The 72089-nt window shown below is 39.9% G+C and overlaps 1 protein-coding gene across 1 annotated transcript; it reads right to left on the minus strand.

Moving 5' to 3' along the window:
• Positions 1-4982: 4982 nt before the first annotated feature.
• LOC122790915 (mannose-specific lectin-like) lies at positions 4983-21955 on the minus strand. The gene is made up of 2 exons (XM_044058600.1): positions 21812-21955; positions 4983-5278 (listed from the first exon to the last, which is right to left on the minus strand). The coding sequence occupies exons 1-2, from the start codon at positions 21938-21940 to the stop codon at positions 4997-4999; spliced, it is 411 nt and encodes a 136-aa protein (XP_043914535.1). The 5' UTR covers positions 21941-21955; the 3' UTR covers positions 4983-4996.
• Between the last annotated feature and the right edge of the window lie 50134 nt (positions 21956-72089).

Consider the following 72089-nt stretch of genomic DNA (forward strand, 5'->3'; position numbering starts at 1 on the left):
CCACCGCTGAGGTCAAAACTGCCAACATAAAATTTATAACAAAACACAAATTAAAGGTCATGTTGCTAAACGCTAGGCATCTAAACATGAAACTGCACTCATTGCAAGCATTCTTAACCCTGAAAGATGCTGACATTTGTGCAATCACAGAAACCTCGTTCAAAGCTATAGAGAGCACCCCAGCCTTACCTGATTTCTCATCCTATCATACATTCAGACCCCAAACTGTGTGCAGCAAAGCCAAAGGAGGTGGAGGTTCAGTATATATTAAAGACTCACACACCTCCAGGCTGGTACAACCGTATGACACACCGGAAACACTCCAGGTGCAGTTAACCATTGACAAGACCCCTTTTCAAATCATAGCTAGCTACAGGCCCCCAGATTTGACTCAAGATGCCGACTCTGCCTATCTGGACCTCTTCAAATCTATCAGGATTTAACTTTTACCCTAATCCTGGGCAATTTTAACTACCCAAACATAGACTGGAAGAACTACTCATGCCAGACCACAAATGCCCAGATATTCCTCTATTTTGTCAATGCAAATGCCTGAAACAGCCAGTCAATGCTCCCACAAATGGTGATAATATCTTGGACTTGGTATTAACCAACAGGGTAACCACTGCAGCATCCCTATAGTATCATTCTCCCTGGTGAGATCCAACCAGAAAGTGCTCACTTTCTAAGTCACCATCTCTCCTGACCCCCCTCTAGCTAGGATCAATCAAAAAAACTTTTCCAAAGCTGATTGCAACCTCCTGAGAGATGGTATAAACAACTACACAGCCCCCTCCCCCTCTATAGGAACTGGCATCATTGTCCAAATCTAAACCAAAGTACTGTACAAGCATTTATATAGATGCTTGGAATCAGGAATACCTGACAGGACAAAATATTCCTCCACAATGAAGACTAACCTGTCTGGTGTACATCTGCAATAAATAAACTCTATAACAAAAGGAAAAAAAAATTCTGTCCAGGATCAAGGAGTATGTGGTCAGTTGGAAGCAATCTCTCCATAGCCTGAACAAGTAAATAAGAGCACTAGTGAAATCCTCCTAAGCAAACTTCAAGTCCAAATTGGCAGCATCTACTAGAGACAGTCATAAGGCTTGTTCACAGATGTTCACAATCTCAAAGGAAGCACAAAGATCTGCTCTGAACTGGTGATCAAGGGCAACACATACACAAATGCCATAGATATAGGCAACCTGCTGGCTGACAAATTCAGTGAAAACTTCACCCCTCTGTCCCAATCAGTAAATTGGGACATCACTAGTTCCTCCCCTTCCCCTTATATCTAGGGAACAGGTCATCACTGCCCTCTCAAAGGCAAAAATACTGCCTTGATGGGACCCGGTAACATCCCAGCTGCATCTTACATGAACTCAGGCAGGAGCTTGCAGCACCATTAGGTACCCTAGGCAAGCAAAGCCTGAGTACTGGCTTCATCCCAGCTGAGTGGAGAACAGCCACTGTCATCCCTTTGCATAAATGTGGAGCGTCCACCAATCCAGGTAATTATAGACCCATAAGCCTAAGTAGCCTGATCTGCAAGGCCATGGAACGGATTATCATGGACCTCTTTAACAAGGACATTGTCAACCTCCAAGCACTTGATCCCACACAGATTGGATTCGTCAAGGGGAATTTGTGTCTGTTAAATTTGGTCAACTTCTTTGAGACAGTCACCAAAGCCATGGACGAGGGGAAGATGGTGCACACTGCCTACCTTGACCTGACCAAAGCCTTTGACACTATTCCCTGTTTGGGCATAATACATAAGCTCTCCCAACTAGGCATCAATCTGTATGTTACTAGATGGGTAGCAAACTGGCTCACTGATAGAAGCCACCTAGTCAAAATAGGAGAAGCTACCTCAAGCAGTAGACCCATAAAGGGTGGTGTACCCCATGGATTGGTCTTGGGGCCTCTGTTATTTGGAACATCCTTCGAGAGTTCACTCAAACAAATTACTGGTGCCAGAAACATGGCCTCAAGTGGAATATGAAAAAAAAATGGATAATCCCCAATTGGGGAGAGTGACATCCCCACAAATTCACACTGATAACATCCTATGCATGCAATCAGTTGTGAGGGATTTGGGCACCCAGATTGATAGCAACCTGACTTTTGACCACTGTGTTGCTTCCATTGTGTGGAAAGCTTTCTACATGGCCCACTTCATAAGTAAGGGCATCTCATCTAGGGACAAGGAGGTCATTACATACCTGTATTCTTCCCTTATCAGGCCCATTATTGAGCACAATGCTCCTTTTGGCATGTACCTCACAAAGAACATGCAGCAGCTGGAGAGACCACAGCATTTCCTTGCCAGGAGAAGCCAGGGCCTCAAACATCTACTATACACAGGCTAAAAGCCCTGCCCCTCCACTCAGTTTCATACAGATTCCTCAGAGGTGACCTCTGTCTGGCATACAAAGCAATCTCGGACCCTTACCTTGATGGGACTGCTGCATATCCACAAGACAAGCTTCACTTGAGTAATCCACATGCGTGACCCCAACCTGGTGTGTGACATCAATAGAACTTGTTGGGATAGATTTATGTCCCAGAGACACCCCCTTCTGTGGCATAAACTTCCTATCCATGTCAAGCAGAGTGCCTCATTATCCCTTTTTAAGTGCAACCTGGATAACTGGATGGGAAACAGAAAATACACCCCTGGGATTCCACCTGTGTCCCTATTGGACAGGGGCATTGGCTGCTGACTTGTCTAAACATGGGCTAAACTCTTGGCTAGGCTTATAAGGGCCTCAGGGCCAATAGCCTAGTAATTTCTCATGATCCTATGATACAAAATTGATTAAAGACATAAATATGTACAGTAAATACATACAGGCAGCAAATTGTTTATATTCTGTTGAAATAAGCATGTTGGGTATACATTTGAAGTATGGAATGGCATAGTTTGTGAGTGGGTGACACGCGGTTTTGAGTTGAACAAACCTGATATTTTCCTGTTTTTTTACTTATTACATTTCTAGACTGTGATAATCTGAGAGCTAATTTTCAGAGGAGGCCTGAGGACAAAAACTCCAAATTCTTCTTAAGCAAGTATGCATAATAAATAAAAGTTTGTGTGAAGTGTGGAAAAATTAGCTTATTTTGCTAACAGCAGTGTGTTTGAAGAGGTAGAGTACAATAAAAGACAGTAACCAGTAACCGTGGATGGATGGTATAGAAACTACTAGGTGGGGAGTAGGAACAGGTCCCTCTTATATGAAAGAAAAATCAAGATCTCAAATGGCTGAAAAGTTGAAAATGTTGTTCTTCGAAATAGGTATTGTGGGGGGGGGGGCTGCACCCCCCCCCCTGCTAATTATATATATCAACTCAGAGATCGCACTACAGTGAGGAAAGGGCAAGTTTTCCGATCTTCACTGTACTGTGATCTCACAATAGCAATTTCAAAGAACGGCATTTTTTTACTTTTAAGCCATTCGAGATCTTTATCTTCTCTTCATCTAATAGGGACCCGGTACAACAGGGGTGTAATGAAAGTGAATTAGTCAGAATTTGAGCAAGAATATTGCTGTTATTTTGAGGGATTGTTTTAGTTCTGTTTTGTAGGTTGCAGTGTGTTGAATTTGCCTGAGAGTTAGGGAACAGAATTCCACATTTTACAGAGAATATAACCCCCCAAACAATTTTTAGAGGTGCTGGTGAGTATCCAATCAGTGGTGGAAGTTATCTCACTGAATACAGAAAATCTCTTCAGGATTTTTTTGATTTGGTTACTACTGAAAGTAATTTCTCAGTTGATCAAAGATGATTTGGCAGTTAATGTTGTAAGATATATTACGCTAGGGCAGCTTTTGAGTTTGTAGATGAGGTTATGCACTAGGATTAGTTGTGAGGTATTTCAAGCCAGCATAGCTGGATGTTACTTTTAGGTATGGAGGTTATAATACCTTCCTTCCACAATTTTGCGCAAAATCCTTACTATGATACAACTGAAAAGAAGTTCAGAATGGGACCAGATCATAACAGTACACAGGAGAAAGCCATTCAAACCTTTGGGATCCACCATGGAACTGGACTGGGTACCAGTGTTGACATTTAATACTACCTCCATATATATCTCTGGACAAAAGTCCTGATGACAAGTCTTTTTTTCCCTTGAGTAACCTTAGTTGCACACCTAAAAAACTTGTTGCCAAATACATTTACCAAATGACTATAATCAGCTGTTAAATTATTAACTAAAAGACTGATGTTATATTGGCAATCCTTCTCATTGTCTCTCATATGCATAAACAGTACCTGTTGGTATGCATGGCAATTTTGTCTCAAATAACTATTTGAAAATAAAAAGGTGGCTTAATGTAAATGAGGGATCTGCTTCGGTTCCAGTTCATAATAATGAGGTTTTAGACTTTAAAGAAAATTATTTTATGATTTGCCCTGCCTATTATGAAAAAATAAGATCATATGCCTGTTTCTTTGGATGATATTTTCCTCATCTAGTCTGGCACTAGAGTAAGGTCAGGAAATTATAAATTTAACATAAATTATTTTTTTACATTTTATCTACTCTCTAGATTTGAGACAGATCAATTATTTGGATGTGATGATTTCCAAGAATGGTGAACAAGAATGTTTTTGTTGGACCGTTCACTGTAACTTTCTCAAATAATTATTTGCATTTTCAAATCTGGCATCTTTATAAATAGAAGTGCAGCATAAAGAAGGGCCAGTTTATTAGACTGTCCAGAATGATCTCTGGTGCCCCAGTTTTTTTATTGGAAAGTGATAAAACTTGTAATGACATTACTTGAACAAAAGTACCAAGCTGCAATGATGTGCACTATTTTTAATGATTTAAAGATGGGCAGAAACAACAGCCAGACTACATCTGTAGTGCCATAAGGAAAATTCTTCTGCATCTGTTAAGCATCTGTTTTGTACCACTACTAGCATAGAGCATCCATTTGTTAATTTAACAGTTATATTTACCTCTATGACAACATCACTTCTGACTAGTTCCTGTGGCCCAGATAGCATCAATAGGTGTTGTGGCATGTGATGTTCGGTAAATCACCAAATTCCCATCATCTTGCATAACCATGATACAGTCACTGTGGTAAGGCCTTACTGAATTCGATGCCCATATTGCTCTGCCACCATATGTATATATTACCAGATTGTTGTCTCTCTGCAAAATCAGTTTAGCTGCATCTACTTTTCCTGCTGTTCCAGTTGCCCAGAGAGGCTTCCCAGTTCCTGTATAGACGACAAAATTGCCATCCGTCTTAAAAAGAAAAAGAAAAACAAATTATAAATGAAAGATAGACAGATGGGCTGCTAAATTACATGATATTTTTACTGAGTTTGGTAAAAATAATACAGAAATAGTAAGTCATTATACTTGAGAGCAGTGCTCATTAGGTATTTATGTAGGCCTTCATATTTATAGTGAAAATAAAAGACTTTTAATATAATTTGACATTAACTCCCAGAACAAATACCAATATAGCTTGGCAACTTTAAATACAAACATGTCTTGTATGTAGCATAGTTTGCAAAGAGTTAAAACTTGTACGGACAGCTTATATCCCAGACAAGCAGAGGCCATATTTCAAGATCTATCTGGATCGCACACTTCATCATGTACAGTGAGCCCAACTATCCTCTGAAGTATGTTTATTTCTGCTTGTAGTGTCACATCTTTCTTTCATCACTACCCAAATCTCAAGGCTGTAAATGAGGAGCAGGACACAGAACGAACACTTAACTGTGGGTATCGCATAAGACCCATCTCTCAATTCACCATCATAACCTGGTACAACAATTTCAATACAGCTGCCTCAGAATTCATTTAGTAATCAACCTCCATGAGGCTGTAGAGTCTGGCAAGTATGGGACGCTTGTAGAGGTGTTCATCAGACCTGTTGATGGAGCAGAAGTGCTTAATTGGAAGAGTGCAAGTATAATAGTATTGTATAAGGGAAGAAGCAAGAAAAATATTGAGCAGTGCTATTCTAACGGCATTGTCAGAGAAAGTCATAGGATCCTAAGGGAAAAGTTGTTTACTTTCCTAGAGAGTAGCAGTCTCCAGGACAACAACCGATAAGTGTTCATTGCCAGGCAGAAGCAGTCAATGAAACAGATCAAATTTTTTGACTGTTTTAGGAAGACTTGAAAGGGGAGTTCCTGCAGACATAACCTACATTGACTTCAGCAAGTCTTTATGTTGGTCCCACAAATGTATCTGCTTGGAAAGTGGGAAGGACTGACAGTAAGGCGAGGCGGAGGAACTGGGTTGTTGCGTTGATGAATGGCAGGCCAGAGGGGATCATTATGAGAAGGCTGTCAGAAGAAAGGACTATGGATGATGTACGCAACTTGGATAGAGTACTGAACAATTTTGTTATCTTAGACCTATCTGGACATGTGATGCTAGTGACTGTAGCCAACAACAAGGCATATAAAAGGGGAAAGAGGTTTTAAGGAGGTGAAGAATACAATGTACAGGAGACAAGCAGCAGGGCAATAAAGGAAATGAAGGTAGCAAATGCTTAAAAGTCAAATGGGAGGTAACCAATGGTGCCAGGAAGAAGAAATCTTTGTAACCATATAGCTGAGAAGAAGTTAATGAAAGACCTGGCCATGATAAGCAGGGAATATGCTGATAAATTCTAAATCTGAACACTCTGAGTATTGGGAAATATGGCATTTTCATGTAGTATGCCATTTTACTACACAGCCTTAATTCACCCTGACTTGTATTCTTACATTTCTTATTTTATTATCTTCTTATAATACTCCGTTTATATATTCATATACACTCACACATATATGTTATATATGCACTTGCGTGCACGCCCACACAATAAAAAGTTCATAGGTTCATAGGATGATACTAGGCTATTGGCCCAGAGGCCCTTATAAGCTTAGCCAAGAATTTCACCCATGTTCCCACAAAGTCAGCATCAGTTTTCCCTGTCCAGGGACACAGGTGGGTCCAAGGGGTATATTTTCTGTTTCGCATCCATTCATCCAGGTTCCTCCTATACTGGCTAGTGAGGTACTTTGCTTGACATGGAGGAAAAAGTCTATTTCACAGATGGGCGAGGCGTCGGGACACAAATCTATACTGCCAACAAATTCTATTAATGTCACAGACCAGGTTGAGACCTTGCATGCGGGTTGTTCTAGTGGAGTTTGATTTACGGATATGCAGCAACTCCATCAAGGCTGAGTCTGAGACAGCCTTGTATGCCAGACACAAGTCACCTCTGAGTAGTCTGCATGAGACTGAGTAGAGACAGGGCTTTTAGCCTATCTATATAGGATAGGTGTTTGAGACCCTGGATTTTCCTGGTCAGGAACCTCTGTGGTCTGTCCAGCTGCTGCATGTGCTTGATAAGGTACCTGCCGAAGGTGGCATTGTACTCGATAATGGGTCTGATAAGGGAGGAGTACAGGGATGTTATGACATCCTTGTTCATGGATGAAATACCCTTACTTATGAGGTGGACCATGTAAAAAGCCTTCAGTACAACAGAGGCAACATGGTGGTCAAAAGTCAGGTTGCTATCAACCTGGGTGCCCAAGTCCCTCACAACTGATTGTGTGCTCAGTACATTGTTATTAATGTGATAATTAGTGGGGACACCATTTTTCCCAAAGGGGATAATGATGCATTTCTTGGCATTCAGTTTGAGGGCATGCTTCTGGCACCAAGGCCCTCTTGGAGGATGTTCACATCACTATGGGGATTTATGACCATGGCTACCCTGCAGTCATCTGCAAACTTGGTCGGCCACAGACCACTGGTTTTGGCTTGCACCTCAAAAGTATATCCCAAAAAGTAGAGGCCCCAAAACCGATCCTTGTAGTACTCCGCTTGTTACGGGTCTACTACTAGAGGTGGCTTCCCCTATTTTGACTGAGTGGGTTCTATCAGTGAAGCCAGTTAGCTACTCATCTGGTAACACATGGGTTGATGACTAACTGGGAGAGTTTATCTATTATGCCTGAGTGGGGAATAGTGTTGAAGGCTTTGGCTAAGTCAAGGTAGGTTGTGTGCGCTGTCTTGCCCTCATCCATGGCGTTGGTGACTGTTTTGAAGAAGGCAATCAAGTTTAAAAGGTATGATCTCCCTTTAACAAAACCAAACTATGTGGGATCAAGAATTTGGAGGTTGCCAGTGTCCTTGTTTATAAGGTCCATGATGCATTCCATGGCCTTGCAGATCAGGCAAGTTAGGATGATGGGCCTATAACTGCCTGGGTTGGTGGACGTTCCACCTTTGTGCAGAGAGATGACAGTGGCTGTCCTCCATTATGCTGGGATGAAGCCAGTGCACAGACTTTGGTTGAAGAGGGTGCCTAGTGGTGCTGAGAACTCTTGCCTGAGTTCATGTAGGACACAGCCAGGGATGTTGTCAGATCCCATGGAAGCTGTATTTTATGCCTTTGAGAGGGCATTAATGACCTGCTTCCTGGTGATGAGGGGAGGGGGGCTGGTGGTGGGGATGTCCTGGTTTACTAATGGGGGGAAAGGGGGGTGAAGTTTTCACTGCACTTGTCTGCCAGCAGGTTTGTTATATCTATGGCGTTTGTGTATGTGGTATTCTTGACCACCAGTTCAGAGCAGATTTGGGAGTTACCTTTGAAATTGTGGATGTATGGGAAGAAGGCCTTGTGATTGTCCTTAGTGGATGTGGCCAATTTGGACTTGAAGTTAGCTGTAGAGGATTTCACTGGTGACCTTATATGCTTGTTCAGACAAAGGAGAGATTGCTTCCAACTTGGCATCTGCTCCTTCTTGGTCCTAGACAGCAATTTTTTCCTTTTATTATAGAGTCCGTTTATTACTGCTGTCCACCAGACAGGTTTGCTCTTCATTGAGGAAGATGATTTGGTCCTGTCCGATATTGCTGAGTTCATGCAGCTATATAGGTGCTCATATAGTTGTTTGGCTTGGACATTAGTGCTTGATTCAACTGAAGAGAAGGTGGCTATGAAGCTGCTTATACCTCCTCTCAGGTCAGCTTTGGAAATTTGTTTTGTTTGACCCTGGCAAGGGGGGGGGGGGTCAGGGGAGATGGTGACTTTGAAAGCGTTCGGATCTTACCAAGGAGGATGATACTGTAGGAGTGCTATAGTGACTACTCATGCTGGTTAGTACCAGTTCCAGGATATTTTCACCTCTTGTGGGGGTGTCAACCAGCTGATCAATGCATTGGCATTGACAAAGCTGAGGAATCTCTGGGCATTCGTGTTTGAGCTATAATATGTCTTCCACTCTATGGTCGTAGTTAAAGTCACCTAGAATCAGGGTAGAGGGTTGAATCTTGATGGATTCAAGTACAGACAGGTGGAGTGGGCCTACTGGGTCAGGGTTGGGGGTCTGTAGCTAGCTGTGATTTGAATAGGTGTTTTGTCAATAGTTAACTGCACATGGACAGTCTCCTATGTGTCATACTGTTTGACCAGCCTGGAGGTGTATATGTCTTTGATAAATGCTGAAACTCCACCTCCTTTGGCTTTGTAGCTCTCTGCTTGGGGTCTGAAAGTATGGTAGGACAAGTAACCTGGTATGGCTGGGGTGCTCCCCACAGTTTTGAACCAGGTTTCAGTGACTGCACAAATGTTAGCATCTTCCAGGGTGAGGAATGCTTGCAGCGAGTGCAGTTTCATGTTAAGACTCCTAGTGTTTAGCAATATGTCCTTTAAATTTTGTTTAGAAGAATTGTTCACATTGGTAATTTTGTCCTCATGACTTTGCCTAAAAAAAGGCACTATGGGGGAGGCAAGAGCGTTTGCCAGAAGCCCGGGGAAGACAGATGAAGACCATCTCTGACAAAGCATCGTGTTCTGTCAGTCATGTCCTTCCAGGTTGTCGGATACTGGATACCCTTGAAATGACACCAGAAACTAAGCCAATTGTTAACTTGAATCATTTTCTGTTTGTACTGAGGCACCATTCTAGGTGATAGTAGGATGCTGCTTAAGGCTAGGGACATAACTGCCTGGGACACATATTCAGAGAGCTCAATCATGTTTCTCTTCATATAGGCCAGAGAGGTATGTCTCAAGTCATTCACACCAACATGGACTATGACAGAGTCATAACTACCTGTTGTTGAGAAACTTGAGTGCGTGAGAGATGTGATGGATTCTAGCATCTGGCAAGCAACTTACAGTGACTTCCCCTTGTCTAGCTTGGTGAGGGGCACATATGTGTGTCTCACAATAGTCTCCTATGACTAGTATGCTGGGTTTGTGGCTGGGCCTAAGAGGCTGTAAGACACAGGTATGTGTACTGTGTGTGTGGTGCTTGGTGGGTTTGAGCATTTGGACATCAAATACAAATGTTCAAATCACAGATTAAAAAAAAAAAGCAAGATACAGCAAAAAGAAATTCTCCTGCATCCCTCAGGTCCCAAACCCTCTGCTACACATATGTACCAGCTCTGAGATTGCAGTACTTTACTTACACAACTGTATTATGTTAATCATATTGATCACTGCTGCAGTAACCTTAGATATATGGGCAGTGTACCATAGCTAACTAGATTTGGGAGAATGATCCTAATAAAGTTTGATCTTGACCTATAGAAGGAATCAAGCTTAAAGTAATTTGTAAAAGCATGTACAGAGGACCAAGTAGCTGTTTTGAGAATACTTCTAGAATTCAACCCTTTCCAAGAAAAGATAGATGAAGCCAAGGCCTTAGTAGAGAGGGCCTTGACCCTGCCTGAAATAGATTTATGGTGAGTATAACAAAATGTAATAGCCTAAACAACCATTTGAAAATAATCTGTTTTGATAGGTTGTCCCTTTTTATCTTCATAAAAAATAAGCAATTGATATGAACATCTGGAGAGTTGCATTTCTGTCAAGATAGTACCTGAGTTGTCTGTAGACACTAAGGTATGGAGTATTCATTCTCCCTCATTTTTAGATTCAGTAAAGAAAACGGGGAGATAGATAGTTTGGCTTAAGGCAACCTTGGACACCACTTCAGGCATAAAATAATTAGTTCTCAAAGAAACCCTGTCCCTTTGGAAAATGAGGTAGGGTTGGCTCACCATAATATCCTTCTTGCAGAGATCAGAGCAGTCTTTAAAAATGCTTTTCATATTAAGAACCTCAAGTCGGCCAGATTAGTTGGTTCAGATGCAGCAAGTATTAGCTTCTCTAACACAGAATTAAGGTTCTAAGGAGGCGCCACCTGCTTACTTGGTGGCCTCTTAAGAAAACCCCATTTCAAGTACATTTTGACATCAGACTGCCTTGAAAGATGAGGATCTATGGGCACACATGCTGAAATGGCCAATAAATCTATCTTGATGGAAGAATAAGAAAGGCCATAGGATCATGACTCACACAAATACTATAAAACCAGAGATCAACTACAGTAGTCCTGAATGCATGCAGGTTATGCGGGTACCAACTGGAAAACCTTTTCCGTTTGCTAATGTAATTTTTTAGTAGCAGGCTTCCTTGCCTCCATTAGTACATGCTGCACATCTTTAGTAAACGAGTGCCTAAAAAGAACTAAGACTTCTCACACAGACTGTCAATTGAAAATGATTGATGTTGGAGTGCATCAAACACCCTTGTTCTTGCCTGAAGAGATCCAGTCTCTGAGGAACTTGTGATAAATGCCCCTGTCCATTTCTGAAAGCAGAATGATAGCTACATAAGCCAGAAGGGAGTCACAATAATGATCTTGGGGATTCCTTCTGAATATTTAGAAGTACCCTGGATGTTAGTGGATAGGGTGAAAAAGCATACAGGAACATTCCTGTTAAAAATAAAAGGCATCTGTCTTCCAGGCCTCCTTGTATAGAGCCCTGGGAGAGAATCTTAACAACTGATTGAAGAGGAGGCTAAATGGTCTATTTGAGTAACTCCCCACAGATGGATCAAATGTTGGAAAGACCCCTGATCTTTTATCCATTCATAAGGGTCTGCCCTAGTCCTGAACAGCTTGCCTGCCACACAGTTCCTACCACACAGTTTTTCTCTGACAGAAAGCAGGATGCCCTTTGAGTGAAGTTGTGCTATGAATTTATATCCCAAGCTAACATGTGAAGTCTGCACAGGGGGTACCACCTGGTTTCCCCTTACTTGTTTTTATACCAGATATCTATGGTATTGTCTGAAAGCATGTGGAGAGACCCTGGGGGGCCAAAGATGGTTCAGAGTGTTGAGTGCCTTGATCAGAGCTAGCATTTCTTGGATATTTGTGTGTGCTTACATATGTCCTTGGTGTCAAACACTCCTGCACTTTTATCCCTCCTGAAACTGCTCCCTGAATAAGGTCTGAATCATCTGTGGTAACTCACTGCTTTGGAGCAGGGAGAACTGGATTTAACAATATTTATCTCCACCAAGAGATTTCTTTTATGATCAACCCTCCACACTGGGATTTGAGAAGATAGTGTGTTGATCCTGGGTTCATAGATTAATAGGTGTTTACTAGGCACAGAACCATAAGGGCCTTTTTAAGCCTAGCCTTTCTCTCCTAGCACCTCTCTTACACACTGTAACATAACATCCTATTCATCCTTCATTCTACCACAGTTTCATAGACTAACCCATATTAAATACCTACAGATAAAAAAGGACACCTCTCTCTTTATAAATTGTTTAAACTATCACATAACCCTCATTACTTCTACACAGTGACATTCACCCAAACCCTGATCCTAATTTCTCCACCCCAAATACTCTGTTAGCCCCTACTACCACTCCTCTAAATGTCCTAAAAAGCACTAACTCTCTACTTATACGTCAACTCAATATAAGAAGTGTTAACAACAAAATAACCCAACTACATGCCCTATTAGACATCTATTCCTTTGACATCTTATGCCTTACTTGAAACATGGCTTAAACCTACAACGAAAGACAATGACATTATCCCTCCAGGCTATAACATTCTCAGACTAGACAGTTTAAATAAAAAGTGAGGTGGAGTAGCAATACTGTTCAAATCTGAACTTAAGATCACATCATTAGATATGTAACCTCCTCCTCTTAATAACTCTGAAATTTTAACCTCAAAGCTCCAAATTAATGCTAAAAAATCAATATACATTATCTGCTCTTACATCCCTCCTGGGAACGATATTAGTGCTCTCAAAAACACCCTAAACTGGCTTTCAGTGTCCCTACCACAAGAAACCATACTCCTTGGTGACTTTAATATTGATTGGAATAGCTGTACATCTCCCATTCCCACTACGCATATAAACCTCTTTGGCTTCCACCAAACCATTACCTTCCCAACCAGGATCCACAAACCTAACAAAAAACAAACTACCTTGGATTGGATTCTAGTAAATAAGGACCCCCATCCTTATCAAACAGGTATACTCCCCGACAATATTAGTGACCATTCTCTTACTTACATCACTAGGCAAAAGACCCACTTTCATAATCTAATAGCTTTTAGAACTACCAGAAACAAAAAATATTTCAACCCAAGTAATTTTCAAGCTGAGCTCGAAGCTTGCAATTGGTCACCCCTAAAATACCTACCTCTTGACAAAGCCATTTCACACTTTAACAAAACATTCTTGCAGATCCTTAAGCACCATGCCCCCACTTGTACTGTCAGAGCAAAAAATAAACCAGCCCCCTGGCTGTCTAAGGACACAAGGCTAAACATCCAATTAAGGAACAAACTCTGGTCCAAATGGAGAAAAACTAGAAACCCAATAGATCACCTAAACTTTAGACAAATTCGTAATTCCACAAAAAAATCCATAATCCTTGACAAAAAAAACTTTTACCTCAAATTCCAACAAAACCAACAAAATAATCTGCAAAAGTTTTGGTCAGGTATCAACAAATTACTCCACCCAGGACAGTCCATAACACCTACCCCCTAAAACCTAACCCAAACCTCTCCCAGCCATATTGCCAACACCTTTAACAATTTTTTCTCTGAAACAGTCCAATCACTAGCAACCACCTTACCACCTACTTCCACCACTAAATTTCCCTCACTAACCAAATTACCCCAGCCTTTTAACCTTCAACCTGTCCCAACATCTTTAATACACTCCTTGCTTCTTAAACTAAAACTATGTACACCATCAGCTGACCTGCTCCCAGCTGAATTCCTGCAAATTGCAGCTGGTGTACTTGCCTACCCTATTTCTATCCTAATAAACAGAACCATCTCTGAATCTTATGTCCCATCCATCTGGAAAATCTCCCATGTCATCCCTCTGCATAAGGGAGGTACCTCAAATGAATTATCTAACTTCCGCCCAATAGCCCTTCGCTCCCTCCTTGCAAAAATTATGGAGCGATGCATCCATCAGCAATTACTTCAGTAGCTCCTACAAAACAACCTTCTAGCTGACTGCCAGCATGGTTTTAGGCCTCACCATAGTACCACAACAGCTCTTCTATCCTTTACAGACTGCATTAATAAAAACAGGAATACTAACCTATCTTCTGCTCTTTTCATAGATCTCTCAAAGGCCTTTGATATGGTTAACCACCAAATACTATTAAGTATACTTGAATCACTTTCCCTTGATCATCAACTATTAAAATGGTTCCAATCCTACCTTGAAAACAGGAAACAAGCGGTCCTGTGGGAAAACAATCTATCTTCTCAGCTTCCTGTCACCCTTGGAGTCCCTCAAGGATCCATTCTTGGACCTCTCCTTTTCACAATTTTCATTAATGATCTAAAAACTTCCCTTCCACAAACTACATGCATACAATATGCTGACGATTCAACTCTGGTATGTGCCACATCCTCCCCTGCTGAATTACAGGCTAACACACAAACTGTCTTTACTTTAGTGGAAAACTGGTTCCATCAACGTTGTCTCCTCCTGAACCCTAAAATAAACAAAACTACTGCTATTTACTCCCACACAGAAATCCCCCTCTATCAATTTCACAGTAAAATCAAACAATGGCACATTAATATCCCCTGAAACCACCACCAAACTCCTTGTTGTATTAATACACAACCATCTCACCTTTGACTCACACATTAACACTAGTATTAAATCAGTAAATAGAAAACTTGGATTCCTCTACAGAATCAGACCATTTCTTACAGAGTCAGCAAAGATCTCTATTGCACAAACCCACCTTATTTCCACCCTACTCTATGCCTCACCTATATATACCAACCTATCCAAAACTAATCTAAATAAACTAGCAACCACCTACAAGAACATAGCTAAATTTGCCACTGGTGCCCCCTTCCGTACTCACCACTGCCTTAACCTTAAACATCACGGATGGCTGGAAGTACAAAACCAACTAGTTTACCAGCAACTCATTTTTATTCACAAGATTTTACATCATCCTTCAAACACTCCCATACTATGTAACCTAGTAAATTCTTATAAAATCCTTCCTACCCTAAGATCAGCTAAAAAACTACAAGTCACCACTACTAAATCCTTTAACAAAGCTGGAGACTGCCTATTCTCAAATGCAGTTGGCAATTCCTGGAACAAACTTCCAAATGAGATCACAACGATTACTTCCACCAACCTTTTCGAGAATCAGTTGAAAAACTTCATGAAAACCAAATGGCTTTGCCCTGCTCTCAGCCTGACTGATACTTATTCTCCTCTGTCTACTCAACTCTTAAACCGGATTTCTTTTTGCTGAAACTCCTCTACCTTCCATATATGGCATGTTTAAACTTCTTGCTCTCTTTTTTGTATCTCCCCACTATGCAATATGAAGTTCTATGGATATTAAATATCTTTTTGCTTTTTTCTTATATACATTTTTATTTTCTATTTTTTATGCTTACTGAAACTGAACAAGAACTATTTCTTTTTTGGCTCTCTACAAAAAAATATATATATATATTTTAGTGGCATTCAATTGTTTACTCATGTAATTATTCTTGTATTTAGCTCTGCAAATAGCAAATAGCTCTGTGCCATTAACTAAAACATAAACAACTAGCTAAGATGATAAGTACTTTGTATACTGTGATAAAGAAATATGTATCCTGTCTAACTCTGTCATTATACTGCCTACCGTCCTTGCTAATATGTTATTAATGTTACATTTGTAGTAATCTCAGAAATAGTAATGGCAGTCTTGTACTTGTATGTAAATAGCCTATGTTTTTGTTAAGTTATTTCAGCTCATTTACTGTACCTAATTATCAATGTAACTCTGTTGGAGCTTTTCTCCCCGGGCCTCCGCTGAAAAAGGACATGTATCCAGTCGGACCATCCCGGTTAACAAATGTAAAATAAAATAAATAAAATAATAATAAAATTTAACATTTTTTTCTTGAGGACTATACAATTATTTTTTTGTAATCTCTATTTCTTGCGGATTTGTATAAATGTTTTTTTTTCTGTCCTTGTTATTGTCTCGGAGCTTTTCTCCTCGGGCCTCTACTGAAAATGGACATATATCCAGTTAGACTAGCCCGGTCAACAAATGTAAAATAAATAAATAAATACATTTAAGTAAATGGAATTTTTTTGCCCCCTAGTCGAATCGAACTATTCTGCCCAGCAAAGAAATCCACAAGCCGACCATTGATCCTCAAAAGCATCAGAGGAACATACTTTTTGGTGGCAGTAAAGCATTTAAAGTCTTCTTACCCAAACTTGTCTTTTATTCAGCCCAGCTTGATTTGCTTAACAGGTTAGGCATGCAGAAGGTGCCTTGAAGCTTTGGAAGCTGGTTGGCCATTATATTATTGGCAGGATGTACCCTATATATCTAAGGCTATTGTCGCCGTGATCAATATGATATATATCAAAAACATCTTTGCAGAGGGGCAGAGCCCCCTCTGCCCTCTTTAGCAATGGGTGTTAACCCTAACACTGCCCCATCCCTAAACTCTAACCCTACACCTTAACATCATAAAATCCTTCCCATAATACTGCCACTTCTTCTTCTCTTCCTTTTGGTTTTTCCTAGTTAGGGGTCACTACAGTGGAACAGCAGTCTGCAGAACGATTGGCAGTGGAGTTTTACGGTATCGAGTTGCCAGCCCAGTGCCCAACTTTCCACAGAAGGCATGCACACGCACACACACCCAGGCCAATTTAGAGTGTCCAGTCCAGCTTTTGGGATGTGGGAGGAAACCGGAGCACCCAGAAGAAACCCACATGACCTCAGGGAGGACATGCAGACTCTACACAGAAGGCACCCCAGCTGAGAATTGAACCAGGGAACCTCTTGCTGTGAGATGGCAATACTAACCACTGCACCACCGCCCTTCCCATAATACTGCCACTATTCAGACAAATTTAATGCTAGTGTTGGGGGAGGGGCTAATTTTAATATTGGGAGAGGACATTTTCCTTGCTCTGATTTTTTTTTTTTCACTATTGTGTATGATCAGACTTATTTTTAGTGTTTTACATTTGACACTAGGGCACTTCAGTCATACACAATATACCCACATATATACGCAATATATATTTATATCTATATATATATATATATATATATATATATATATAAATATAATATAGAGAGAGAGAGATTTGTGTGTGGAATTACTTTGTCGAATGGCACTAATGTTAGCATGCATATTGTGGAAATCAAATGATCGGCATTCTGCACACTGACTTAATACACATGCAATTTGAATGAATCTCAGCAAATGCAAAAACTTATGAAAAAAAGCCCCCCACACCCCCTGCTAATTATGCATACTAACTCCTAGATTGCACAATTTTTGGGAAAGAACAAATCTGCTAACTCCAACAACTGTCCAGTCTGCTACTTTTATCGAAAGGTATTGACCATCTGTTAAGTCAACCAAATTGTATCGTAAAAACAGATGTCGATCAAAGCACCATTCGACAAAAGTAAAAGAATACACTTGTGTGTCTGTGTATATTATATATGGGAGAGGAATCTTTGGTCAGTGAGTCTATTTGTCGAGATGTGAAACAGATGATACAACTGATAGAAAATCAGCTGATTGAAATGTACTGACTTTTTCACTATGGAACTCTAGTACTGTGGGAATAAGGGAATATGCCCTTTTCCCACTGTGCAGTCACTGAGCTGGTATATATAATTAGCAGAGGGTATCGGTGGAGAAGGACAGTATGCCTCTCACTGCAAAAATAATGTTTTTCAAAATTTTTTTCAGTGTCATAGGTTCAAACATTTTTAGCACTTGGCTAAATCCGTGTTGCCGAACCTTCATTTGTGAGAGTCCTGGTTCAGCAAATGCACAATGCATTCACAGATATAAGGTTGATCTTATAATTAGAGATCACAGTGCAGTGGGGATCGGGAAATTTACCCTTTTCCCCACTGTAGTGCGATCACAGAGTTTGAATATATAATTTTCAGTGGATGTGGGGGTGGTAGGGAGGCCTGTCATGTCACATGATGTGCAGTGTCAGATGGCAGTCTTCGGATCTCAAGAAAGGTCAAATTCTCAACAAGGGTCGAATTCTCAACAGGAAGTGTGTTTGCAACATTCTGACTTTTTAGACATTCTGAATCAAACTTTAGTCGATATTTAAGGTAGGAATTTATTTTGACTGTCGAATATATGTTAGTAAACCCATATATATATATATATATATATATATATATATATATATATGGATCTAGGACACATGCTCGACTAGCATATGTCCGAATCACAAAACATCGAACACACATACACAAAAGCACTTAACATTGAAAAGTGCTTCCGTGTATGTGCAGTTCAAAAAAAAAAATCTACGTTTCTGCAGGGGGGGCTTCACCCCCTGCACCCCCCACACCCTCACACTTTAATATTCTCACTCCAAGATCGCATTACAGTGGGGAAAAGGGAATTTTCCTTTACCAGCACTGTAGTCCGATCTATGAAACAGGCAAACATCGATGTTAAGCTCTTTCGTGTATCTGTGATCGATGTTTTATGATTCAGACATATGCTAGTCGAGCATGTGTCCGGATCCCATATATATATATGGTTTATTATCAAAAAATTGAAAATCATATGATCTGAGTGCTAAAATTAAAACATTGAAAGTCGTATAATCAATATTACGGTACCCGAAAGTGTTCTTGAAAAATAGGTGATGTTGCCTTTGAGTGTCATACAGACAAAAGCGTCCTTTCAAATTGACGTCAATATAAATGTGTAGTTCTTGAAGTTGTATACAACGTAAATTGTACATTTTGTCATTAGAACTGCAAAAATAGATGAACGAAACAGCTATTGTATTAATAGGTGAGTAGTACTGAAACTGTCAGTATCATTAATAGTAGTAGTAATAGCTGTATAAGTAAGCAAGTCCCCCTTTTACATGTTTTTCATATAGGACAAGTTTAAAAGACTGAATATGTCGGAAAGCCGTGGTACAACCCCTGGTGAAGTGGGATCCACTTATATCACCAGTGAAACACAAAAAGTGAAAAGATTACTAAATATTGATGGCTACCGGTACTACTTAGAAACACGTAGAGGCAGCAAAAACTAGTGGTGCTGTATAAGGAAAGCAAAGTATAAATGTAAGGGGCATTGTGTAGGTGAGTCTATTACTGATGGGGAATGCATTTGAAAAGCACTGGGCATTTTCATGGGCCTAATATTGAAAGATTTGAGGAAGCGCAAGTACAGTGTAGCATTAAGAGATGTGTTGAAATAACTCAGGAGGAGCCATGCAGGATTGTATCAGAGGTAATGGTTAGTACCTTAGCTGATATAGTGACATGCCTACCTAATACAGACACCTTGAAACAGACTGTGCGAAGGATTCACAGGAAGTCTAGAGAGGTTCAAGAGTCTGAACAAATAATATTGAAAGATTTAACTGCTAACATGTTGCCACTTAAAATGGGTACATTTATTATAAGCTGTGGTGAATATACTGAAAGTACTCCATCAGCTGTCATACTTACAACTATTAATAATCTACAAGCTCTATGTTCTTGTGACGTCATCTTGATAGATGGAAGATTCCCTTTAAACATTCGTGAGTGTAAGCAACTTTATACTGTCCATTGTAACTTAAAGGGAAATATAAATGGTAAATTATTTCCAGCTGTGTATGGTGTTTTAACATGTAAATCTGAACAAACATACGATTATTTTTGAAAATTGTTATTGGAAGTATGTGCGGAACATGGGTTGCTTTTTAAACCAGCAATAGCTCTGAGCGATTTTGAAAAGGCAGCAGTTAATAGTGTGAAACGTAATCTGCCTGATTCCTGTGCGTTACGTTGCTGGTTTCATTTTTGTCAATTTGGCATGATGTGCAGTAATTGAGGCTTACTGTCGAGTTTGGTAATAATATTAATTTTGCTTCACTATGTAAGCAGATACCATCATTAGCGTTTGTGCCTCCAGATGATATTATGCCAACATTCCATCTTACTGAGAGTGATATGCTTGACTATGGTAAACCATTATGTGAATTTTTTAAAATAAATTACTTAAAGGGCAGACCTTGAAGAAGTGGCATGACCCAAGCCTCTACAGAGCATATTCCACCATTATTTGAAGTCGCATTCTGGAACCAGTCTCATACATGTACGATGGAATATCCACATACTCAAAATAGTGTTGAGGGGTGGCATAGGAGGTTGATGAGCTTGCATGGGTAAAAGCAATTTTTTTATATGATGTGCTGCATGTCATATGGCTGGAACAGAACCATGTTGAAGACATGAGGGCTAGAATGATGACTTGTTTACCTTTCTCGCCAAAACGTAGGCATCTTGTGGATAGGGAGGAGGTTTTTCTGCGACTTCTTCAAAAGCAGAATAAGTTCACTCCAAAAGATTTTGTGGAACTTGAAGCTAAGCATTGCAACTTTTAGAAAGCCAATTAACTGTTTAAATTATGCTGTCCTATAGAAAGCATTTCCACATGTCGGAATGATTACACAATTATAACTTGTTTCACAGTTATTTACACCAATCAAGCATGGTGTTTAAGTCAGTGTGTTGGATGCACTGCTATATTTTCAGCATGTACTGTTTACTTTGAAGGCGAGTGACATGACACAGGAACTGATTAAGTTGTCATTCCCAATCACAGAACAGTTTCCATGGTAATGCTACTTTTACGTGTTTACAAGTTTAGGAAGGATGTTGCACAGTGTGTGGATCTTCAGCAAGTTCAAAAAGTGAAAAAAATGCATCTGTTGACATTTTCGTTGACTACTAAATATCGACTTCTTTTCAATCTTTTAAACTCAATATGTATGGCATCGATTCAGTGCATCAATATTACCTGTGTTTGACAATTGTAATCTTGACATTTTAATAGTAAACCTATATATATATATATATATATATATATATATGCACATACATATATACATACGCACATAAATAATTCACAAAAATGGACCAAAAGTGTTTATTTACCTGCATTGCATTTTTACCTGGTTTCATCTAATTTTTCTCTCCAACAGCCATTCATTTTTAGCTTCATTATCCATCTTTTTATCTCTCTTTGTCAACTTATATCTCTGAAAAGTTTTATTACACTTTGAACCATTTTTCCCATCTAGCTGGACTTTTACTTTTTTTGAGTGTATTTGTCTGTTTTCCTATTTTAATTCGCATTTCCCCTTTTTCCTCCTTTCATGTTTCACTGTAATTTTTTCTTAATCTTTGATATGATATGAAAGTCAAAATTGTTTTCCTTTAAGATTTGTATACTATCTTCGCACATAGACTTGATCTTTATGTGAAGGCAGTTTTGGTATCTATTGTTCCGCTACCCCACTAGCATCTAGTTGGGACATGATTTAACAAGCTCACTTCATCGTATAGATATAGTACTGCATGTTGTGTGTGTATATGTCTACGTGTGTATTTCAAGATGAACTTACTTGAAAGGTAGCTCTGAAGTATCCATTACTTGAGACCAGGCTCTCTCCTTTATTCAGAACTCCATTTGCTTTGAGGTGATTTATACATATGCATCTGGAAAAAAAAGTTGTACAGCAAGTCTTACACATCTTTACATCATAAAACTTGTATTAGATCAGCAAAGGCATATTTAATTAATACATTTTTTCAGTGGAAATGTTTAAAGTACATCTTTATGTAATTGTTTTTACTGTTCATTTTAACCACTAAACCAAGGGATAAAGTGGCAAAAAATATTTGAGGCCACATTCCATTCCTATCTTCACTCAGTCAATCCTCTCTGGTATAAAGAGGTGGCTTCTTGCTTATCTTGTCTCTACCACTCTTTTCCCATTAATCATTCATAGGATCATAGGAGATCACTAGGCTATCAACCTGGACGTCATTTTAGGCCTAGCCTTTTCAACCCAATGTAATGCCATAGAGGTACTAGTCAATACCTAAGATTGCCTTTAGTGATGCCTGCCCATGTCCAGGAGGGTTGTGGGCACTATCTCTGGTAAGAGTTTACGGTGCCCCATCCACTCATCCTGGTTCCTCCTGAACACTGTCATAAAGGTGCTGTTTCACATGAATTTACTGAAGTGTATACTGTACCATTCCAACTTCATGTAGGCCTTACCATAGAAAAGATTCTTCATCAACTGAAAGCCTGCTAAAACATCTCAAATATTCTTGCACTTAACTGAAGAGCTTTATGCTTAGGTTTCCAACCTTTATTGTTAATGTGCACTACGAGCTATAGCACAAAACTGATTTCAAAACACAACTACTGTCCAAAGAAAAGTTAATAAAATATGTAGATTGATATCACTTTTCAGAAACCTAGAACATCATTTTCTAACACTAAAAAAAGGTTAAGTGATTCTCAATAACAGACACTACACAGTTTATCTTACTTCTAGCATTTAAACAGCTTCATATGAACTGCATTCTCCTCTATCAAAGTTTTGATTAAAACAAATTTGCTTTCCCACTTAAATCTCAAAAGGAAACATTAAGATTTTTAAGGCCCTACATTCTACTAACCACTGACAAAATTATTTCCCTAAAGTTGCCCCACCTAATTGGAACCTTCTCCCTACAGCACTTTAAAAATGAAACTGACTATAAAAAGTTTAAAACAGAACATCTAGCTTTCCATAACAGTGTATGGCTTTCCCCTTTTCAGGTGTCTAAAGTGGGATATTATTTATGGAAATATAAGATTTTGCAGAACAGACCATATCCGCATCTAATCTAAAAGAAATGGACTTCATTTTTTATCAATATCAAAACTCATTCTTGTAGAAAATTAGTTTTCTCTTATTTTATCGAATATTTGTTTAGATAAAAAAAATACATAATTTGATTAGCTATTACAGGAAACAATGTTTTGTTCTAGAAATTCATGACATTTGACATTTTTCATATATTTTTCACAGAACACAGCGGCCAAAATTGGGACAGTCCTACATAAAGGATGGTCAAGTGGTAAATATCGACTTTGGCATGTACCTAGCCAGACGTATCATGCAGCTAAAAAGGCCTGAGAAGTTCCTAACATAGGTTGATAGGTATGTACTAGGCCAATTGCTTTTAATTGAGTTTCTTGGCTCAACTCGCTCTGTTCGCTCTTATTTCACTTGGGCTCACTTCGCTTCCCACCCACCCCTGACATTTCATTTATAGTTAACCAGTTGTTCCACCCTCCCCTGGGTTACTCCCCCTATTTCCCATTACAACAGTACAGTCATCTACATTTTTTTTCACTGCCTTCCTCCCCATTACCTTTCAACCAACCAACATCTCTCCCTAGACTCTTCCTACACTTTCCATATTGTACTACCTTACTTTAACTGAACATAGGCTCAGCCCACAACAACTATCTCCTACCTGTACTTCAATCTCTCATCCCTCATTCAACTCAGACTACTTTCCTATATCTCCCTGTCTACTCTCTTATCCAATTCTTCTGCCCCAAACTAAAAAGTTTCTGCATCATGACAACATTTCATACAAAACAAAAAAAAAACACTTTTGTTTCACCAGATTTCCTCCCTGTTCGTCACTACTCTATTGAAGTCTGGTGACATTCACCCTAACCCTGGACCCCCTTCATAAACTAACACCACCCACTGCAACCCCACTCCAAACTATAACTCCACCCTGACTAATAAGCACCTTAAGCTTTATGCTCTAAATATCCATAGGATTCTGAATAAAACTGCAGAATTACATGCACAGATAGACCTGCACTCCCCAGACCTACTAATTCTCACAGAGACCTGGCTCAAACCACACAACTCTGATAATGAAATCCTCCCACCTGGCTATAACATACTACATCTAGATAGAACAAATAGAAAAGGTGGAGTAGTAGCTATCCTTACCCTGACCATCTCACAACAGTAACCCCCTCTAACACCTCTCTACCCCCCCAGCTGAAACTCTGACAGTAAATGTATTTTTAACAAACTTCTTACCTTAACTATTGCCACCATATACATACCTCCTGGTGATATCACCCTCGTTGAACAAATACTATCCTGGTTCTCAGAGAACATTACAACAGAAACAACCATCCTAGGGGACATCAACATAAATTGGTATCCCTTTAAAACAGACTCCCCTTGCAAAGCATAAAACCTTTATGGCTTCACACAGGTCATCTCAACTCCAGCCCACCTAAATAAACTCAAATTCGCACTCAATTTTTGACTGGATACTAGTATCTCATCCCAATAAATTCCATAAACCTGAATCACTATCTGACTCTTAGTAACCATGCGCCTATCCAAGTACTTGGATACACCTCCCACACTACTAGTACTCACAAATATAAAACTTTCCATAAACGACCAACTTCAACACAGAATACTTTAATAACCTCCTATCCTCTATTAACTGGTCTTCACCCTTTTCACTGCCTCTTAATGATGCTGTTTTACACTTCAGTTCAACTTTCTTAAATATACTCAACACACTCGCCCCTCTTCGAACAAGAGTTACATCTCAAATCTCCCCTTGGCTTATCAACACTACTCGTTCCTCTATTCATGTCAGAGATCTAGTGTGAAAAAAAATGGACTAAATCAAAATCTCCTTCAGACTTACAAAAATCTAAAGAATTTAGAAACAAAACTAAAAAAATGATAGAATCTGATAAAAGAAACTTCTACTCACAATCTGCCTCTATTCATAACAACAAACCCAGGGACTTCTGGAAGTCAATTAACCACATCTTACATCCAGGTAAGTCACCATCTCTCAACCCTGATCCTAACCTGTCTCCCACAGAAATAGCCACCCAGTTCAATTCCTTTTTTGTCAGCACCATAAGTAAATCACTGCCTTCTAGCTCTAGCTGTATATCTTTTCCTAACTCCACCCTTGTTTCTGATTCATCTAGCCCTCACTCTGAAAAATACTCCAATCTCCAAAATAACACTTTTTCTTGTCAACCTGTATTAACTGCCTATATTAAAAACCTTCTTCAGAACCTATAGCCATGCTCTCCTTCTGCTGGCAACTTGCCACCATACTTCCTTAAATAACTGCCTGTTCCATTGCATACCCCATTTCTAGCCTGATAAATCACTCACTGTCTGAATCTACTGTTCTATCCATCTGGAAAAAAATTCTAAACTATCCCCATCCATAAAGGAGGAAAATCTACAGAAATTTCCAATTTTAGGCCTATAGCTGTTCTCTCTCTCCACTCTCAAAAATCATAGAAAAATGCGTCCATGCACAATTACTCCATGCATTACTAGAAAACCTTTCAACACCCACTCAGCATGGTTTTCGACCAAACTATAGTACTTCCACCACTCTCATTGTTTTATTTATTTATTTTTATGACTAGGGAAAAGAAACTAAGAAAAAAGTTGCAATAGCAAAGAATAGGGCATAAGAGGCACTCTATCAGCTTCTGGAAAGTGACTCAGTAAGGGGCACAAAGAAACTATACCAGGTTGCAAGGCAAAGACAGAAAGATAAAGAAGATAGTCAGCCACCCTTCATAAGGGATACCAGCAACAACCTGCTCACCAGCCCACAGGACATCAAAGGCAGATGGAAGGAGTATTTCCAGCAGCTTCTGAATGAAGAAAACCCCACAGAAGCGGTACTGCCCCAGAAACAGCCTACAATGAGAGTAGAAGAGGAGCCCAGCTTAGAAGAAGTAAGAGCAGCACTAAGGAAAATGAAGTCAGCGAAAGCAGCAGGCTCAGATGAGGTCACAGCAGATATGATAAAGATGCTGGGTGAGCAAGGGGCGAAATGGCTCCTGAGGGTACTAATTGCAGTGTGGAGAGAAAGGCGTATCCCAGATGACTGGAGAATAAGCATACTCGTGCCAGTGTACAAGAACAAAGGGGACATCCACAATTGTGGACAGTGCAGAGGCATCAAACTCCTACCACATTGCATGAAAGTTCTGGGGAGGGTGATTGATAAATGGGTACGCAGAATAGTAGAATGTAAGATGGGAGATGAACAGTTCGGATTCAGATCAGGATGCAGCACAATTGACCCGATGTTTGCATTGAGACAGATACTTGAGAAGAAACTAGAGAAGAGGAGAGAGTCAAACTGGGCTTTCCTAGACTTGGAGAAAGCATACGACAAGGTCCCAAGAAAGCTGATCTGGGCAGTACTGCAGTGGTTTGAAGTCCCAGAAACATTGGTAGAATTAGTACAGGCTATGTACAAGGACCCAGTGACTCAAGTACGAACAGTGTTTGGCCTCACTGAGGGGTTCCCAGTGGGAGTGGGTGTACACCAGGGTTCAGCTCTGAGCCCACTGCTGCTCATACTGGTAATGGACTACATCAGCAAACAGGTTGGAGGGGTCAGAGCAACAAAGCTGCTGTATGCAGACGATGTGGCAGTACCGGCAGACTCTGAGCTAGAACTTCAGCAAGGGATAGGAGAATGGAATGTAAATCTGAAGGCACATTGGATGAAACTAAGCACAGATAAGACAGTGGTAATGACAGCAGATTGGGGAAATCAGAAGAAGCTGAGAATAGAGATAGATGGGAAGATAGTAGAACAGGTAAACAGCTTCAAGTATCTGGGAGGGGTGGTTGAGGAGAAGGGTAGTCTGAATGAAGAGGTCAAAGCTAGAATCAGAGGGGCTGCAGCCAACTGGCATAGAGTATCAGGTGTGGTCTATGACAGAAGAATGCCAAAGAAGCTGAAAAGTAAGGTGTACAAGACAGTGGTGCAACCAGTACTACTGTATGGTACAGAAACCTGGGCAGTAAAGGCAGAACAGTTGAAGAAGCTAGAGGTGATGGAAATGAAGTGCCTGAGAAAGGTGGTAGGATGCACACTGTGGGACAGGCGAAGAAATGAGGACATAAGAGTAGAAGCCAAAGTAGCTTCAATTGCAGAAAAGATCAAAGAGAACAGATTACTGTGGTTTGGGCACATGTGTAGAAAAGCAGAAGACAATCTGGTGAGGAAGATTTGGGACAGACAGGAAGAAGGTAAGAGGAAGCAAGGACGTCCAGCAAAGAGGTGGATGGATTGTGAGAAAGAAGATCTGCGACAGTCAGACATGAGTGTTGAAGAAGGCAGGAGAGTGGCACTGAATCGAGAGAGTTGGCGACAGTTAATACGATACCCCGACCCCATGTAAATGGGAAAAAGGGGGATGATAATGATGATGATTATGACTAGGGGTCATAATTGATGGTAAACTAAAGTTTGACCTTCATATAAATGTCTGTATCAGAAATACTAACCAAAAGCTTAGCGTGCTATACCATAACAAAAGATATCTCACATCAGAGGCAAGACAGTTACTCTCTCATGCTTAGCTCCTACCTTGTCTCTTCAATGGCTCCCAAATCCTCACTAACCTACTGGCAAGACTACTGAATAAGATGAAAATAAATGTCAGAAAATAGCTAGATCCACTGCCAACACAACCTAAATCTCGTCACTGCTTGGCCTTAAACACTGAACTGGCTTGAGTTCCCTAATCAACTTCTTTTCTCTCAACTTAATATTATCCACTCCATCCTCTACAAACTCCCCATCTTCCCTAACATTTCCAACATCTTAAATTACTCCCTCCCAACCAGAAAACTTAGAAGCACCAGCCAAAACTTCCTTGACATTTACAAACCTAAAAAATCAACTGGTGAAACCCTCTACAACTATCTTTCCTCTATACATTGGAATTATCTACTTTTAACATTCAGCTCTATCACAAAGGCCCACCCATTCAAAATCACCCTAAAAGTCTACTTTACTAATACCTGGATTTGCTCCTGTATATAACTACCATGAACTTAATCACCTGACCCCATTGCATACAGCCCCTTCTCAACTCGTACTTAATTCTAGCCACTAAACTCTAACTCCTAATACATTTTTTCACTAAATTTCTCTTCTGCTCATATTTACCTCCCTCCCTTCTTTTCGCACTTCGCTTACTCCCCTTTCTCAGATTTCACTTGATTCTAACTACTACTACTCTCCTCTCTTATTTATAAATTTAAAAAAAATCTCAAATTTTCCCTCTTTTTCTCATAGCCACCCCCTTTTGTTCTCCTTTTTCTGACACCTGCTCTATCAGCTTCCCCTCCTTTTGATTACTGATGTACATGCTGTCGCCTGTAAGAACTAAGATTTGATATGCAGTACTTTCTGTACTCTTATCCTAAACTGAGCTAATTGTCATTACTTCCACTCTAAATGGGGCATTCCTTATGTATTGGGAATATATGAATGACTTTAACATATTCTTTTATTGCTTTTTTTGTAAATAACACCTTTTAAATTCTCATGCTGCAAATGGGAATCCAAGCATTATAATGCATTGTTTATATTACCTCATGTATACTGTACTGTTTGTAAACATTATTATGGTGTATGTAATACTTTGTGAAGCTTTTCTCCGTGGGCCTCTGCTGAAAAAGGGCACAAACTCAGTCAGGCATTCCTTGTCAATAAATGTCAAATAAATAAATAATGACCACAGGGGCCCTTACAAGCTTAGGCAAGCTTCCCAAATAATGATACAATTTGTTAAACAGGCCGGCCCAATGGACATGGTCCATTTTCAGGGGGCAATCAGAAAGTAATATGTTAAGTGATTTGCTTAAGATCACACAATTGGCAAATGAGAGCTAAGGGAATCAAACCCTGCACCACAGGAACTACAGTTAAGTCTCAACCTTCTGCAATAGTTGCCAGACATACAAGTCATAGTCCTTTCAGATGGAAATGAACCAGCAGCCCAAGGAAGTTGGAAAGATTGTTGGTCCAAGGACCATTTGTTACCAAGACCTTTCCCTAGTCTGTCTCTTTTATAGACTCTTGCATGGAAATGTCTTTCATCGGTATCATCAAAGACCCAACATTAATAGATATATTATACTTTCACAGGACAAACAGCACCCCATGCATACAAACTAAGGATTTGGACTTCATTCAACATATAAATGAGATGCGTTGAAGGAATATTTCTATTATAAGCGGTTGCCCCATGTCTGGAAACAATTGCCCCTTTATGTAAAGCAGAATAACACCCCACCTCCTTTAATGTGAACGTTGATGGAAGGATACCTTCAAGTTCATTCTGATCTGTCATATTTTGCCTCCTGGAAGTAGGGCAGGATACTTATTGGGGGTGGTATGTGGCAAGGACCACTTGATTTCCAGACTTATTTGCCTAGTAGTAGTTATGATCATATGTTTGTTTTGTTGTTTCACTGTTCATGTAAAATTATTTTATGATATCTATTATGTTGCTACTATTGAAATAACTAGATGCAATGCATTACATCTGTGACTTTTTGGTGGGATTCTTGATTGAAACAGATTACGCACCTGGATAGTAAGCGGACAAATAGCACAGAAGATACAAAGGCTCTGTCTGCACCTGATCTCAGAGCAATACAGGATATTAAGAGGTTGCTGCTGGCGGACAGCAGGATAACATTTTGTGCCACAAGTCATCTGGGCTTGATCATCTGCCTGGGTGCCACAAGGCAAAGATGGTGAAGGGTGCTCAACCCATTTTAAAGTCAGAAGTCTGACAGTGCACTGGAACCACAGGCTGTCCTTTGAAACAACTGCTTGCAATAGTTAATTCCTGAAAGATGCATTCTTAAAAAATTAAACTCATGCTTAATAAAATGTTTATGGTATCCCAAAAAGAATACAGTAGTTCTAACTCATCACATTAGACCCTGGAAACAAGGAGGATTGAACTTCCCAGGAATAAAAACATATATAAAAGCATCTGTACTTAAAACTACAATAGACTGGATAAACCCAAATTATTTTGCCAACTGGAAAGAATTAACAATGGCTATTTAATCTGTTAAAAAAAATTAATAGTAGACAAATCAAACAAACCCTGGTACATACTATGCATAAGTATACAATATAATATAACACAACCTTCTAAAATACTAATTAAGCATTACATCAATTCCTTTAGGAAACTTATCACTGCAAACATAGATCTAAAACTTTGGTTTGACCTTTTAACCCCATTTACCATCACTAAGAACTTTGCTCACAAAATATATAGGGAAACAGTAACCTCCTGGGAACAAAATGGATTCTTATGCTGGTTTCAATGTGTAAATAAATGAAATGGTTTAGATATACATATGATAAAAACTGCTTACAATATTCCAACACAGGAATGGTTAACCTTACAAAGCATTCTAATGTACACTCAAGATTTACGCAGATTAATTCCTCATGTAAAGATATTCCAAATCTATTAAGTTTTCTGTATGAATTTATATATAATAGTTGTGAAAAGAAAAATTCCATTTCAAATCTATATAAAACTATCCCCAAACCATCATACCAGCAGTTCTTAACAAAAGGTCAGTCATTGCAGTTAACAGAAGAAATTAAAACTAACAGCTTACTATCAGTTAATTACACCTGTAACACACACTACTGGAAATACTTACACAGAGCATTTTTAACACAAGATAGAATTAAAAAGATCAGTACTACAAATGTTTTTTGCTGGAGGTGTGAAAAGTCAAATAAAGCAGACTGGATTCATATTTTTTTATGAATGCAATAAAATTAAATCATATTGGAATGGAATCAATAATTTTTACAAGCTTTATTTAATGTAAATGAAGGTCCCTACCTGAATAAGATTAATATGTATTTGTTATGGACAATACTTGCTATATCTAGGAAATGCGTAACCAGAAGTTGGAATTCAAATACATCCCCGACCTTGAAAGAATTCTATACTTTACTGAAAACAACTGCATAGATGGAAATAAAAATCAAAGAACTACGAATCTATCCCAGGCCATTATTAAATAATCCTTGGAAGAAAGTAATATCTTTGTTGGACACACTGCAGTAATCAATATTGTATTTCTGATAACTGATCTGTTAATTCTATATTTAATAACATACAGTGTATATAATTGAAAGTCAGGCTATTGTAAATATTGTATATAGTTTAAATATTTAAAAATATTATGTAAATGTTATTTTAATTGAAAATAAATTTTTTTGAGGAAAAAAAAAGATTTCTCTTGAAGAGGGTCAGCGAGGTGCTCTGCTTGACATGTATGGGAAGTCTGTTCCATAGCATGGGCAGTCTATGGGTTATGAACCTGTCCCTCAAGCAAGTTCTGTTAATTGTGGTAATGAGGTTGAGGTCTCTGGAGTGTGTGGTATGGAGGGATTGGGATTTCTTTAGATGTAGTATTTCTAACAGAGCTGGGTCAGACATGGCTTTGTAAGTCAAGCAGAGATCGCCTCTAAGTGGGCAATGTGAGACAGAGAATAGTTGGAGTTTTTGCATCTGTCCATATAGAACAAGTATTTAAGACCTATGATCCTCTGTGAGGTATTTTTGAAGCCTCTCCAGTTGTAGCAGGTGTATATTGAGGAACATGCCAAATGGGGCATTGTACCCAATGATTGGCCTAATGAGGGAAGAGTAGAGGGAGACAATGACCACTTCATTCCTGGATGCAAAACCCTTAGTTATGAGATGTGCCACACAGAAGGACTTTCTGACCACAGTTGAAATGTGGTGATCAAAAGAGACGCTGTCAACCTGTATTCCCAGATCTCTTTTGAACTTGGTCGACTTCTTCGAAACAGTCACCAAGGCCATTGATGAGGGAAAGGCAGTCCATACAGCCTACCTTGACCTTGCAAAAGCTTTCGACACAATACCCCACTCGGGTATTATAGAGAAACTTACCAGCTTAAATGTAAACCCATATGTCACAAGATGGGTTGCAAACTGGCTAAAGGACAGAACCCACAGGGTTAGAGTTGCTGGCGCCATGTCAGACTCCAAGCCGGTCACAAGTGGTGTCCCACAGGGCTCAGTCCTTGGCCCCTGTTGTTCGGCATCTACTTCTCAGAAGTACAGGCAAACATAGGAGGACTATGGCTGACAAAGTTTGCAGATGACTGCAAACTGGGCCATAGTAGAAAGTACATCGGACACAGATATCCTTCAGAGGGTCTCACGGAAACTGATAACTGGTGCCAGAGCCATGGCCTGAAGTTAAATGCCAAAAAATGTATAGTCATACCCTTCGGGAAAAACAAGGTAACCCCAAGCTACCATATAGGTGGCAATCCATTAAGCACAGAAGAGGTTATCAGGGACCTGGGGACCCAGGTTGACAGTGGCCTTTCTTTTGACACTCACATTGCTAAAGTGGTTAGAAAGACCTTCTATATTGCCCACCTGATCATGAAGAGATTCACATCCAGATCAAGTGAGGTCATTGTCCACCTGTACTCTTCACTTATCAGACCAATGATAGAGTACAATGCCCCATTCGGGATGTATCTCACCCGACACCTGCAGCAATTGGAGAGACCCCAAAAGTTCCTCACCAAAAGGATAAAGGGACTCCAAAATCTGTCATATGCTGCCAGACTGAAGAAACTCCAGCTCTATTCAGTCGCATACCGCCTGCTCAGAACCTGGAATTAATGGACATGCTCCACCTCAAAAAATCCAAATCTACCAGATCCACTAGAGCAAGCGACTTAAACCTTAGCATGGATATAAATAAGACATGCTGGAGGGATAGATTTGGCACCCAGAGACTCCCTATGCTGTGGAATAAAATCCCAGTCCATGTAAGGCAGAGCACCTCGCTGGCTCTGTTCAAGAGAAATCTTGACCGGTGGATGGGAGATCGTAGGTTTACCCCGGGAATCATCTCTGTGTCACTGCTGGACAGAGGCACAACAAACTAATGGGCACAGTATTTTTTTAACATAAGGGGTGGTGTAAGCCACAAAACTTTGGGCTAGGCTTATAAATGCCTTAGGGCAGATAGCCTAGTATAAACCTATGAATCTTATAACACCTTCCGTATTCAGTGGACTACCATCAATGTGGTAATTCATGGAAACCGATGTTTTCCCAAAGGGGATGATGGCACATTTTTTGTCATTGAGCTTAAGGCCATGGGTCTGACACAAGTCGTTGGTCACAGTGAAGCCATTCTGTAGGATGTCAGCATCACTTGGGGAGTTAATAATAGCTCCCAACTTGCAATTGTCTGTGAACTTTGTCACCCAGAGTCCCTTCTGTTGTTGACCTGGACTTCAGTTGGCCTGGACTTCAGAGATGTAGATACCAAACAGGAGAGGACCCATGACAGAACCCTGTGGGACTCCACTCGTGACTAATCAGCAGTCTGACTTGGAGTCAGATACTTTCACATTGTGGTTTCTATCTGTGAGCCAGTTTGCAGCCCACCTAGTGATATAGGGATTGATGCCAAGCTTAGTGAGTTTTTCCATGATTCCTGAGTGGGGAATGATATCAAAAGCCTTGGCCAGATCAAGGTAGGCCTTCATCCACAGCTCTGGTGACTGACTCAAAGAAGTTGACCAAGTTGAGCAGGCATGATCTACCCTTCACAAAACCCAACTGTGTGGAATCCAGAGATTGGAGATTACCTATATCCTTGTTTATTAGGTCCTTGATGATGCATTCCATAGCTTTACATATTAGACTCGTCGGGTAATGGGGCGATAGTTCCCAGGGTCTGTAGTTGCTGCTCCTTTCTGGAGAGGGATGACTGTAGCAGTGCGCCATTTGGCAGAGACATAGCCGGAGGTGAGGCTGTGATTGAACAGGGCACACAGATGAAGTGTCAGTTCACTCTGTAGTTCATGTAGAATGCAACCAGGGATATTGTCACGTCCCATAGAAGCTGTGTTCTTGGCCTTGGACAGTGCTGTTTTAACCTATGCAGCAGTAATACTGGGTGCCTGCCAATCTACTGGAATTCTGATTGGTCCTTTGGGGGGAAGAGGGGGGGTAAAGTTGGCACTGAATTTGTCGGCCAGTATGCGAGCAATATCTGTTTGGCTCAGTATAGGAAGTACCATTGTGCAGTAGCTCAGAGAAAATCTGGGTATTGGCATAGAGATTCTTTACATAACTGTAGAAGGCCTTGTGGTTGTCTTTACTATCTACTGCAATTCTGTTTTCATACCTAGCTTTAGAGGATTTGATGAGGGATCTCAACTTTTTGTTGAGGCAGATAAGGGAGTTTTTCCAGTCTTAGGACTTCACCATATTCTGCATCACTTTCCTCCTCCTGTTGTAGAGTTTGTTTATGGCAGGAGACCATCAAATTGGTTTCCTTTTGGTGGAGAGTGTCTTGGTTCTATAGGGTATGGCGAGATCCATGCATTTGTGTACATGTTTATACAGTGCATTGGTGTATGATTCTGCAGCCACGCAACTATTCTCTATTTGCATGGGTACCGTGAAATTAGTCACCTCTGTTAGCTTTGGAGAAGTTTTTCACGGTGGTTACCTTTGCTGGGTGTGGGATGTGGATTTGCAAGGTGATTTGTTTGTGGTCGGATCTAACCAGGGATGAGCTGACTATTGGTGTAGAGCAACAGTCACCCATGTTAGTAATTACCAGGTCAAGAATGTTGCTACGTCTAGTGGGGGTAAGAAGGAGGTGGTCCACTGCATTGGAATTAATGAACTCCAGGAAATGTTGGGCAAGTGTATTGGTACATGAGTAGTTTACTCAGTTAATGGAGGGTTAGTTGAAGTCTCCTAGTAAGAGAGTGTTAGGTTGGACCCTAATATTCTCCAGAGTGCTTAGGAATGTGGAGTGCGAGTCTTGGGACATGGTCGGGGACCTATAGCAGGCTATGACCTGAATCGCTGTCTTACCCAATGTTAGCTGCACCTGAAGTATCTCTGATGCATTATGTTGGGCTATCAGTCTGGTGATGTGTGCATCCTTTATGAATATAGAAACACCACCGCCTTTGGAGCTTCGGTCCAAGTTCTGGGGCAGAAAGGTGTGGAATGAGTTATAGCCTGGTAGTGCAGGGGTGCTTTCTGCTGCCTTGAGCCAGGTCTCTGTTACAGCACAAATGTCGATGTTCTCCATTTTAAGGAGTGCCTCAAGCGAGTGCATTTTGAGACTTAGACATCTAGAATTGAGAAACATGACCCTCAGTTTGCATTTGTTTGTAGTGGTTATGGTGGTAATTTTGTCTTTGGAACACCGCCTAAAAAAGGCATTAAGGCAAGAGCCTTTTCCAGCATCCAGAAGCCCAGGGGTGACAGATGCAGGCCATCTCTGGCAAAGCATCAAGGTCTGTCAATCATGTCATCCCAGGCAGACAGATACTGGATCCCCTTAGAATGACACCAGAAACTTAGCCAATTGTTGAAATCAAGCATTTTCTGCTTGTACTGTGGTATCATTCTGGGTGATGGTAGGATGCTGCTTAGGGCTAAGGTCATACCCACCTGGGCTACATAATCCGAGAGCTCCTCCATGTCTCTTTTCATGTAGTCCAGGGAGGTACATCTCAGGTCATTCACAGCCACATGTACAATGACAGAGTCATATTTGTACTTGTTGTTGAGCAACCTGAGTGCATGCATTGTGTCAGATCCTGGCACCTGACAGGCAGCTGACTGTTACTTTCTCCTTGTTCAACCTAGTGAGTGGGATATCAGTGTGCCTCACTATCGAGTCACCTATGACTAGTGTGTTAGGCATGCTGTTTTCCTTAGGGGCTTTGGTTGAGTGGCACACTGTGTTTAGGAGAGTTGTGTGTCTCATAATTAGTGTTGTGTTGTGGCCGTGTGCGTTTCTGCCTTGGAGGTCTCTGCTGCTTGGGTAGATTTTTGAGAGTCTCCACGAAGGTGGGTGTGTGGTTTGTGTTTTATGTGAAGGCAGTGCTGGTGTGTGTTCCGGAGGGCTATGAGTTCCATGTGGTGTGGTGCAAGTTTTGACTTACTTCACTTGACCAGCTATTCTGATCTTGGCTGGAGAGTGCATGGCTTCCATTTTGGATATATAAGTGCATCTCTCGCAAGTCTGAGTGTTGGAAGGTAAGAGGAGAAGGTTGTCTGTGTACATGAGGCAGTTGCTAATTGCCTCAGGATGCCCAAGTTCAACAGGTTAATAGGAGGAAGCACAGGGAATTGACCTTTAGACATGCCTGGTGGGGTGGGCATTGATAAGTACTAGATCTGTTTCCTTGTAGAACATTTAGTGCTGGTAGCACTTGTGTGCTACAATAATTGCTACAAGAAGTCTGGTAAATTGCTAGACTAATAAGCTAGTATAAGTGCAGGAGAGGAGAGAACTAGTAGATCTAAGGGAAAAATTGAAGAGCAGGCTCCGGCAGCTTTCAGAAACTTTCACACAGTCCTGGATACAGCAAGTCTGTATCTGGACTAGCCTAGTTACAGGAAAGGTGGGAAACGAGAGCAAATGTGGACTTTTAAACCAGAAAGTTGAGAGAGATGGAAAAACTAAAATTTCTGGGCCAGAAACCACTCCTTATGTGGTAGATCGGTTACCTAGTGCTTACCACTCCCACTGATAAGCTAGAAGTCTTCCCTCCAACACAGAAAGGCTTGGGGGGCTTAGGAGCTTACAAACAGTCCTGAATACAGCAAATCTGTATCTGGACTAGACTCGTTACAGAAAAGGGAGGAAACAAGCTTAACATTTTTTTTTTTAGTAAAGTGGAAAAGGAGAACGCTGGAACAGAAGTTAATTTAATGTTACAAATCTAAGTGAGTTGGCCTTCACAAATGTTCTCTCGCTATTAGGTAGCATGAACTAATGACACTAGACTGGGAGGGGTGTCCCAGATCAAATATACAGTATGGGCAGGCCAGGCAACTGCAAAGCCACCAAGTATAAGAACAAGACAACAATAGGGAAGGGGGTGGGAAACTATTACAGCTACTAACTGTAGCCAGTAAATGAAAGTTTTAAACAGATAAAGGAGCAGGGAGACTCTAGAAAATGCTTTTAACTGCTAACAAGTGAGCTATATGATACCTGACTAGAACACAGAAACCTCAAAAAATCAAAAATGCATAGAAAAGCACGGATAGAGCACTCACAAACAGAAAATACAACTCCCAGTATGAAAAAGTAGTTTACAGTTAAGTAATTCAGTAAACATGCAGTTAGAGTTATGAAACAGTATCTAGCAATGAAAAACACAGTTAAAACAATATAAAACAGTACATAAATGCAGTGAAACGGTAAAAAAGCTTTATAACAGTGCAAAATGTAGTAGATTAACTGTATAGCACAATTATAAGCATTACAGAAGTGCAATTCAATGAAATAAGTGTAAGAAATAACTTATTCTGCTCTTGGAATCTTAAGGAATTTCTGCTTAGTCTCAGTAATGAATCACAATCCACAGCCTGGTTAAATACAAGCCTTATCTTATTTTTAAGTTTGTTTTATTTCTCTGTTTTAACCAGTTACATTTGACTATTCAAATGCTGACTGACTTACAAATAGACAATTAACAAACTGATGTGCCAATATATGTGTTATGAGTTGCATGAGGTTGGTTGATCGTGGCAGTGATCAATGTCTGTATTGTCCACCCACTTTGGCAGACCATGCAAATGATTGACAGTTGTGCAATAAAGCATAATCCCTGGGGATTGTGTGATCTTAGAGTTAATATATATAATTAGCAGGGGGTGTGGGAAGTGAAGAGTGGCTTGCACTGTTTGCCGTTTTGCATTTTCCGAGATGCAACCTCAGAACATGTGCAAAATTGTGACATTGTGCGAATCACTGTTACGGTACTGATGTTAATCAAGTTGATCTAATGCAGAGCGATCTTTCCCACTAATTCCATAGGTGAAATGTATCTATAAGAATGACTTTAGTAGTGTAGTAAAAGACATAAGTACCTGGTCAGAATTGTGAATCAGTTTCTGTCACTGTTTATATAGATAAATATCATGCAGCTAATAACACGATGACATTTGTAAATGGCAATGAGAATCATGTACATGCAAGTTCTTGCATGGTGTACCAAAATACTGGCCAGCAAATAGTGTAATAAATAGCTTACATCAGTCTGTGATACTAGAGTTAAACAAAGAACATAAGATAAATAGGAACATGGAATGAATGTGGGAATACTGACAACTGTTGTAGGAATCCAGTGTCAACTGCGATTAGAAGATGCACAGCTTTCATAATTACAGGACAAGGAAGACTGCTACGTTTTCACCCATATAGCATCATAGGAGGTTACTAGGCTAATGGCCCTAGGGCCCTTACAAGCCTAGCCAAGTACAATCCCGGTTCCCAAGAATATTAAGGTAGTAAATGGAACTAAGTCAACAACTCAACAAATCGCAGACGATTGCAAGTTGGGAGCTATTATTAACTCTCCAAGTGATGATGACATCCTGCAGAAAGGCCTCACTGAGACCAGTGACTGGTGTCAGAACCATGGCCTTAAGCTCAGTGCCAAAAAATGTCATCATCCTCTTTGGGGAAAAACTCAGTTCCCATGAATTACCACATTGATGGTAGTCCACTGAACACAGAAGGCATTATAAGAGATCTGGGAAAACAGGTTGACAGCAACTTCTCTTTTGACAACCACATTGTCACTGTGGTCAGAAAGTCCTTCTTTGTGGCACATGTCATTATTAATGGTTTTACATCCAGGAAGAAAGAGGCCATTGTCTCCCTCTACACTTCCCTCATTAGGTCAATCATCGAGTACAGTGCCCCATTTGGCATGTACCTCACTAGACACCTGCAACAACTGGAGGGGCTGCAAAAGTACCTCACAAAGAGGATCCTAGGCCTTAACACTTGTCCTGTATGGACAGACTCAAAAACCTCCAACTATTCACTGTCTCATATCACCTACTTAGAGGTGATCTCTGCTTGACTTGCAAAGTCATGTCTGACCCAGCTCTGTTAGAAATGCTATATCTAAAGAAATCCCAATCCCTCCACACCACATGCTCCAGAGACTTCAACCTCATTACCACAATCAACAGAACATGCTGGAGGGACAGGTTCATAACCCAGAGACTGCCCATGCTATAGAATAGACTTCCCATACATGTCAAGCAGAGCACCTCACTGGCCCTTTTCAAGTGAAATCTTGATGAATGGATGGGAAATAGAAAATTCACCCCAGGGATCACTCCAGTGGCTCTACTCAACAGAGGCACTGGGAACTAATGTTGAATGGCACAATGCCAGGGTAATCCAATGGGCTAGGCTTGTAAAGGCTCCAGGACCATTAGCCTAGTACACACCTATGAACTACTGCCCCTGTCCAAGAAGGACACAGGTGAAACTCCCAGGGTGAATTTGTGGTTTCCATTCCAATGATCCAGATTACACTTAAACTGTGTCAGCAAGGAGCTCTGCTTCACCTGAACTGGAAGTTTGTTGTAGAGGAGAGGTAACCTCTGTGAGGCATATCTGTCTTTCCAGCAAGTCCTGTTGAGGTCACATACTAAGTTGAGTTCCCTAGAGTGGGTGCATCTTAAACCATTTGATTTATGAATACACAGGATTCCATTAGAACTGGATCTAAGGTTGCTTTATATGCAATGCAGAGGCCACCTCTGAGTAGTCTGTAAGACACAGAGTATAGTGGCAGTGATTTCAGTCTGTCAGCATATGACATATGCTGAAGACCCTGAAGTTTCTTTGTAAGAAACCTTTGAGGTCTTTCCAGTTGCTGCAGGTGCCTGGTGAGATACATACCAAAGGTAGCATTGCACTCTATTATTGGGCTGATCAGTAAGGAGTACAGGAGGATTATAACTTTTGTTCTGGATACAGTGCTCTTACTTGTGAGGGGTTGCTGTCAACCCATGTGCCCAAATCTCTCACCATATTTTTGTAGCTTTTGTTAACTGGGATGGTCTGGCTGAGCAATTTTTTTTTTCTTTTCAGTACAGTCCCATAGGGAAAACCTGTAGTAGTTCTAAATACAACAAAGCAGCAGCAAAGAAAGTAGATACTTTGCACAGCAATGCTAAATAGCATAAGAAAGAGCCAAAGCAAACAAATCACTGTAAACAGCTGTCATATTCATTGGGTGATCATATTTAATATAACACGTTATAACAGAAATACACTAGAAACTTCATATAGCAGAAATGTATACACAAGATAATCCTAGTTTAAACAGGTCAGTATTTGCAGAGTGTAGTATAACATTAGCAGTGAAGGCAGAGTTTAAAGTGAGGCAATCAGATTATAAGGGGCATTGCATAAATAAGGGAATTCATTTGAAAAGGGAGGAATGTATGAACATTATACCATGATCCCCCCAAAACGTGCACGCTGATTGGCCAGCGTGCCCGTTGTAAATCGAGTTATACTAATGGAAAAAGGTCCGGTCGCCCGGACTTTTTTCCATTAGTATAACTCGGTTTTTAAAACACTGTCTCGCTATGTTAAATGGGTTTAACATAGCAAGACAGCTTTAAAATAAGCAACGGAGATCTCCGTTGCTTATTTTAAAGCTGTCTCGCTATGTTAAACCCATTTAACATAGCGAGACAGTGTTTTAAAAAAGCAACGGAGAAAGCAAGATCTCCGTTGCTTTTTTTTAGTGTTTCGCTATGTTAAATGAGTTTAACATAGCGAGACAGTTTTAAAATAAGCAACGGAGTTTAACATAGCGAGACAGTTTTAAAATAAGCAACGGAGATGTCCGTTGCTTATTTTAAAACTGTCTCGCTATGTTAAACTCATTTAACATAGCGAAACACTAAAAAAAAGCAACGGAGATCTTGCTTTCTCCGTTGCTTTTGCTCAGGTCTGATGTACTGCGCAGGCGCAGTACATCAGAACTGCCACGGATGCCAGACATCTGTGGAAGGGCAGTAAACAGGCATTATACTATGCCATTATTTAAGAAAAGTAATAGTTTCTTTTCTTAAACAATGTCATATAATAGCAATAACCACTTCTGGGTGTGGTAATGCTAAATTTACCACGGTTGGCTTTGTTTGGTCCTCGGGCCTCGGGACCAAACCACGCCAACCGTGTGTAAATTTAGCATTACCCACACCCAGGCGTGGGTTATTGCTATAAATTAGCATAGACAAACTTACGAAAAGAAGCGAGTTATATAACTGTTTCCATTTTATATTTCTAAGTGAATTTATACAGTTTAGATGAGAACAGACCATCAAAATAGTATGTAGTTTTCTAAAGGAATTCTGTTCAGCTTATTAATAGTGCACACTACATACGATGCATCTTCGAAGTAATGGCTGTAATTTACTTGAAGAGACATAATGAAGGTCAAGATCCAAGTTCCCTGTATATAAAGTAATGTGAGAAATAATGGGTTGACATTTATTAGGATGGTGACACATATTTAATACTGTTTTAGGTGCACATAGAGTAACGTGTTAAGCAATTTAGCTAGTGGTGGTGTTTAGTGCTGAGCTATAATGAGTCTTATGAGGCAGGATGGGGGCATCCTTATTTATATTACTGAGTGGTTTCTTTAGCTTGTTTATACGTGACTTTTGAAAATTTGTTAAGACATTAGCTGCATAAAGTAATTTAGGTAGTTAGAGAGCTTGTTCAGCTTGAATCTGGGCCCGATGTAAAATACATGGTCTTATTTTAGTCCTGTCCCAGTTTTTAGTAGGTTTTACTTAGGACATAATTTATGTGCTGATCAAGTTGGATTTGTTGTTTAATTTCACCCAGTTGGTTAGTTTGTCTTACTTGCTCTAAGATGGTATTGCAAGCAGTGGTAATTATTTGTGGAGATGTTTCATTGTGAAACTTAGTAGTAAAAAAAAAAGGCAGATGATTAGTTTTGTTAGGGTTTAATACTAAGTTTGACTAAGAGCCGACAGTACAGTTTAGAAAAGGTTACCTGAATTATTGCGTTTGCATTTAAGACAAGTGAATAGAGAAGATAAGATGTTGCTAAAGAATTCCTAAAGTAGTCACTGAGAAAGGGTTTATTTCTGTAGAGGAAGCCCAACTTTTGGTGAGTTTTCATTGATAGCTTGAATCATGTGTTACACATTTTAAGTTATCAATTGAGACATCAAGAAGCTTTGTGTTGGACATTGTTTCATTTGAGGTGGTTTTCGCTGATGTGATAAAGGACTGTTTCTCTGCTGACAGAGATTTAGGTAAAAAAACATTATTTTTAAGCATTTAAAAGTAGTTGGTAGTCATCTAGCTAGGCATCAACTGAGGAAAAGGAGTCCTGGGTCATCTTGTGGAGTAGCGGTAGCCTTCGTGCAGGTGATATCATCTGTATATTGCACTATGGAGGCTTTGTGAATATTAATAGTAAATATGTTGAATGGTAAAGGGCCTAGAATAGAGCTCTGAGGTACACTGACAGAGATGGACAGAAAGGGGAAGAGATCTTGTTTCCATTTTATAGCCTGGACTCTGGAGAGATAGCTGTGGAACGAGTTGATGGATGAATTGGAAAGTCCTAGGGAGAATAGTTCATGGAGCAGGCATTGCTGTGAAACTATGTCAAATGCTTTTGACATGTCTAAAGATAGAGGGTACTAGGTTGCCAGTGTTTGTCAGAATGTGATTTCAGTAAAACTGAGCAGAGCATTAGTGGTGCTGTGATGAGTACAGAAACATTTTGGGGGTTGGAGGCATGGCTGTTCTGAAGATGGAAAAGGAGTTGGGAATGAATGCATTTTTCTAGTACTTTGGCAAGTGTTGGTAGAATGAATTTAGTTCAGTAAATGGAGAGGTCAGATGTTCCCCATTTATGCAGAGGAGATGTGGGAGTTTTTCCAGATGGCTGGGATGTAGCTTTCTGTAATTGGTTTATGAGTATAGATACAGAGTATGTTATAGCAGCAACAGTGGTTATGAAATACTCTGATGACAGGCTGCCAGCAGTTGGTGTGGAAATTTTTGGTTTAGGAGGTTTTTTTTGATAGAATTAGATACAGGTTGGAGGGGGAGAGGATTGTCGTGGTGATTAATATTGTTTAGGATAGTAAGGCTGGTAGCTTGTTTAAGTAGGAGGAGGACAAGTGTACGAAATGTGCAGTTGGGTAGCTGTATGGACCGAGTTGTTAGTAGTTGGAGTTGTCATTTGGCTTGGGTGTAATAGTCTTTGATTGCTTTCCTGAAAGACTTTGGATTCTGTTGTTGGTGGTCTTGGAGCTTGGAAAAGTATGCAATTTTGTCTGATCTGATTTTTTGTTTAGAAAGGTTTCTAAGCTATCTAAAATTTCTGTTTTTATGTTTTGTCAGTAGACCATGATTAACATGAGTTGCCTGGTTTCTTTTGTGAGCCATGGCATGGGGTTGGATTTGATTCATTTTGATCTGAAGGGAACTAGTTTGCTTAGTATGTTAAGGAATGTGTTAGTGAGTTATGGCATCATCTAGGCATAAGTATTTTAGAATATCCCAATTGTATTTGGTGAGGTAGCAAATGAAATGTCATTATTGAAGGAAACATGCATATGTAGATTATTATAGATTGTGTTTATGTGCATGACTAGATTGTCTCACAGCAAAGGTCAGTACGCATTCACTGATGGTGTTAGGTAGGCAGCCAGCTGTCTAAATGTTGTTAGGGGTGGGGTGAGATTCCACTTTAATGTAGACACACTGTTATTGCATTGGTCTCTTGGAGTTGCAGTAGTGAGAATTTGGGTAAAACCAGAGAGACTGATGGAGAGTCTGGGAGAGTCAGAGTTGATAAGTAGTCTGTATTAAAATTACCTATGATGATGATTTCCGTTTTAATATGACAGATCCCATGCAGGATTTCTTCCATTAATTGGGGTTTTGTTTCCAGGAGTGTTATAGATGGCAGTGATACGCATGCATATTTTAGGTAGCTGTGTAGTCCATCAATAATCACTGGTCTAGTCAACATTCTGCTCTTCACATAAGTGGTAGCATCGTTTATATCAGATAATGGCCGATCATGTAGAGGATTTCAGGATACCATGTCTGCAACAATTAATTGTTTTTCAGACATTTGCATTGCTTTGGCATTGAACCTCTTTAGTGTCTTCAATGGTCTTTTGCACATGGTGGCACTTTATCCAAGTTATATGAGTTGACTTTTGAAATTGTTGGTTTGTGGCCTTGCAAAGCAGTCTTTCTCAATTTGTGAAAATCTGTTAAGTACTGGTTAGCATTTTTGAAGCAATGGCTAATGGGATGCAACACATGTTCATCCATTTGGAATAATATTACACATAGGCCAAAGCCAATAGCATCAGCTGTTACTGTTGCTGGTTTAATGACATCACTGTATGGTAGCACTAGGGCTGTAGTTTGTTTATTTTTTACTTTGCTGAAGATTTGAACTTTAGCATGTTCCTACAACCACAACACATCCTTTTTTAATGTCAACAGCATATCACTTGGCTTAGATTTGTTAAGATTTTGCATTTAAGTTCTGCCTCTGCTTTGGACAGCACATGAAATGACATACCCTGAATGTGGTCAAGGCATAGAGAACATAATTCAGTTTTAGATTATTTTTTATGGGTTCACAATCAAGCGGGTCAGCTTCAAATGTGCCTCTGCACTGGCTTCATTAATTCTGAAAATTAATTCCATTGTGCACGTCACCGCTGAATTTAGCAAATTAGTTATATATGGACCATCCATTACATAAAGTCAAAACTCAAACTTGTCTCTTCTACTCCAGTATGGCAAGAAATTTACTAAAACAAATGAGCCTGCCTGCTGGGCTATGAACTTCAGTGCTGAATGTTTGAGAACCTTCTATGAGATATCTGGCTCTTATACTTGGTGGCTTTGCAGTTGCCCACCCCTACTGTAAATCTGATCTGTGACACTCCTCCCAGTCTAGTGTCATTAGCTCATTGCCTTAATATTGCTACAACTCAAGTGCTCTAGGTTGCACTGCATCTGAAGTGTTTGTGTGTTTTAGCTGCTTTTCTGTATATATAGACTTCTCCGTTTCTTTAACTAAATAAGCTCTGCAAAGTTGTTTTATTGCATTCCTGCCTGTATTTCTGAGTTTTTTGTACTTTTAAAGTTTGTTTTTGCTTAGTTTAACTGGTAGGCTACACACTCAAGTGCGCTAGCCGAATTAAAGCATTTACTGTGTTTCTGTACCTAATTTCTGCTACTTTGTAAAAAAAACAAGGTATTGCTGATCTCTGGGCTGTGTCATAGTTCCTGTGTTGCCCATATCCTTATTTGGATAGGAGGAAGATTCTTTGTTCACCAGTGAGAGTGGGGAGCTCTGAGCAGCCTATCTGTCCATTGAGGAGTGGTTCCAGCCCAGTGACCTGTAGCTTATTGGCCGTTTTGGGCCATTTCCTATCTCTTTCTAACCCCCTGCTTTAAAGCCAGCTTTAGCGTGCTTTTGCACTTGTAATTTAAAGTTTGTCCTGTTTGTTGCATTTACCTGTTGAGGCTTCACACTCAAGTGCGCTAGCCTGTGTTACATATTTATTGCATTTTTCTGCTGTTTGTTGCAAAAAAGAAAAAGAAAAAAAAATTCTCCTTGTTTCCCATCTTTCCTGACCTAGAATAGACCAAATACAGGCTTTGCTGTATTCTGGACTTAGTTCCTGTGTTGCCCAATTCCTTTCTTGGATAAAGGGAGGCTTCTTTGTTCACCAGTGGCAGTGGGGAGCTTGGAGCAGCCTATCTATCCCTGGAGGAGTGTTCCTAGCACAAGAGTCTGGTAGACTATTGGCCGTTTTGGGCCAATTTTTAGCTCTTTCAAGTCCCCCTGTATAAAACCCACTTTGGCGTGGTTTTTGCACTTGTTACTACTCAGCCAAGCTCCTTGTGGTCCTGCAGAGTGGTACTAGCAGCAGAGAGACTAAAAGAGCGACTGCTAACCTGATAAAAGTGTTTGTTTTCCTGCTGCTACCTGGGCAACTGTCCGATCTAGCTAAACTGCAAGTATTTCTGCTTCTTGAACTGTTTTAAACTGTTTAAAGTTGTTTTTGCACCTGCACTTTTAAAGTTTGTCCTGTTTGTTGCTTTTACCTGTTGAGGCTACACACTCAAGTACGCTAGCCTGTGTTACATATTTATTGCATTTTCCTGCTGTTTGTTGCAAAAAAAAAAATGATCCTCGTTTCCCGTCTTTCCTGACTTAGAGTAGTCCAAATACAGGCTTTGCTGTATTCTGGACTTTTGGAAAGTTCCTGTGTTGCCCATTTCCTTTCTTGGATAAAGGGAGGCTTCTTTGTTCACCAGTGGCAGTGGGGAGCTTGGAGCAGCCTATCTATCCCTGGAGGAGTGTTCACAGCACAAGAATCTGGTAGTCTATTGGCCATTTTGGGCCAATTTCTAGCTCTTTCAAGTCTCCCTGTATAAAACCCACTTTAGAGCAGCTTTGCGTGATTTTGCGCATAGCGCAGCATCGAGCTGCGCTGCTTAATTGGGTTTAAACCATTCTCGGCTCCACAAAGTCTGCTCTTCACTTTTTACCTTAGAACTGATCTAGTTTTCATAATAAACACCCTATTCCCACTCTAAAGCCTGGCACGTGCTCACTAAAGCAATTATATCAGTCAGCACTAAAAAATTAAAAGCACTACACCCTCACAAACTCCCCTTGAGTACTTTGTTCCACATTGGCCATTTTTTTCAATTATAAAGGAATTTCCAATACTATTCTAGCATGTCCAAAGGTCAGTTGTCAATCTCCTCTCCGGTCCAGCTGGTGAATCTGGGAATCTTGAGGCAATGTTACAACCGCCTCATGTACACAGACAACCCTCTCCTCCTCCCAACAAATTCCAACACATGTGAGAGATGCAACCATATAGCCAAACTGGAGGCTAAGCTCTCTCAACTCAGTACTGGCATAACCAGTCAGGAGGAGAAGGAAACCACACTCACTACAATTCTCACATAGACCTACCACGACAGCAAACCAAACACATAAACACACAAAAACATACTCAGAGGCCCTAAACAAAAATCTGCCTAAGCAGCAGAGACCTCCAAAGCAGACACCCAAGCAACCGCTACCTCAAAACAAAACACGTGCAACACATAGCTCACAAAGTTAGTGTGCCGAACAGTCACAGCCCTTAAGGCTAAACAACACACCTGATACACTTGTAATAGGTGACTCTATCATCAGGCACACTGATGTCCCGCTCACCAGGCTGAACAAGGAGAAGGTCACGGTGAGCTGCCTGTCAGGTGCTAGGATCCGCCACATAACACAAGCACTCAGGTCACTCCAAGGCAAGTACAAATATGACTCAGTCATTGTCCATGCTGGTGTGAATGACCTGAGACGTACCTCTCTGGACTACATGAAAAGAGACATAGAGGAGCTCTCTGAGCATGTAGCTCAGGCCGGTATGACCCTGACCTTGAGTAGCATCTTATCTTCACCAAGAATTATGCCACAATATGAAGACAAGATGATCAATTTCAACAATTGGCTTAAGTATTGGTGTCATTCAAAGGGGATCCAATGAATGTCTGTCTGGGATGACATGCTCGATAAGCCGCAATGCTTCGCTAGGGACGGCTTGCACCTGTCACCCGTGGGTTTTCAGATATTGGCAAAGGCTCTTGCCACCCCCATAGTGCCTTTTTTAGGCAAGGCTCAAAAGACAAACCCACCTCCATAGGTATCACAAGGGATAAGAAACTGAGGAATGCTACTCAATGCCAGAAGTCTAAACCTCAAGATGCACTCACTCGAAACTCTCCTTAGCATGGAGAACATCGATATCTGTGCAGTAACAGAAACCTGGTTCAAGGCTCCCGAGAGCACCCCAGCACTACCAGGTTATACCTCATACCATGTTTTTTGGCCCCAAAACTTGGACCAAACCACAAAAGGAGGGGGAGTATCAATATTCGTCAAAGATACCCACACCTCCAGGTTGGCGGCACAGCACGAAGCATCAGAGACTATCCATGTGCAACTAACAGTGGGTAAAACTGCCTTCCAGTTTATAGCCTGCTACAGACCACCCTCCCAAACCCAGGAACCCCACTCGGCCTTCCTGAGAACACTGGGAAAATATGAAGGTCTCTCCAAACACCATTATATTAGGTGACTTCAACTACCCTAACACAGACTGGGAGCATTACTCTAGCTCCAACACCCTAGCCCAAAGGTTCCTAGAATTTATAAACTCAAATGCTATGGAACAACTTGTTGCCACTCCCACAGGAGGAGAAAACATACTGGACCTGATCATCACCAACATGGGGACTCTATGCTCCAGACCAGAAGTGTATCCCTCACTGGTAAGATCAGACCATAAACTAATCTCACTAGATATTCACATCCCGACCCCAGCCCCTGCCCAGAAAACCACAGTGAAAAACTTCTCTAAAGCAAATTTCACACTCCTCAAAACCGAGGTGGAATCCTTCAAAGCCCCTGGGCCTGTGGAAAATATGGCCCAGACTGCAGAATCCTTTATAAATGCATTCTATGAACACCTTCAGGAATGCATGGATCATGCAATCCCAAATAAAACCAAGACCCAATCCTCCAAAGTTAGGTGTCCTGTCTGGTGGACCCCAGCCATAAACAAACTATACAATAGAAGGAGGAAGCTACTACATGATAGAGCAAAATCCCAAAAAGGGAAGGCATCTCTGATCAGTATTAGCAAAAAACTATGGGCACTCATAAAATCGTCTAAGGCCAGCTTTGAGAGAAAAATTGCACAGGACACTAAGGATAATCACAAGGCTTTCTTTAGTTATGTTAGGAACCTGGTGGGAATTCCCAGATATGCTCAGAATTAGTCCAAAATGACAAAAAATACACCAAACCCACAGACATTGCCAACATCCTAGCTGACAGGTTCAGTGCAAACTTCTCCCCCCCCTTCCCCACCAAAAGGGCAAATATCTATCCCAGCAGAGTGCTTCCCCCCTGACATCTCAGATGCTCAGGTAAGAGCCGCCATCTCCAAAGCAAAAAACACACCATCAATGGGACCAGACGGTGTCCCGGGCTGCATCCTACATGAACTCCAAGAAGAACTAAACTCAAACATAAAACTACTGTTCAATCTCAGCCTTACTACAGGATATGTACCCAAAGAGTGGCGTACAGCAACAGTGGTCCCTCTCCACAAAGGTGGTGCCTCACCGGATCCTGGAAACTATCGCCCCATAAGCTTGACTAGCTTGATCTGCAAAGCTATGGAAAGGATCATCATGGACCTCATAAATAAAGATATTGGGGACTGCCCCATAAGCTTGACTAGCTTGGTCTGCAAAGCTATGGAAAGGATCATCATGGACCTCATAAATAAAGATATTGGGGACCTACAGGCACTGGATCCTACCCAGTTCGGCTTTAAGGGCAGATCCTGCATCTTAAACCTGGTCGATTTCTTTGAAACAGTCACCAAGGCCATTGACAAGGGGAAGGTGGTCTACACAGCCTACCTGGACCTTGCAAAAGCCTTCGATACAATATCCCACTCGGGCATTATAGATAAGCTCACCAGCTTAAATATAAACCCCTATGTCACTAGATGGGTTGCAAACTGGCTCAAGGACAGAACCCACATGGTTAGAATTGCTGGAGCCATGTCAGACTCCAAACCAGTTACAAGTGGCGTCCCACAAGGCTCAGTCCTGGGACCTCTCTTGTTCGGTATATATTTCTCGGAGGTACAGGCTAACACGGAAGGACTGTAGCTGACCAAGTTCACAGATGACTGCAAACTGGGTGCCATAATAGACTCTCCAGCCGACACAAGCATCCTACAAAAGGGCCTCATAGAAACAGACAACTGGTTCCAGAGCCATGGCCTCAAGCTAAACACCAAAAAGTGTGTAGTCATCCCCTTTGGCAAAAACAAAGTGCCCACAAATTACCACATAGGTGGTAATCCATTAAGTATGGAAGAAGTAATTAGGGACCAGGGGACCCAAGTTGATAGCAATCTCTCATTTGACAACCACGTGGCCAAAGTGGTTAGAAAAACATTTTATATAACCCACCTAATCATGAAGGGATTCACATCTAGATCAGGGGAGGTCATCGTGCCTCTTTACTCATCCCTCATCAGGCCCATAATTGAGTACAATGCCCCTTTTGGGGTGTACCTTGCCAGATACCTGCAGCAACTGGAAAGACCCCAAAAGTACCTCACCAAGAGGATCAAAGGGCTCAAACAGATGCCATATGCTGCCCGGTTAAAGAAACTCCAGCTCTACTCAGTGGCATACCGCCTGCTCAGAGGTGATCTGTGCCTGACGTATAAAGCCATGTCCAGCCCGGAATTAATGGACATGCTGCACCTCAAAAAATCCAAATCCCATCGAGCTATGCACTCGAGAGACTTGAACCTCAGCACTGAAATAAATAGGACATGCTGGAGGGACAGATTCATAACCCAGAGGCTCCCTTCACTCTGGAATAAAATCCCAGTCCAGGTTAGGCAGAGTCCCTCATCGACTCTCTTCAAGAGGAATCTTGATGAGTGGATGGGAGATAGTAGGTTTACCCCAGGTATCAATTCTGTGTCACTGTTAGACAGAGGCACAGTATACTAACCTCGAAAAAGGGCATAGCAAAATTCATTTAAAATGAGTGGCGAAAGCCAAACACACTCTGGCTAGGCTTATAAATGCCCTAGGGCAGATAGCCTAGTATGAACCTATGAACCTATGTGATATCCCAGTAAAAATGGCCCCTGTATCAATGCTAAAGATCACTCGATTAATAAGAATCTTAGTTTGCCAGTCTCCATCTACATCAGACACAGTGACGAACTGAGAGAAAATGATTTCTGCATATTATATTGTTTTGTGTTCAGAACCAACTTCTTGAATCAGCTTTGTTTTACAAATGACAACAAAATGTCCTAATCTCTTACATATATTCCACTTTTTTCCACATGGTGCATACTACTCTGACACATTATAGTAGTTGTCACCCCTTATGTAATTGCCTTTCTTACACTCGCTGTGCTTCTATTGCATTAATTTAGTTTGATCTAAATGATGCCTCTTTTTTTAAGCTTGGCATTGACTTTGCTTTTTATATCACACATGCACAGTTAGCAATGTTTAAATCAGTACTTTGCCTTTTGACTAATCCTGTGTCTCTGATAATTTGTATTTTTTATCTGAAGTTATAGATTAATTTCAAGTTGCAACTTTTCAGACATTTCTATATCAGCCTACTCAGTCACTATTCTGTCCCTTATTTGTTCATCATTTGAGCCATTAAATCCACAATTTACTGCCAATTCTTACAGTCCTCATACAAAAATGTCAACACATTGACCTTTGCATGCCATTTCTTATATTAATTTGTAGCACAAAATGTTCATTGAGCTGGATGACATGTATGTAACCCTCTAGCTCCTGAGAATGAAGACGGACTTTGGATTTAATTTATTTCTTTAATATAATTTGGTTGCCATATGGAATTTTGTAAACCTTTATCTCTAGAAAAGACAGCCAAAGGATTTTGAGCAGTCAAATGACTTTGGTGGGTTAAAGGTCATCACTGAAGACTTTGTTTTCCTCTGGATATATTTTTTAAATTGAGGACTTTTATTGGTAAAACATTGGACTCTGACATTGCAAATCCACTTGAGATGATGTGCAGTTTGTAAGTGGTAAAGCTTTTATTTTTCATTCATTGAAAAGCTTCTGCTTTTGACTAACAGCTTGTACCTATTGTTACCCAAGTACTTTTACTGGTGGTTTCAGAAATGTCATGAACCATTACCAGTTTGAAGAAGCAGTTAACGTTTTTCCCAACAGTATATCAACTCAACAGAAATTACGCTATAACAATCAAGCATCTCGTACCCAGATGACTCTAGTTTAGAAATGCAGTATATTACAGGATATGTACAGACTTGAAAAAACAGCAACATACATATGTCTTAAAATGGCAATGGCTCCAGACAAACTTTAGCTTTATTGCACTTTCACCATTATGGAAGCTCACCTTTTGCTAGCAGAGTAGTAGTAGCAATCATAAGGCTATCTGACTTAGATGACTAGAAAATTATTTGAAGTGTGCTTTCTACAGACAGTGACTCAATCTAATTCAAAATGAATAGTTAAAAATTGACATTTTGCAAAGGCTACAGGGTTACAACCTTTTTTTTTCCATAATCGGTTCCACTGACGAGGGGTGGTTAGCTGCCAGCCATAGTGCTGTCTTCTCAAAAAGAGAGAGTTGGGTTGAGGTAGCTGCTGGTTATTTCCCCTATCTCAGGGGAGAAGAGGATTGCTTCTTTATACTACTGATCATTTAATAGAGTGACAAGATGGATATTAAATTAGTTGCATGTGGTAATACGCACCCAATTTCAGGTGCTCTTCTTAGCCTGAAAATGTGCAGAAGCATATACTACAATACACATCTGGAAGCCATTCTTGAGAAGAATGGAGATAGTTGACCATAGGGTCTTCTGCAGGGTAAACATTCCTACATTTCCAGGACTGTGCAAATAAAACTGCCGGCCTCTGGAGTCAACAGACAATATCATAGCAGGGTTAGTATTCCAGGATGAGGAAGGGCACAGTAACTAGACTTGTACCTGTATGATGCAGTGATGTGTAAGAAAAAGTAGATACTCTTACTTTGTTCCTATTTTCATAACCATGGCAATCTTTGATCATTCATCCACACTCCCATTTTCCATTTCCTATGGTTTGACCTGTAGTGACAACTTATTCCAAGTCTGGGGATATGCTGTGTTAGGAATTTATCCTTTTGGTGAGTCTTGTTAATGTTTTGGTGCAAATTTAGGTCTCTAGTGCAGGGGTTTCTAGAGGCACTAGTTTTGCTAAGAAACAGGAGGTCAGATAAGACTGGGTCTTTCTTTCCGGTCTCAAAAAGCTAGACGCTGGTCACCTTGGAGCATAAGAAGAGTCTTGCTAATGTTTTGGGATGCTGAAGGATTTAAGATCTTTAATTTTCTCTCTTTAGAAATCTTTGGGGCATTTCCATTTGGGCAGTATGACTAAAATTATATATATCAAAGGGTGTACTATATTGGATGATGGGTCTGATAAGGAAATAAAACAGGGATAGAATGGCTTCCTTGGTAATTAACTGCACCAGAAGAAAGGATTTCCGCATTGTAGTGGAAACATGATGGTCAAATAAGAGAGAGAACTATCCACATAAGTACTTAAGTACACTTATGACCATATTTGTCTTTCTGTTTTTCTTTTCAAATTTAGTTTTCATTGAAAATCAAGTCAAATTTGAGAGAATATTGTTCTTTGCCCCCTACAACCTGCAAACCGGGTTACAACCTCCTTTACTTATATAACCATATCTGAGGTTGGTGCACTATGACTAATGAAAACGAAAAATCCTTTGTGCAACGGCAGATCATTCTAAACACAATACCATCCAAAATATGTTCACAAACTGCATTTCACTCTGCATTTCTCAGCAAGGTAGCCTACCCTGAAAGCAGCCTCCCTTTTTCACAGTCAAATCTGTTACCTGCTTCTGGGTTGTCAGAAATGATGTACTTAAGCAAAAGAAAAAAAAACAGGATGCTTCTTACCTACGTGATGATGGGTAGGCAGTAAAATATGTACCTAGTATCTATATTGATAGTTTCAAATAGGAAGCATAATCCTTTCAGTGTATCTGACAGGCTGGATTTACCCCCTTTAACTCACTGCTATTTGTTACATCTGTCATACTGCAAGAGATGTGGAAGGCAGGCTTCTGATATTCACTGCAGCAATCTTACCACACTACCAATGGATTATGTACCTTGAACGTGTAAGGGCAGAGTGTCCAGCAGAACCATTTTTATCAAAAAAGCCTGCCTCTCAAACTGAAGCTGTAGTAGCTGAGTAAAATATTACGAATGTTATGCAATGATCAGTGTTTATTGATCTGCCTAGGGAACAGTTAGTACATACAGTTGTTCACTAGGGTAGCCCCTAATGCATCTCTTTCTATATATGACTGGGTGCCAGTTTTGATGAAAGACAATGCCTGTGTTTAATATATTGTAAAATACTGACAAAGATGTTAAAATATTTAATTCCTTACTAATAGTCCCCATATGTTTGTAAGAACATTACACTTGTTCCTCCTTACTGCAATGCTGTTGTTAAGAAACAGAATGCTGTATTGAATACATTTATATTGTTACTGGCAAGAAATAACTAAAAATATTTAACTCATTACCTGCAGTCCTGTATGTTTGTGTGCATGTCTTGTTTGTTTTTCCTTACTATAGTATTGCTGTTTCTCTTGGCTGTATATGATTGGCCCTCCATTTAAATTTTTTCAACATTTCATCTTGCAGATCAAATGCATGTTAATGTAATAAGTCTCAGGTTTCAGTTTCCATTCCATTACTTATGTCAGAGCTTAAGGTATGCACTCAGAGAACTAGCAACTAGCAAATTTCTTAATGCAAAATAATACAATTCGGCAAATTAGGAGAGTCAGGACATTTAATGTGCAAAATGATCCTCGTAGTTAAACAATATCTTAATAGCTGTTAATCTGCTGTTTCTTGTGGTCCAGTGGTAAAAGGGTTGATTCTCTCTGCCTCCACTGCCTAACTGTCCAACTGTGTGAAAATCACTTAACCAGACACTGACCTTGGTTGTGTCTGAAAAGAGTCCATGGAAATCAGTGCTCTACTCTAGAAAACCAATACAGATCTTCTTCTTTCGGCTTTTCCCGGTTAGGGGTCGCCACAGCAGATCACCTTGTCCACTCATGATTGGCAGTGGAGTTTTACGGTGTCAAGTTGCCAGCCCGACGCCCAACCTTACACAGGAGGCAAACACACACTCACACCTAGGGTCAATTTAGTGTCTCCAATCCACCTGCAGCATGTCTTTGGAATGTGGGAGGAAACCGGAGCACCCAGAGGAAACCCACGCAACCACAGGGAGGACATGCAGACTCCGCACAGAAGGCACCCCAGCCAAGGATCGAACCGGAGAACCTTTTGCTGTGAGGCGGCAATGCTAACCACTGCACCACCGTGGCCACCCAGAAAACCAATACAGATAAAATAAAATATTGTCTACAAAAAAAACAAAAACAAAAGACATTTTATATAATACATCCTTTATCTGACAAGGTCTGTAATTTACTCACCCAGAAACCAAAAGGCAGAGAATGACACATTTCACAAGATGTGTCATGATGAAGTTGCAGCTTTGTTTTCCTCTTCAGTCACTTGATTGAATTAAAGTAGATGTTTTTGGGCTGAAGCTTTCATAAATTGACATTTCCACATCTCTTCTTCCTTTTAAGCAGTTTTAAGGGACACCTCCTTGCCTTTTTTTTTTGTTAGAGGCAGTGTCTACTATTATTAAGGTGGACTGCAAAGATCAGTCACTGATTAATGCATTTTGCATGAGGTTTTCAGATATCTTGGGGGGGCACAAGTGAATTCTTCAGTTGTTCATTGTCAGTCTTTGATATACTGGGACACTGAACATGAAGTCACATTCTGTTCTTGCAAATATGAACTTTTAAAAGTGCATCAATCAATAAAAGCAGTACCGTATTACCAACATTGATGTTTTAAGCTACTGGCTAATGTTTGGAGATTTTCTGAGCTGACAGCATATATTCACTATGTCATTCTGCCAGACTTGGCTTTGTTTAGCATTGCCAGACTTGCAGAACTAATGGTAAGGCTATTGTACTTTCATAAACTCCAACTACAGCTGCTAAATAAACACTGTACTCTATACTGACAAAAAATAGAACAAATAAAAATCCTCAGTGATAAAATTATAAACAAACAAGGTAGAGGTCTGCATTAACTAGAGAGGCAGTATTGATCAAGAAATTAGATAACAAAAGGGGGCACTGCAAGTATGTTAGTTTATTGTTTTTGAATAAATAGAAAGATGTGTGTGTGTGTGTGTGTGTGTGTGTGTGTGTGTGTGTGTATGCACATGGGTGTGCAATGTGTTTAGGCATTCAGATATGTGTGGAAAGGGGGCAGTGGGGTACAAACTGGAGTAGTTAAGTATAGGTTAAGTATGTGTGAATGTCGGCTGGGTCAGACTGGCTGTTTATCGTGCTACCATGCATCCCATTTGTATGTACATAAATGTCCTATGAACATGCCTTCTATAAAATTCACACGGCAAATAAATTGTAGTAATAACACTGACTAGTCTCATGCCTTTATTTATTTAACTAGATAGCAAATGCAGTAAGTTTAGACATAAATGGGTGCTACTGCTAGTAAGAATGCTTGCTTTACCACTAATGCTGACACTTACAGCTTGGGCTATAAGGCTAGTAGGTCTTTCGTATAAATGAATGAGTAGTAAATTACCTAATGTTTTACTGCTCTTGTTCAGTTCTTACATTTAACCAACATCCGTATATTTTCAAACTGTCCTGAATTCTTAAGAATGTCCACATTTCTGCCTCATACTTTCTGCCTGGGCCTCTGGAATTGCAGTCAGTAACAGGTATTTGAGTTTCGGACTTCATTTTTTTTTTTTTCAGAAAATGTCCACTAATGTAAAACCTGTTACGGAAACTTTTGAAGTTCAAAAGGAAATATGTAAAATATTTTCTCTTCCTTGTTTTGGCCATCTTGCCCCCCCCCCCCCCGTTATTTTTAGCTTTGGCCAGAATTCTTGTGCAAAAACATTGGGAGTTACCAACATTATTATTACGCTAAAGGGAATCTGCTTCTATTGGGATGTGTCTAGAGAAAATTTACCAAAATAATATTATTATATATACATTTAAGGGAATGTCTTTCCCTTTCCTCTGTCACATAAGTATAAATAAGGGGAAACTTGTTCTTAGCACATTAAGCTTTAAGTAATGATAAATTAAAGTTGTTGGTCTAGAAGGAATTGACAGCTTACAAGACTTGTGGCCAGAAACTGTCACTTATAAAATCCCAAAGTTTCACACTGAAAGTTGACAGAATTTTATTTCATTAGCACTAGCAAGATAGTGGAACAAACTTAGCTTATATCAGAATCATTGAGTCAGCAATGGTGTTTCAGTGTTTCAGGATGGTTTGGATTCATGGGTTGGTCCTCATGATTTTAGTACCAATATCCTGGATTCTGTGTTTTCAGCTTTCCCACAAGAGCCCAACGTATGTAGCATACCCTAATGGTACCAAATATTTGTTCCCTTACATGTTTTAATTTTAAGAGAAAGACAAATCTGGAGTTCAACAAACCTATAGTTATTTTGACATGCGTTCATTTTTAAATATCTACAGTTGGATGTTTCTCTTATTTCTAGTAAAAGAAATGAGATTGTTATAGTTGCATTATGAATTAACTGCTTTCTCTGTTTAAACCAAACTTTCTCAGGGATAGCAAAAGAAATGTTTGGATTGCTCTAGCTATGCTATGAATTGCTTTCTGTTTTTTAAATCTGGTTTTGTCTGCAAAGCATTTACGGCTGTAAGGATATTTTACTTATACAAGAAGCTTTTCCTAAATAGTTTGCAAATCATCATTTTCTCAAGATTGGAATAAGCTAGGTGTTAAGTGCTACAGAGGCTAAATTCAACTTTCTTGTTTTGGTTGGTGTACTCTATTGAGCTTTTGGTTTATTTTCTGAATTTATATACATGATTAGGTGTGACAATACCCATTGTTTTGGTGGTTGGCTGCACCTGATAGACAAATGCATCTAAAGCCTTAGGTTTCTCTGTAAATAATCAGTAGCAAGTCCACCCAAACATTCGCCTAAACAAGCCAAACTCCATGCAGTTAATCACCACTGATTCTCTTGAGTCATTCCTGTTGAAGCCATGGACCAGCAGTTCCCCACAACGTCTGTCTCCAGCCTAATAAAAATGGGTATCTTGAGACAGTGTTATAATTGTCTCCAGCTATCTTATGATCATCTGTTACTCAAACAGCATAACACAGTTTGTGAGAGGTTTACATATATAATGTGCTTGGAGGGAAATGTCTCACACACACTAAACTTGGACACTACAATTGTCAGCAGTACACCACACAACATACCTCACAAAGGCCATAACATTACACACATTCTTTATCCCCTCAATATATGATGACTTAATTTGCCTATATCACAAAGACCTCCAACATACAACATGGGCAAAAAACATAGTCAGCAAGTTAAGCTTACTTCCTCATATAGCACAAGGAGTCCTAAAGTCATGGATGTTGAGCCCGTAAGGCAGGCATCTACCCAGTCAAACATTCTAGTTACAGATTACTCCATTTGCAAAACATACAGATAGAACTCTTACCAGGCTGAGTGATGGTCAGTTGCTTCTCTGGTGTCATGATCCATGAAATTACACACACTCAAGTCCTTAACTACCTGTATGAGTCTGTCATAGTTTGTGGTGGTGTCAGTGACTTGAGATGTACTTCCTGGATTATATGAAGAGAAACATGATGAAGCTTTCAGATTGTATGTCCAAAGCAGTCATGCGCTGGTTCTCCATGGATGGCCTACATCTGTCCCCCCCAGGGTTTTGATTATTGGCAGAGACATTGTCCACCCCCATAGTGCCATTTGTAGGCAATCCCCGAGTGATAAGCCTGCCACCATAATGAAAGAATCAAAGAAAAATGTAAAGGTGTTACTGAACAATGTGAAGAGCCTAAATAAGAAGCTCCATTCCCTACAAGCCCTCCTCACCCTGGAGGAAGTATAACTCTGTGTAGTGCTGGAGACATGATTTAAAATGGCGGAGAGCATTTTAGATATGCAGGGCTATAAAACCTTCCACACATTTAGACCAGCTACTGAGCAGAAGGGGAAAAATGGTGAAGGTGTCTCTATGTTCATCCGGCTTTCCATTGCGCAGTTCCTGATATAGTCTCTAAGAATCTACCTACCTGGTGACAAAGGACCCTATCCAATTATCTGCGGTCTCATCTAACAGCCTTATTTTGCCCTGCACCCTCTCTCAAGGAAGCAAGAAAGTATGTGGTTGACTTAAGTCCTGTTTGTAAAACTGACTACTGTCTACTTCTTGCTTCAGGGGTTATAAAGTAAGCTACGAGCCTGAACTGCCAGCAGCCTTTACTCTCCCCTCCTATCTACCCTGTATCTAACTAACCTCCTCTACTTTATAATAATCCCCCTTTAATAGCTATCACTCCTTCCCTGGTTCTAAACCAGCCAGCTCCCTACATACTTACCTGCAATACTAAAACTGCCCACTATGTGGCACCCTCATCACAACCCTTATCTCCTGCTTATCCCCCTGTAATTACCTCTGTTATTACACTAAACCCCTTAGGTCCCAGACCTGCTCTTATTTTCTCGCTCACCCTTTACTTCAACTGTATACTCTCACCTATTCTTTTTTTATCTCATAGACTCCTGATATATCTCTGATCTTTCCTACTCCTGACTCAGTTACTTACCTTCAGCTACCAGCTTTGTTGATAGTTTCTTCTCTAGATTCTCTTTCACTTGTCTCTATCTGCTCCATTCACCCTCTGGGCTCACTCCCCCCCACCCTACCCCCATTTACCACCCACCCCCAAGGGTCCTACTCTTATACCATCTAACCACACCCTTTCCCTCTTCCACTAATCACAGCCCTTCCCCAATGTTAATTAACACCAATTCCCTTATTTCACTTACCTCTTCCAATTTCTCCCACCACATTCTACCCCTATTTCCTTCCACACTTAGCATACCTCCAAGCCTATAACAAGAACCTAACAACTTACACTTCCAGATGTATATGCTACCCTCCTCAGCCCTCTTACAGAGGTTATTCAGACTTACACTTCTACCACCCCTAACTTTAGCTTACCTGCTAACCTCCTATGAACATCCAATATATCCACACTTTCTCCACCCCAACACACTATCTAACTCTCCTTCTCTACCTATTCTCACTAACCAAGTTAACATAACATCTACACCTAGCTATCTACTAGCAAAATTTCATAGGATGACCCACATTAGATATGACTCTCCCAATCTCAGAAAGTCTCTAACTCTATATAGTAAGTTCCCAAATCTTAGATTTCAAACACTACGCCTCTCTTTAAAAGATGGTGACATTCATCCAAACCCAGACCCTATAACTGCTACTACCACTCAACTCCACAACCCCAACCCCCATCCTAACCATTCCTTTACTAAACCACCTAACTCACTCTTATTAGCTCACCTCAACATTTGTAGCCTTAATAACAAAGTTGCACAACTCCAGTCTCTCCTAGAAGTCTACTCCTTTGACATTCTTTGTTTAACAGAAACTTGATTAAAACCTTCAACTAAAGACAATGAAGTCATCCCACCCAGTTATAATATTTTGTGACTTGACTGTACAACCAAAAAGGGTGGTGGTTTAGCTATCCTTTTTAAATTTGGCCTACAGATTACTACCTTAGACTATATACCACCTCAAGTCTCCAATGCTGAAATTCTTATTACCAAGCTTCAACTTAAATTCAAATCCATTTATATTATCTGTTCCTATCTTCCTCCTGGTAATAACATTTCCACAGTAGAGAATATCCTCTGTTGGCTATCCCAAAATTTACCTCAAGAAACCATGATCCTAGGTGATTTTAACATTGATTGAAAGTGTTGTAGAGGTAGCCACTCTAGAGGCCATATAAACCTTTATGTTTTTTCACAAACCATTACCTCCCCTACCAGGATAAACAAGCCTAATAAGAAAGAAATTGCCTTAGATTGGATTCTCATAAATAATCATCTCCAGGCATATGAATCTGGTACCCTCCCTGATGATGCAAGTGACCACTCACTAACCTACATCATCAGGCTTAAAACCAATCTACCTAACCCAACCACATCTAGGACAATTAGAACCAAGAAAAACTTCAACCCCGATCTCTTCCAAAGGGAACTAAGAGCATGTAACTGGTCTCCCTTAAAATACCTCACACTGGAGGAAGCTGTTAATTACTTTAATTCTAACTTCTTAGCCATACTAGACCACCACGCCCCAACACGCTCTATAAGAATGAGAACTAAATCTGCCCCATGGCTTTCAAAAGAAACCAGGCAAAAAATCAAACTCAGAAATAAATACTGGAATAAATCTCAATTAACTAGAAACCCAGTAGATCAACAAAACTTCAGGCAGCTAAGAAACAAAACTAAAAAAGCTGTACTTCCAACAGACCCACCATAATCAACCACAAAAGTTCTGGGCAAGTATTAATCAATTATTACACCCAGGTCAATCCATCACACCAAACCCACAAGGCACAGACCAAGAGAATCCCAAGCAGACTGCCAATGCCATTAATACCTTTTTCACTGAGGCCATTCAAACCCTATCCACTCAGGACTTACCTATATCCAACTATATCACTAACCCACCCCCTCCATTTCTCTTCCAACCAGTCCCAACTACATATATGCTTGCCCTTATCCAAAAGCTTAAACCATGCACTTCTTCAGCAGACCAACTACCCGCTGAATACCTACAAAAGGCAGTCAAATCTATTGCCTACCCCATTTCCATTCTTATCAATAGAACCATCAGTGAAGGACACATCCCTAGCATATGGAAGGTCTCCCATATTATCCCCCTTCATAAGGGAGGTAACTCCATTGAACTTTCCAATTACCGTCACATTGCCCTACTGTCTCCCCTAGCAAAGATCATGGAAAAATGCATCCATAAACAATTGCTAGACCACCTAATCCAAAATAACTTACTTTCCAACTCTCAACATGGTTTCAGACCTTCCCACAGAACTACTGCTGTATCTACGAAAAACGTGACCTCAATATGCTTTCCTTTGCACTGTTTATAGATCTGTATAAGGCGTTCAATATGGTAAATCACCAGGTACTTATAAATATCCTCAAATCTCTGTCACTAGATGCATTAGCTATAAAATGGTTCCAATCCTATCTGGACAACAGACAACAGGCTATGTTTTGGCATAACATGCTATCTTCCCATCTGCCCGTCAACATAGCGGTCCCCCAAGGGTCCATATTAGGACCCCTCCTATTTTCTATATTTATCAATGACCTTCACCTAGCAATCCCCCAAGCTACATGCATACAATATGCAGATGATTCGACACTTATATGCTCAGCCACATCAATATCTGAACTTCACTCCCTTACCCAAAAGGACTTTAACACAGTTGAACAATGGTTTACTCAATGCTCTCTCCTTCTAAACCCCCAAAAAACTAAACTCCTATTTTTCACTCCTACTTGTAAATCCGCCCAATAGACTTCACAGTGACATCCAATAACAGTACTCTTATATCCCCAGACCCAACTACCAAACTACTAGGTATCACCATAGATGATAACCTTAACTTTGACACCCGTATTAACAATACCTTAAAATCTGTTAATAGAAAACTGGGCTCTCTCTATAGGATCAAACCCTTTCTCTCTCCTGCAGTAAGAATAACTATTGCTCACACTCATCTAATTTCTACTCTCCTCTATGCCTCACCCATATACACTAATATCTCTAAAAACAACCTTAATAAAATGGAAAATGCCTACAATAGCATAGCCAGATTTGCTACAGGTAACCCTTTCAGAACTCACCACTGTATTAACCTAAAGCAACTAGGATGGCTTGAATTACAAAATCAGCTTAAATTCCACCAACTTACCATTGCCCACAAAACCCTTTACCATCATACAAATACCCCAGTACTATCTACCCTGATTGCCCCCTACAACAATCTAGTTCTCAGAACACACTGGTTGTGCCCCTGTACTAAACCTGAATGATCTACTACCTCTCTTACTTGGATCTATCTACTCTCTTCTTCTCAGTATTCTTGTTCCTTTTCGTAGAAACAACTGACCTAGACCTTTCTAGATATTTTTACTTAAATCCTCTTAATTTCTTTAAGGAGACTAGTTTTTACTCTTATACTGATTGTCAGCTCCTACTTTTTGCTTTCCTTCTTTATGTCAACTTGTTTACTAATATATTATCTAACTCAGCTGCTATCTTTTTACATGTTGTATTGCAACTACATTTGTATTGTACTAATTGTATCTGTATATTTAGCACTATGCTATGAACAAATGACCTCTGTGATTATTCCCAGTTCTTTACCTGCAATGTTCAACATACAAATTAATCTTTGTATAATGTGATTATATTTTCTTCCTCGGAGCTTATCTCCCTGGACCTCTACTGAAAATGGACATATATCCAGTTAGACTAGCTCAGTCAACAAATGTAAAATAAATAATAAATAAATAAAAAACAGACTCACATCATTGGTAGTAAAACAGAATGATGCACTAGAGCCTCCTCATGTCCAATTAATCATCAGAAATATTTATTAGCAATCAACAGAACTCCGTCTATGACCCAAGAAAACCACAAACACAACCTACAAGAACTAGAATCAGTCCGTATTAATCCCAGTAACATTTTTCTAGTTGAGCTAACCTATCCAGCCATAAACTTATACCACCAGTAGTGCACAGGCATGGAGATTCTTGGACTTTGAGCAGTTGTTCCAGGGCATTTGTTTTAAGAGTACCCACTTGGGGGGCATCTTGGATCTTGCCTTTATTAATATGGGAGCATCTTGTTCCATCCCTTGTGTATCTTTGTTACTTTTTAGACATGACCATAAAGCCATCTCCTTTGAAATAAAAATTAAACCAGAGACCCGTTCCACCCAAGGTACCTTCAGAAATTTGTTTGACAAATTTCCTACTCCTAAGCAGTACTTTGGCAAGATTCATATCCCCACCAAACCCAGTTATCCTGTCTGTATATGCAGAAATGTACAACACCACACTATACCAGCATGTAAATAATTAGAAAGATGCAGCTGAACCCTGAAGGAACAAGCATAGGGCAAACTGCGAAAACAGCCCCCATGGTGGAACCATAATGTCACCAAGCTTTACTATAAAAGGAAAAGAATTTAGACCTAAGGTAGGAAGAGTAATTGCCAGAATGGTAGAGCCCTCATTGAAATAAAACTAAGGAGCTTAATAAAATTCACCAATGCCAAATTTGTAGCTAAAATAGCTACCCAAGTCAAAGAAGAAGATCACAAGGCCTTTTTCAGTTATGTTCATAATTTCAGAAACACAGTGCAGCAATGCACTGAGCTGATTATGAATGTTGTTACCTATACCGAGGCTGAAGATATAACAAACCTACTGGCTGATAAGTTCAGCTCGAACTTAACCCTTCCCTCCCCTCCATCTGTCCTACAAGATATACCAGTAACTGGCTTGCCTGCAGCCGTCTGACCAAAGATTAAAAGCACTATCAATAGCTAAAAATAGTCCACTGATGGGTCCTTACAGTATCGCCGGGTGCATCATAGATAGCATGTAGCATGATTTAGCTACCCCCCTCCCAGCAACAGTGTTCATCCTCCACCTCAGTACAGGTTTTATACCAAATGAATGGAGAACAAATACAGTCATTCCCCTGCATAAGGGAGATCTTACATAGACCCAATCAATTACAAACCAGTAAGTCTGATCAGCCACATATGCAAGACCATGGAAGGACTTATCATGGAACTAATCAGTAAGGTCAAAAGGTACCTCCAAACACTGGACCCATCTCAGCTTAGATTCTTCAAGGGCAGGTCATGCTTACTCAGTCTGGTAGATTTTTTTGAAAAGGTCACCAAAGCAATGAATGAAAGTAAAATGGAACACACCACATAGCTCAACCTAGCCAAAGCTTTTGACACAATCCTCCACTCATGCATAGTAGAAAAGCTAAACAAACTGGGAATAAACCCCTACATCACCCATTGACTTGCCAACTGCCTCACAGATAGGGTACAGGAGATTAACAACGGAGAAGTTACCTAGACAGAGACTAGTCACCAGTGAAGTTACCCCAGGGTTCATTGCTAGGACCACTCCTGTTTGGTATCTTCTACTCTGAAGTAAAAGCCAATAGCAGAGGGCTTTGGCTGACTAAGATTGATGATTACCTCAACCTAAGAGTAGTCAATGAATCTCCAAATGGCATGTCCATCCTGCAGGAAGGTTTGTCCCAAACAAATAACTGGTGCAAAAATCATAAACTGAAACTAAATAAAAAAAAATGTAATATCATATCACATTGACAATATGACCCTAAGAGCTGACTCACTTGTTCAAGATTTGGGAACTTATGTGGACAGTGACCTAATGTTCGACCAGTGTCTCCATTGCCATAAGAAAATTCTATATTGCACAGCTTATAAACAAAGGGATTGTCTCTAGAGCTAGGGATGTCGTTGTCGCCATTTATTCAGCTCTCAATAGGCAAATCATTGAGTGCAATGCCCCCTGTGGCATGTTTCTGTCAAGACACATGCAACAACTGGTATGTCAACTAAGCCACATTAAAAAGAGTGCCTTAAAGCCCTGTCACTATGCTCCATATCCTACAGACTACTAAGAGCTGACCTGTGTCTGGTATTCAAGGCATCCTCTGACCTAGTACCGATGGACCTAATGCACATCGCAACTCAGAGAGCATCAGAAATACTTGTTCTTGGGATCTAAACTTTTGCAACATCAACAGAATGGGTTGGAGGGTCAGATATCTCTCAGAGGATGCCACTTCTCTGGAACAGACCCTCCAATCACATAAAACTAAAGTCATCCCTGTTGATACTGAAGCATAACTTGGATCTATGGATGGGTAATAGAAAATGTACCAGAGGATTGCTCCCATTCTAGTAATGGATGGAGGCAGCTCCTAAGTACTTTGTCCCATGCAAGGGACCACTCAAAATATCTGTGGTAGGATCCCAGTTATTCTCACTATGGGTGATGTACAATTACTGACCATGGGGATTGGTCAGGCCAATGTAGTACCAAATGGGATTGGTTTATTCAAGCACCAAAATGTAAATTGTCTAGGCCTAAAATGTCCTGCAAGGGCTGCTAGCCTACTACTTGCCTATGACATTATGAACCTATGTTGAAACAATTTTATTGTAACTTTTCTCTCCTGATGAGAAGCAAAAAAAAGGATTGGATTAGTGTATGCATTGTCAGCCTGAATTCAGGTAAGATTAGGATGTTGTTTGGAAATGGGCAGAAGTGCTTTTACACAATTTTAAAGGTTACAATAGATAGTAAATTTTGGGGCGGCCACGGTGGTGCAGCGGTTAGCGTTGTCACCTCACAGCAAGAGGTTCTCTGGTTCGATCCTCGGCTGGAGTGCCTTCTGTGTGGAGGCTGCATGTCCTCCCTGTGGTCTCGTGGGTTTCCTCCAGGTGCTCCGGTTTCCTCCCACACCCCAAAGACATGCTGTAGGTGGATTGGACACACTAAATTGGCCCTAGGTGTGAGTGCGTGCATGTGTGTGCCTTCTGTGGAAGGTTGGGCACTGGGCTGGCAACTTGACACCATAAAACTCTACAGCCAATCATGAGCAGACAGGTGATCCCCTGTGGTGACCCCTAACTGGGAAAAGTTAGAAGAAGAATAGACAGGAAATTTTAACTGTTGAAAATTTAGCATTGTGGAGGGTGCTGTGATGTTTGAAATGAGTGGAGAGATTGATGAATCAATATATTTACAGTTTGAAATATTTGAATATGGTGTGTGATGTAAAATGAATAAAGAGGATGGAGAGCATATTCTGTTGTGAGTATAAATTTAAATGACCTAGCTTAAGGAGTAATGGACTTTACTGTTAGTTTCTAAAAGACACAAGGCAACAATTACAAATAAACTTACAGGTAAATAGTCACTTCAATATCTTCAAAAAGTGTAAGCCAGTTTTCTTCTATTAGATTCCTATACATATATATATATATATATATATATATATATATATATATATATATATATATATATATATAAATGAGAAATGGATATACTTGTACTGCAGGTTATATTATTTCTATTTCCAGTCTAATTACATTGTATCAGATCATACAGAGTAATAGATGAGTTATCCATGTTAGATGCATCTCTTCTCTGTTTGCATATCAATGACATATTTTACAGTTCTGACCAGCTGCCTCTTTGACGAACACTGAAACTGCATTTTATGACCCTTGACTTTCCTGTCTCCAAAGTTTTGTGAGCCTTAATTATATGCGAGCAGTAAAGTTCTTTTGTGGCAAGCTATAGAATTTATATTTTGCTTCAAATCCACTTCTTATTTCCTGTCCTTTTCCAATTAAAAAAGTCATTCACAGACCACAGGAACCCACATGTTGCAGATTGAAATGGAGTTCATATGTTGGTTACAAAAGTGTTACTAGTCTGTAATAAAAATGAAAAAGATTTGTCATATTTTAAATTAGTTTTCTTTAGCCTGGCTCTTCCTGACTTCACAGTACTCCCATGAGAACATGAACTAAGTCTTCTAGAGATATTTCTCAAAAAATTAAGTTAGACACTAGGGTTCAGTCTTTTGGTATACTAACCCATACAATTTTTAGACAGACTGCCTACATTAATATCTTCAGTACCACCTATGTGCTGGATTTTCACATTATAGGACTGCAAGGTAAATCTTGATCTAAGAAGCTTTCCATTCTGGCCACTTGCCTATGTAACCACTTGAAAGAGTCTGTGGCCACAGTGAACGTTCTACCATATGGGAATGGTTGTAGCTTTTGCAAAATTCAAGTTATGCCCAGACAGTTCTTTATGAAACCATAAAACTCTTCTCTGGTTTGATGTCTGTTGCCCAAGTAGACTATTGGGTACTCCTTCCCCTCTAAGATTACCTAAGTGCAGCTCTTACCCCATATAAGCATCTACTTGAAGACTGGAAAAATGATTTCTTGACTATAATTTGGTCTGGTTGGCTTGGGGGTGGGGGGGGGCATGTCAAAACTTCTTTAAGGTTTTGAAATGTCTGCTTACAGTCTGGAGTCCAGATACCATGAAAAACAGACCATATAGGGTTAACATATATAAGAGTAGTAACTATTTTACAATTGTTGTGAACAAACTACCCTGCTGTCCCTAAGAATGTCTTCATCTGTTTCGTGGTAATAGGGGTTGGATTGCCCAAATAGCTTCAAGGACTAATCTATCAACCACCTTCTTTTTGACCCAGGTGAGATGCCTTTGCCATATCCACTTGTCAGTTTTAAGTCTTATTGTCAGCCTTGCCCATTGCAGTTGGTCCATCACGTCCCTGACATGCTGTATATGTTCTAGCTATGAATGACTGTAGCTGGCAAAATTTTCTAAGTAAGAAAGAGCTTAACATCTCACTCCTGTCTGAATATCTATCAACCGCTGGAAATTAGCCAGGCTTTCTTCATTTGAAACATTTTCATAAACTTGTACAACCCAAATCAGGGGAAAAATCATAGCTGAAGGTGTCTAGGGTACAAGATGGCATCATTTGGTCAAATCAATAGTCATTACATATGTGGTCCTGCTCAGCAGTTTTCAGGCTGCAATTGTACTGGGCATGGAGTTAGCTCCTAGTATGACTGTTCAGATATCCATAGTCAGCACATAATCTGGAGCTGCCATCTTTCCTTTCCACAAGCATCACTGCTAAAGCGCAATGACTTTTGGACAGCTGAATTACCTCCCAGTTTCAAAATTTCTTGCAGTTCCCTTCTTAAGGTTTGCCTCACACTTTCAGGTATCCTGTAAGGGACTTGGTTGACAAACTGCTGGACTCCTGTATCCATGTAGTTCTCCTTTAATTGAGAACACAATGGTTTACCAGTAAACAACCCCCAAATTCCTGTGATATTGCTTGAATTTCATAAACCTGAAAGGAATTAGCTGTTAAGACCCACCAAGGTATAAGATTCAGGCATACAAAGGTGGTCCACATCTAGCTCCCCCCTGGTTCTTCCTATAATCCACTTCAGATAATGAATACCAAGGCTAGCTGTCTTGGCAGGGATTTCATGTTAAGGTAGAGTTTGTGCTTTTGCTTCTGTGGCATCTCTATTATATAGTTAAAATCTCCCAGCTTTTTCACAGTGGTGAAAGAGCTCTCCTAGGCTGCCTGCAGCTGGCTATATCTAACAGGAATAAGCACCATCACCTGCTGTCCAAAAAAATACCCTCTGAGTCTTCCTATCATATCATACCACACTATTTGCTGCTGTTATGTTTATGCCAGGTGTTCTTGGATCACACTCTGATTGGCCATGAAGTTTAGTGCATGCCCTACTCTACATGTAGCAATCACATTCACCCTCCAACTCATCATGAATTTAATCTGTGGTACTCTCACTGTGTAATACAGCACCTTACAGGGCAGAGAACAGGTAGTCTAGGGGCACGTCCCTGTATACAAGGTACCAGACTGATGCCCTCATGAACTGGTCTGCAAATGTTCTTAATGTGGTATTTAATGGTGAATTAAACTTCTGAGCAAAAGTAACTGACCTCACTGGTGGTGAACAAATGAAAAACAAAACTAAACTAAGAAATAAGCACCAAGGAAATAAATGCAGACCAGACTAAAGCTACAGAATATAATTTTACTTGTTTTTCTTTTAATGGAAATGAAACTTCGTCAGAATAACAATTTGCATACCAAAGTCCATCTTCAGTACAAAAATCAAATTACATGATCCAATAATTACATGATGCATTAAAGGAACAAAAGTGCTAAAAATTATATTCCCTGTCTTTTTGTCAAACGGTTGTTTCATTTGTGGAGTTATGGATGACAGATATCACACATCTAATAATAATACTGAGAGCAAGTACAGTGCAAATCTGGATTTATCTACTCACAGTGCCTGCCAACCTCATTACACTGTCACAAAGTTTTAAAACTTGTATTAGGGGTCAGAATATATTGGGCCAACTGAGGAATACCAAATATAATGCTCATTTAACTCATTACACATGGGCGATGCCTTTACGTGCTTCTGCAGTTACAACCTACTGGCACCTCTAGGCATCAAGTATTGCTCATGCATATTCCCATTACTAATTTTTAAACCATGCTGCATACAAAGTATTAAAATATTTCATCTTAAAGCTTGCACAGTGGCAAACACAACTGTATTAATATTTGACCTCTGTCTAGTGCAGGTAAACATATTAATTGCTGTTCAAATAACAATTTATATTGTCACATGTCATGCTTTTCTAAATATCCTGACAACTGATTATCCTCATATGAAACCTCTTATCTGGATGAACAAAATGGTATAAACACTGTTTTTAACTTGACTGGTTACTGAGATACTGTAAGTTTACAAAATATTACAAATGTAATTGTTACTATGTTTAATGTGAATTTTAAAATCTAGTTTAAAACCTACAACCTAATGAATACTGCCACTATGAAAAATAGTTTGTGCTGCAGAGTTTGCCACTTATACTTCTTTAATAACCGCTATAACTCCAGAGATGTGTACTTTTGTTTGAAATGTGAGGATATAATTTGACTCTATCAAAAAGCTTGAGCTCTGCCTATTGAAAGTTACTGTGCAAACTTCCATTGCTCCATTGGAAGGAATGAGTTAATAACATTAGCCAGTCATGTGGAAGTTATACAATCAGATGATGAGCATACCATCGTAGTTGATTAACCAGTGGTTCATTTTTTTTCCTCTGTTGAGTATTTGATTCCAAGTAAAGCTAATCCCTTTTCAGGTCAGATTTCTAAATTATTCAAAAAAAGTTTCATATAATTTGGACTCTGAAGAGTCTTCCATGAAGTGTACGTCCAATATTTATGAACTTGAGATTAAACTTATGAAATTTAAATCTTTACAATTTGATAATTTTTACTTAGAACTTTACATTTATAAATTCCCAGCTGGAACCAAATGGACTGATAAAATGTATCATGAACTGGTCAAGCTGCAAGCGATGCAAGTATTTCTGCCATGAAGTTGTTAATCAACTACAACAAGAAAAAGATTGGCATTTTATTTGAATTAAACAGTTGGACAAGTGTGTTAGTCAATAAAGAGTTTAAGCATGCAATTCTACATGATGGAATTAGGTTAAGACAGATGGACATGTTGCTTCTATTATCAGTAAAACAGAAAAAAAATGGCGCATGATTCAGAGGCCTATAAGCATCATTCAGCCTATCTCAACTCTTTTGATAAAAATGCTGTTGCCAAAGAAGCCAATGTGGTTATTACTTCATACTCTGATGATAAAATCAGTGAAATTATTGGTATAGAACAGAAAAATACAAAAGCTCACCTCTCTGTGCATAGAAAATGTTTAATACAATCTATAAACACAATGTAAGTTCATGCAAATGCATTTTCACCTCAGCTTCATCAGATAATATAAAAACCTACAAAAAAAAAAACCTTCTCATTATAAATGTAAAAAAGCCACATGTTAACTGATGTCATCAATTAAAACTATCAATGTCTCAATCATTTGTCTTTTAATACAGGTTTTAGAGACGGTATAATTTATACCTGGCAGTCTACAAGCCTCTAATTCAAGAATCCATTTGAGCTCTATTTTTTTTTCAGTGTAACTCTTAATATCAGTATTTCCATGGTTCAGTTATGTAACATCCATAACTTGAAAATGAAACATATGTTCATTTCCTTGCTTCTTTATATAACACATTAAAGCATTAGTCTCTTTCCCTTTATTTAAATCTGTGTTCAAAAATTAATTCTCTAAAAAACTTTTGGTCTTGCCCACATAATAGAAATCTCATTTTTTGCATGCTGTATAAGCTAAATGTTTTGTATTACAATCGGCATAATGTTGGAAATTATATATCTCCTACTTTTTAAATGGACATAACTCTAAGTTTTATTTATATACATGCAAGTAGAGCAGGTTCTACATGGAATTGTACATGTCTCAAGGTACTTCATTTTGGAGTTGTTATAACCACTCTTAAGTTTTTCTTAAAAGTAAAATTTGGAGACAACCCTAAAATATTTTTCAACTTCATGATTGTGGTTAATATGCCCCGGTTTCTCCTAATTATTTCACATAAAGTTTCACATATCTAGAAAACATTAAAGAGAAATGTATTGTGTTTCTTACTTTCGTGCATTGTTTAGTGTGCTTATCTACATCAGAAAAAGGGAGGCTAGTTCTTGCCTAAGCTAATGTACCTCCATTCTTGTC

Source organism: Protopterus annectens, chromosome 16.part0 (genome assembly GCF_019279795.1).
Source record: "Protopterus annectens isolate FY-2018-M chromosome 16.part0, PAN1.0, whole genome shotgun sequence".
Classification (NCBI taxonomy): Eukaryota; Metazoa; Chordata; order Ceratodontiformes; family Protopteridae; genus Protopterus; species Protopterus annectens.

Bases quoted from the DNA above. Each gene is read 5' to 3' on its own strand.
- LOC122790915 (XM_044058600.1), bottom strand. From the start codon at position 21,940: ATGTGTAAGACTTGCTGTACAACTTTTTTTTCCAGATGCATATGTATA. The intron at 5,279-21,811 runs GTAAGTTCATCT...TTTCTTTTTAAG, and splicing joins ACTTCAGAGCTACCTTTCAA to ACGGATGGCAATTTTGTCGT.